Source organism: Gossypium arboreum, chromosome 8, assembly GCF_025698485.1.
Source record: "Gossypium arboreum isolate Shixiya-1 chromosome 8, ASM2569848v2, whole genome shotgun sequence".
Classification (NCBI taxonomy): domain Eukaryota; kingdom Viridiplantae; phylum Streptophyta; class Magnoliopsida; order Malvales; family Malvaceae; genus Gossypium; species Gossypium arboreum.
In genome coordinates this window covers 14,105,323-14,177,411 of record NC_069077.1, presented here as the reverse complement: position 1 = coordinate 14,177,411, position 72,089 = coordinate 14,105,323, and the positions used below count along the sequence as shown (strand labels likewise).

The 72,089-nt window shown below is 32.0% G+C and overlaps 5 protein-coding genes and 1 non-coding gene across 6 annotated transcripts; 3 read left to right on the top strand and 3 right to left on the bottom strand.

The window, feature by feature from the left end:
* Positions 1–5,300: 5,300 nt before the first annotated feature.
* LOC108469282 (increased DNA methylation 1-like) lies at positions 5,301–9,176 on the bottom strand. Its single transcript, XM_017770177.2, has 9 exons — positions 8,913–9,176; positions 8,686–8,753; positions 6,844–7,597; positions 6,639–6,750; positions 6,497–6,573; positions 6,172–6,413; positions 5,995–6,081; positions 5,826–5,925; positions 5,301–5,743 (listed from the first exon to the last, which is right to left on the bottom strand). Exons 3-9 carry the CDS (start codon positions 7,564–7,566, stop codon positions 5,513–5,515), a joined length of 1,572 nt encoding a protein of 523 aa, XP_017625666.1. The 5' UTR covers positions 7,567–7,597; positions 8,686–8,753; positions 8,913–9,176; the 3' UTR covers positions 5,301–5,512.
* Positions 9,177–23,910: 14,734 nt separating this feature from the next.
* Positions 23,911–26,247, top strand: LOC108469073 (uncharacterized). The gene is made up of 7 exons (XM_017769967.2): positions 23,911–24,064; positions 24,234–24,264; positions 24,369–24,586; positions 24,734–24,764; positions 24,906–25,166; positions 25,300–25,583; positions 25,731–26,247. The coding sequence occupies exons 1-7, from the start codon at positions 24,044–24,046 to the stop codon at positions 26,070–26,072; spliced, it is 1,188 nt and encodes a 395-aa protein (XP_017625456.1). The 5' UTR covers positions 23,911–24,043; the 3' UTR covers positions 26,073–26,247.
* A 3,163-nt stretch (positions 26,248–29,410) lies between these two features.
* Positions 29,411–33,023, top strand: LOC108467882 (ubiquitin carboxyl-terminal hydrolase 3-like). The gene is made up of 9 exons (XM_017768696.2): positions 29,411–29,642; positions 29,932–30,063; positions 30,195–30,233; positions 31,170–31,275; positions 31,618–31,676; positions 31,781–31,855; positions 31,977–32,025; positions 32,179–32,255; positions 32,677–33,023. Exons 1-9 carry the CDS (start codon positions 29,568–29,570, stop codon positions 32,773–32,775), a joined length of 711 nt encoding a protein of 236 aa, XP_017624185.1. The 5' UTR covers positions 29,411–29,567; the 3' UTR covers positions 32,776–33,023.
* A 2,275-nt stretch (positions 33,024–35,298) lies between these two features.
* On the bottom strand, positions 35,299–36,388 carry LOC108469199 (ethylene-responsive transcription factor 2-like). The gene has a single exon (XM_017770097.2). The coding sequence runs from the start codon at positions 36,257–36,259 to the stop codon at positions 35,459–35,461; it is 801 nt and encodes a 266-aa protein (XP_017625586.1). The 5' UTR covers positions 36,260–36,388; the 3' UTR covers positions 35,299–35,458.
* Positions 36,389–48,987: 12,599 nt separating this feature from the next.
* Positions 48,988–49,094, top strand: LOC128279802 (small nucleolar RNA R71). Its single transcript, XR_008269997.1, has one exon. It is a non-coding gene; the product is annotated as a small nucleolar RNA R71 (small nucleolar RNA).
* Positions 49,095–62,245: 13,151 nt separating this feature from the next.
* Positions 62,246–63,410, bottom strand: LOC108469140 (ethylene-responsive transcription factor 2-like). The gene has a single exon (XM_017770030.2). The coding sequence runs from the start codon at positions 63,302–63,304 to the stop codon at positions 62,504–62,506; it is 801 nt and encodes a 266-aa protein (XP_017625519.1). The 5' UTR covers positions 63,305–63,410; the 3' UTR covers positions 62,246–62,503.
* Positions 63,411–72,089: the final 8,679 nt, after the last annotated feature.

The window sequence follows — 72,089 nt, the reverse complement described above, 5'->3', positions numbered from 1 at the left end:
AAATATTTGTAAACTACTTGAAAACAAGCTCAATAAGTACTCAAAAAAGCCTAATTTGACACATCAAATTACGAAAGATCACCCTAAGGCTATTGTAATGCATTTAGGCAAGACAATCGCACCGATTTTTATTCTCAACCCTAATATTCTTAGAATGCTAACTTTTAACCTCATCATTTGAATTCCTTTAGATTTTATCTTAACAATTAGCTTTTTAGTTGTACATTAACACAATAATCAAAATCATAGGGCAAAAAATTATCCTAGACCTTGTAAAAGTGCTTTTAGAAAGAGCTTATGAACAACAACATAAGGTACATGATAGTTGGATCTTTAACAATGCTATGTCTTTAAAAAAATGTTTTAGCAAAGATTTCTATTCAACAACATGTAAATGGAGTGAGGAAAATGTTGAAATAATTTTGAATCATTTAAAGAGTGTTTGGAGATATTTAAGGTATATAATTAACTTCAAAAGCCTAAAACAATCATAAGATATAAAATAAAAATTTGAAAAATTTTACATAAAAATCCCACAAAACAAATGTCAGCCACATAAAGGCTTTAAGAACATTTTTATAATCTGTCTTGGCTTAAGTTGTGCCCATGAAAGAGGCTATGAATTTTTGAATCAATTTTGGAGCTTTAAAACATACTTTTGTGGGTGCAGGGCATCATGTATTTGTATATAGTCCTTATGTATTTGTACCTAGCTCTAGTAATATAACATCACATAGTCCTCATGTATCTATACTTGGCCATAGTACTATAGCATTTTAGCTATTGACTTGCCAAGTAAAGATACCTAGGTGTAGGGGACTTCAAATTTTGTCCGAAAATATTTCAAAGCATTCCTAAACATCAACATATGTTACCCATAAGTTTCAAATCATTTTTAAAACATTTTCAAAGTTCATTCTAGCATAAACTCATTTCTTATTTTGGTCAAATTTGCACTTTAGTCCTCAAACTTTTCAAAAATTACAATTTAGTCCTCTTCGCAATATTCTCGTATCCACAATACTTTTCACTGATTTACATTTTTAGTGTCAAGCTTCTTTTCATAAAACTTCTTTATCTGACTCAATGTCTATTTTTTTATCGAAATTCTGTTGTTTCCAATCTTCTAACAGTGTTAAATATTATACCAAAATTTTTGGGGTGTTACACATCAACTCCGTCCTTACGGTCCTACCAATTTATTATATGTCGCACTTTGGCAAGCCTAAAATTATGATTAATAAGATTTATATGATGAATAAAAGCTTCATCTGGGAACGTAAATTGGCAAAAGGCACATGGTTAAAAAATTTGAAGGACTTGACATTGCTAACTTAAGCATTAAAAATTCTTTACTCTTTAGGTATATGGTGGTGGAATTTTTCCAATGAGAAAAGCCCCCCTTTGGAGAAAGATTATCGTTGCAAAGTATGAAGCGAACCCTTAAGAATACCACTCGAATTCATCTAACAAAAGAAATTTCTTTTGTTTGGAAAGGAATTCTAAAATTCTTTGATAACATTATCATGGGATATTTTTTAATGTCAACTTATGTTTAATTGGTAGGCAATGGCCTTGAAATTTGGCACAATGACTATTTCTGAGGAGTGCATTTTGCAATCGATTATAGGATGCTTGGTTGCTGCAATTTTGGATTTTTTTCATTTCTTGAATTGCAGAATGTTTATTCTCTTAGTTGTTGTTTTTTTTTCCTTAAGATGATATATTGTATTTGTGATTTGTAAATGTTATACCCTACCTCAATTTGGACCTAATTGGACCCTTTATTAGGCCACTTAAGGCCCACTGAGTGGCATAATTGGGTAGGAACCATGACTTTCCTACAAATACCCAAAGCTTCGACATTGTAGAAGGACTTCTCTCCTCTTTCCAAACCCTAATATTATTAAGCATTCATCCTGAGTCCTTCTACTTCTTTAACTCTCAGCCCTAGAATAGGTGAACCTTCTTCGACATCACCCCCACTCCTCTTTCTCCATCTTCGTTGATACCATGTATCAATAATGGTGTGGTGACCATGGATTGAACACACAACTAGGCTATACACCTATTTGACAAAATGACTTGAGGACATTTGTTCAAAAATCATCATCTCTTAAAAGTTCCATTCATTTAGTTGATTGATTTTTGGATTTGCCTAGTGGGGACAAGCAAAGATAGCTAGTAATTCCTCATTCCTTCGCCCCTCTCAAACCCAAAATTTTGGCTTCCTCAAGTCCTCCATCGCCAAGCCCTTGAACTTTTGAGTAAAAAAAATCAATTTTCATGGCTTTAACCAATTTTATTTGACTCGGCCTATATATTATTTTACCCATTGGCCAATGACCATCACCTAAAAATTAACTAAACATTCATAACTAATCTCTCTCTTTGTTGTTTTTGTTTCAAAAGAAACTAGGAATTGTTTGTTATCGTGATTGTTATTTTATTCCTAACATTCCTAATCTTCTAGAAACCCTAATTTATTTTTTTGTGTTTTGCGGTATCTCCTTTCGTTGTTGACCCTACATTTTTCTTAGCCCATATACAGTTTCCATCCCTTCCATCCATTTAATTTATGTGGATGAACCCATTTGAGTATTTCTTTGATGTTCGTGAAGATTTTGAGGATGAAGACTTCTTTTTTTGCTTTTGTTTTTTATGAATATCTATTAGACCAGTGCAAGAAGAGTTTGTTATCATATCTATCCTATTGATGGATTTGGTATATTTATGTCGAATTCATGGATATTTTTATATATATTTGATTCTCCCTGGATTGATGTGACAGTTACACCTTACGGGCGGTTATCACCCGAGGTTTCTATTATCACATCCCTAAATAGTTACACCACACAAATGGTAAACACTCAATATGTTTATCTATACGTTCTTGTACATGCATGTTTATATATTTATATATTTGAGAAAAGGAACCTAAGAGGGATTCCCACGGGTGGTTATACCCCTTGTATATATGTATATTCATATAGTGCATATTGTTAGACAAAGGGAACTTGTGAGAGACTCCTACAGATAGTTACGTCCACCATATGCACTTATGTCATATCTATAATTTTACATGTTATATCTGTAATTCTACTTTCATCACATAAATCTGGACAAAGTAGACTTGGTCGATGGTAGTGATTCAACATGATTTTCATCACGTAAGTCTAAACCTAGTAGACTCAGTCAATGATTGTTGACAGGTGTCGAATCCACCAAAAGTAAATTTTTACTCCTAAATAGTAAATAAATAGTAATGTAGGGAGTAAGTTCGATCCCATAGATTGGGATATCTAAATTTGTCGTTTTGATTTAACCAGGTTGTCAGATAGGCAGCTATCGTGCCCACGATGTAAAAATAGATAGAAACAAAATTCGATTGAATAAACTGATGAAATAATATTCTAGCTTCAAGCTCGATTTTTTTTTCTGGTTTCAAACCGATCCTTGATAACAAGTCTTCTCCTTTAATCGAGGACGCCTTCTCCTTGATAACTAATCAATTATAGTGGTCAAGGACGCCTCAGACCACCAACCCTTCTGTATAAATTAATTGAGGGAATGCCCAACAACCAACCTTTACCTAACAAAGAACAAAGAACCACAAAACACACGTCTGTGATTTAACTCTCGAATAACCTTGCGAACTCAAAAGGTCCAACTCGAACCAACAGCCTCAACCATGCTAGCCGTTTAAATCCAATTGTTATTTCCCTGTACAAATCCAACTTACCACTTAATTGGACACGCCAATGTGTTCTTTGGTAGATCGAATACGACAAACGATCATATGGGTTCTTCCAACTATAAGCATCAATAAGTTATTTTTGACTTGGTGTCAATACAACTTTATGAGATGACAATTTCAAACCTTTGGGTATGGTTTCGAGTCTCATGGTCCTAAAAATCAGATAAAAAATAACCTAAAGCTAGACCAAATTAATCCATAAAATTAAACAACAGTAAAATAAAAATAATCCAAAGAAAATTTATTAAAGAAAAATAAAAATAAAATTCTGAGTTTGGTGGCTGTAGAATGCGCATATGCGCCCTTGTTTCTTTTGAAACCTAAAACTATATATATATATATATAATAAAACCTAAAGGGAGGGGTGGCTGTTATGTGCCCCCTTTTCTAAAACCTATTATATATATTTATACAATAATAACCTAAATTAATAAAACCTTAAAATAAAAAGAGGCAAGCTTAAAAATAGAAGTCTTAATATAAATAATAAAATAATTTTAAAATATTTGTCTTGTGCGTCAACTCGAGTTTTTATGTCAAATTTTTCGTGCAATAATTGCACCCACATGAAATTTGATCGATCAAGTGAAAAATTAAATAAAATCCATGCCCAAAATTAATTAAAATAAATAATAAAGACATGTCGATTAAGTGCATTATCAGTTGTGATTTGACATGGGAGGATTTTACTCTCCACGTAATTTTGGGTTGTGAGAGCCACGATAATACGGTTAACCAGTGATTATTTTTCATAAGTCTCACCCATGTGTCTGGGAGTAAAGCCACTAATTACCCATGTGTCTGGGAGTAAAGCCACTTATTACCTTTTGTAAGCCTCCCCATGTGTCTAGGAGCAATGTCACTTTATTAACTTCCGTAAGCCTCCTCTCATGCGTTTGGAAGTAAGTTCACTTTATTATTTTTTGTAAGTTTCCCTCAATGCATCTAGGAGCATAGTCACTTTACTACCTTCAGTAAGCTTCTCTGCTGTGTTTGAGAGTAGGGTCATTTTATTACTTTTCGTTAGCCTCTCTCATGCGTCTTGGAGTAGGGCCACTTTATTATCTTTCATAAGCCTCTTCCATTCGTTTGGGAGCAAGACTCTTTTATTTACCGTAAAGCTCCCCCATACGTTTGGGAACAAGACAATTGGAATCCTTTGTGAACCCTTTAGGCTTTCGATGAAGGTAAAGCATATCTTCAAACTGTGAATCCTTTGAACTCTCAATTATTTTGATGTGGTGTTAATTAGATAACATCACTTTCCATTTAGGATAAACTTATGTAATAAATTAGTACATGGATTTATTGGGTAAAAAATTAGATAAGATTTTGAAAGTGAGAGGTAGGCTCGTGAAATATGACTTGTTTTTTGAATTTTTGTAGGAAAATCCAATATCGACGTTATGGGTTTTTAAAAAGGTTACAAGCTAATTAAAGAAGTTTGACATAAAAATAATGAATGAATTAAGAAAATAGATAGATGTTTTAGTCAAATTCAACGGAAGTAATTATAATAAAAATTGGTGTGCAGATCATGTGGTTTGAGCAGAAAGTAATTATAATAAAACAATAAATTCTTGTTTTTCAAAAAAGATGAAGGCAAGAAATCTGAGAAGAATAAGACCATAAATAATGTGAAATCAGCAACCCTTATACAAAATACTGGAATTCAAAAATAAGGGATAATATATAATGTCTGTATAAAAAAAAAAGCACATATAGTTGAGACTGAAGCAGCCCACATCAAGTCACTTAGAAATGGCCCTCCTTTTCTTCAGGAGATAAGTTCAAATCAGGGAGCATTGCCAAGTTCTTGTAGAGCCTTACTACAGAGCTAGGGAACATGACCGTGTTGTAGAGGGAGAGCTCCTTCACCAACCGCTCCTCTTGCACCCTGGAGAAAAAATACTTGTCCATCCACATGCCCGTCAGTTGACTCACCGATGGAATCACCAGCTTCTCCACTTTTAATGAGCAAAGTGTCTGAAAACATCCATTGTTACCAAGCCTTTCCATTCATTTTATAATTACGTACAAAAATAAAAAACAGTTTGATTTTAATTACCGATTCAATACAGTTTTCCAGTACGTAAGCCATCCCTAGCCGCCTATATTCCCCACGGGTTCCAATGAAAGGCATCTCCGCCAACCTTTTTCCATGCACCCTGGAAACCAGTTGAAGTTAATATGGGATCAAGTAATACTTTGAGAAAAATAAAATAAAATAAAAAGACCTTATTGATGCCACACTGATGATTTCATCATTCTTTTCTAGGATAGCAGTATAAAATCCACTGTAGTTAATACGGGTCACGTTGGACCTGGAAACGAGAAAGATTAAAACTATTAATCCTAATTTATTTATGTTGGTAAGTTGAGAACTAGTTTAAAGAGTTGCAATAAATGATTACCCTCGATTGTACACAATGCTTTGGACGATATTGGTTCTTGTATGGCGATCAATGGTAGACAGGAAACACTCGTTCATTACCAGCCACGCCACAGCAATCTTGGAGTTGCACTGTATTCTCTTGTACTCCTCTTCTCCATAGGAACCAGTGAATGGCTCATCTATGCGTTGGAGCAAAGTCCAAGTAAGGCCATCGTGGAGCGCATTTTGTGATCCCAGCAAATTATGTAACCCTTCATATATCTATTGTACAACTTCATAGTCAATCATTTTTTTCTTTCAATTAATGTTAATCACTTGAGAAAATGATGGGGGAAGGTGGGTACCTTTCTGCAACTACTTCCACAGAAGACAACTGGAGGATTCATCAGATCCAACGGTTCTCCTCCACACCTTAAATGATCTGTAAACAAAGAGCAGTGATCGAAATCCTTCCATACAGTTTGGATTAAATTAAGTACTACTTACATTTTTTTTCACATTGGCTACACTGCATCAAAAGGCCATTGCCATTGCCATTGCCATTGCCACAGTATTTGCAGATACAGTATGGACATAGCCAATCACCTTGGGGAATAATCTGCATTTTCCATTTCCAAAAAAAAACATAAAACCAAACACCAATACGTATGTATCTAGAGAGAGACCATTAAAAGAGTGTGTTTTGAATTACCTCCATGAAAATACACCTGGGATGAAATGTTGAGGGACATCTTTCGCAGCAAATCAAATCCCCACCATCAGCACAGATCATACAGGCATCATCATATCTGTCAACAGCTTTGGATGCAGGCTGGATGTTATTGAATTTACGCGTTTCTTCCTCTTCCTTATCTTCCCATGCTTCTATTTGGCAATCCAACAAGGAAACCTGAGACCCTGCCAAGTATATATGCTGATAAGGCTTCCTGGTTTTACGCCCTGAATGAACCTCAAATTCCTCCACTGTTAGCTGACCAGAACAACAGCTACATAAAATGCCTTCCCTATTCACTTTGCCTTCTCCAAGTATATTCCCTGACTGTGCAGCAACATACCAAACTACTTCATTTTCTTCAATTACACCCAACCCTATCAACCAAGACAGCACTGTTCTCCTGCTTATTTGTGCTTGAGGCACCTGGGAAAATTTCCTCTTCCTCCTCCTCCTATGTCTCTCTCTCCGTCCTCGCCTACGTTCTTCCCCATTGCCCCTTGATCGCTTCCCACTTAAATTCCTGATAGAACTTGCACCACCAGCTCTAGCAGTATTGTTCTGGGTTGACCTCCTAGGAGTCCTAGAGGGTGTCAAAAAATCGGGGTCCGAATCATCTTGGCTTTCACTATCCGAACCACTTGATCCCAAATAAGCACCCCTGGTATTTAATAAGTTCCTGTTCCTAAAATTATATGCCATGATCTTTGAAGTGATTATTTGTTTTCTGAATCTGAAAAAAAATGAAGAAAACTTTACTCAAATTTAGCAACAATAAGATTTTCCATGCAAAAAAAGAATCAAATTATTTCAACTGTGTCCCATGTTAGAATTATTGCTTGATTTGTTTCCATTTCAATTTTTGTTTTCACAATGATGAGATAAATTTATAGGGTCCATCAACAAATCTCATTTCTCTTTGGCTAGTAAGGATGAACAAAAGGATAAGTGTATAAAACCGCTACCATTTTCACTCAATTTGCAATATTACAGCAAGTGAAAACCATTTTTTTCTACTTCTTTAATTTTTTTTTATTACATATAATATTTCTATTCTGATTTTTATATTTTAGGGTTTAAGATTTATGGTAGCAACCACATATTTTACCTATATAATAGTTCAAAATTTTAGAAAAGTACAAATATATTCACAAATTCAAAAGTAGCATTATTAAAATATTAATTGTATAAAAATTACGAAAGAATATAAAATCACTTAAATTTTACATCAGTGTAAATGGATATCTCCTATATCTAATGTTTGAATTTATTTTTTACCAATACATTTTATGGTAATTAGGAAGAAAACCAACTAATCACATTTTAAAATTATTTGACGCATTTTATTTCCAAAATTATATCAAATCAATCTAATTAACTTAAGCTAAAAAAATTTGTTTCATTACATTTTTTTTTTTGGAAATAAACACATCATGATATAATTGTAGACCCAGATTTATGTTTGACATGAAATTACTGTGTTATTATTATTTTTAATTTTTATTTTGTTTTGTTTTGTTTTAAGATTTGTTAGATAGAGGGAAAAAATTAAGATTGCCCAACATAAGAAAAATTCAAGATTTAAAATTATTACAAAAAAAATCAAATTATTTGAAAAAAACCAAGATTTTAAAAAAAAGTATAAGTGTTCTGTTGTTAGATTTTAGGATTGGAACACCAACCGTTCTAAATCCTTCCTTTTCACTACAATCTTTTGGGACAAAAAATTTAGTCATAAATATCATTTTCCTTTTTAACTTGTTGAGTTAAACAAAGTCATAATAAATCTTAATTTAATTGCAAAAGCAAGAAAGATTATACCTTCTATTTTTTGAAATGGATCCTTTTCTTGCTAGAAAACTTGACTCGGATGTGATTTCTTCAGATATCTATAACAGTTAAATGAACGATTTGAATTTTTTTCCAAACATCTTAATTGACAAGTAAAATTTATAAAAAATAAATAAATAAAAAATCAAAATAAATGTTAATTAAAATCAAACAGAAAAGCAGTAAAATTTTATAGATTCAAATTTCAAGTGATATACCTCTTGGAAAGCAAAATTGATTTAGGGTTTGGAAAGATTATCACTTATAAGCCGAAACTTGTGTAGCTACTTGTTCAGTGAAGAACAACATGAGGCAAGAGTGTTACACTGCATGCAACTCTGTATTGCAAAGTGTTTCACTTTTGTCAAGTGATAAGAGAAATTCCAAAAGAAAAATCTAATGTCTTTAAAAGTAGATTCGTCAATTTTTATAGGAAATATCGCCGTCTTTAAGAAAAAGAGAGAGGATTTATCCCACTTAATCTCATTAGATTTTTGAAATTTACAATTAGGGTTGGTTGATTTTATAGAAAGTATCGTCCATCCCACGGTAAATAAATATAAAATTTTCTTTTAAAAATAAATTATCTTACTTTACTATTAACTTTTTAATCTCATAAGAAGAGTTGATATTTTTTAAAATAAATTAAATAAGATGATCAAAGAAAAAGAAAATTAAATAAATTTTAAAATATTAAATTAATTATTAATAAAAGTAAAAGCACGTAACAAATATTTAACCTTGTTAAAATTTTCACTTTCACTGTAAGAAAATAAAATCTAAGATAGGCCATTTAAGACATTTTCTCTTAAATTAGTGTACAGCTGACAAAAACTTTTACTTTTATGGAAGGAAATCAAAATTTTGGTGGCTTTTGTTCTAAATTAGATAAAACATCTCAAATATATATATTTTAATATATTTATCTTTGAAATATGGTATTATCCAGCTGGCATCATTTTTATTTCCATATACAGAATTTTTCAATAAATTGGTTGCCATAGTAGATTTTCCATGATTAGAAAACTTTCCATTTACCATAGAATTTTCATTTCTTTGGTGAAAACCATGTATAATTTTTATTTTTGAAGTTTAAATTTTTAGATTTTGTTGATAAAGATTGAGTTTTTAGGATAAATCTTAAAATTATATATTAATTTTGATTTAATGTGTAATTGGATATATGAACTTTAATTTGGTGCAATTATACACGTAAAACTCTAATTGTGGTTCAAATCTATATTTGAAACTTTAATTTTGATTTAATAATTCACATTTAAAGAAATAAATATATCAATTTATTTTTATCTTGGATAAATATAATTATTTATGTATGCAATATATAAATATAAAATGATATTATATCAATAATTGTGTTAATAATTTACAAGAATTAGATCAAATCAAAATTATATATAAAAATTACACAAAATCAAAATTTATTTATACAATTACATATTAAATCATAAATCATATATAATTATGATATTTTTCCTTAAATTTTAAGTCCAATTATATTTAAATCATGTATGGGTTTTACTTGGATTTCTTCGATTAATTAGTTTGAATTGAATTTGTCGTAATAATTAAATTATGATTGCAATTGTTGATATAAGTTGCAATTTTAAAAAATCCTTTGAAATTTTTTAATAAACAGCGGCTTTGAATTTGATTTCTTTAACTATTGTTTCTTGTAAATACATTTTTATTTTATATTGTTAGTATATAAAATTGTTGGAGATCTTGAAAATGTTATGTTTGTTTTGGCTTAATTTATAAATTGATATTTATATTATATCATTTTTTAATTTTGGTATCTAAATTTTATTTTGGTCATAAGTGATTTCTAAATTATTTTTCTTTTCTAAATCACCTAATCAAGCCATTAGTCAAATCAATAAGTCTATTTTTTTTTAAAAAAAAATTAACACACAAATTGGTATCTAAGCTATACCATTTTTCTCAAATTGGTACTTTTTTTTTGTCACAAGTGGGTACCTAAACAATTAAGCATATTGACTTATTTGGCCCTCTAACTTTACAAATAAGTCATTTTAGCTCACCATTTAATTTTTTACCACTTTTAGCCCTTGAACTTGCAGTGCTTGTCAAATCACCCTAAATGCCCACACATCATGTGATCTGTGAGTTATAAAAAAGTGGAGAAGATCCAATCAGTTAAAAGCAAATATTAAAGTTACATGAGAATATAAAACCAATCTCGTAAGATTCTATAAGATTAACTTTGATTGGACTTTTTGAGATGCTTCGACTAGCTTTTTGGGTGATTCTTATGCCTAAACCATTAAGCTTTGAGTTCTTTTCAAAACAATTTTTGAATCACCTGATTTCTATGTCTGTAGCTCGAGATATGGTCACATTTGTAAAGCGTTGCAGTTCCCTATGAGAAGTTCAAGATTAATTATTGGGTTTCATAAGTGTAAATTGACTTTCGATGACCTTCTGACCACCTTTTTGAGTGATTTGTGTGCCCATGTCATAGATCTTTGAGTCCTCTTTAAGACACTTTTTCAACCATTTGATTTCAAGGTATGTAGCCCAAGTTATGCCCATTTTCGTAAAGAAGAGAAGTTCCCTATGAACAGTTCGAGTTCGATCGCAAGTCAACATATTTAACTTTCCAAAGCAAATCGAGACACAACCAGTGTCATGGGTTGCGCATGAGAGCCCGCAACCATAATGAACTTTTATGATTCATCGTATTCAAAGGAGGTCATTTGGCCCAATCAGATTAGTCTGTTGCTTGGAGAGATTGAAAGCCCATCTCCGAAGCTTGAAAAGTATGGAAGGTGATCTTCAAAGATATGTGATCCTAGATATTAAATGTAATTTTTAAAAGATACCATTCTGTAATCTTAGAGATTTGATATCTAGATAGCTTTTAATCTTAGCCATTGATGTACTTTGATCTGTACTGTTGATTTTGGAGAGACTCAGCTATAAATAGAAGCATCTCCCCTCATTGTAATTAATTCAGTTATTAATAGAATTTTGAGAGCATTCACTCAACCTTTTCTCTCAAGTTTTCTTGCTTTTCTCTGGCTTTTGTTCATCTTTCAAGATCATTCTTACTTTGTTCTTCTGTTGCTCTTTGTAGGTACCTTACAGGAATTCTGTTGAATCTTCAATAGTTGCGACTTAGGCTGACTTAAGCATTTTTTAGCGAAGAAACTGCCTAAGGCCGCACGAATTGCGTGGCAAAAATCTAAGTCTGTGACAGTTGGTATCCGAGCAACGTTGAAAGACGTCGAAAGAAGTTGCTGAGAATGTTGAGGGAATGGAGACCCGTGGAAGGGCTAAGAAAGCTAGTTGTTCGAGGGACATACTGTCAGCTTTGGAAGATTAAGTCGTCACTCTCGAGGAATCAGTAGGGGATATCAAGGAGAGGATGGATGATGTCGATGATAGAGTCAATGATGGGTTGCTCTCCATGAAGAAGCAACTTAGAGTTGACCAAGTCTTGGGGATTTTTAAAAGGCATAATTATCGAAAATACCCTCAACATTTATGGGTTTTTGGGTTTGATCCCTTAACCCCTTTTTTTTTGGATTAACACCCTCAATGTTACTTCTTTTTTTTTAAAAAATTAACCTAATTTTAACTGTAAACGTGAGTTGACCGTTAATCAAACCGCAGGTCAACAAAGTTACCTATGTGGCATGCCACATAAGCACGAGGTCATAGATGAGCCATCTACAATAAAAAATTGTTTAACAAAATTCTTTTTTTTTCATTTTTTCAATATTATTTGTTCTTCTCTTCTTTCTCTCTTCCCCTGTCACATCCCAAAAAATTGAGTCAGTGGAAATGGAGTTAATGAACTGAGAGTGGTCATGCCTAGAATTTTTTTTAGATGACCTTGGCACATTTGTTAATAGATAAGTATCAAGTATAGTGATTAAGTAGTGGTGGAGCTGTCCTTGATGATTTGAGCTTGAATCATTTCCCTCTCATTAATTTCTATTTGATGCAAATTTGCTTCAAACCTTAGTAAATATCACACCATGTTTTTTAAATAATTGTTAAGTGTAAACAAGGAACTAAATGGCCTAGTGGTTAGTACTTAAATAATTTCTTATAGGTCTTAGGTTTAAGTCTCCATATTATTATTTTTTTGCATAGGAAAGACCTTTATTGTCGTCCACCTTTGTTACCATGCAAGGGGAGATTTCTTTCGTTGTGTGTGAGTCAACCTTCCTTATTAAGCCTTTTTTTCACTCTCATGATCCCCTTTTTGCTCATTTGTCCCCTCAACATCCCTTTTTTTCCTCCCTTACCTTGTTTGTCAATTCAATGTACCTAGACAAGGTGTAATACACCTTTTGAATTTCATCTTTTTCTTTCCTCTTCATATTGTTGTTCCTCTCCTTTGCTCCTCTATTTTCTCTCTATTTTTCTTTTGTTTTAGCCATCTACCATCACTTTTGCCCTATTTTCCTCCTCTCCTCCACCATTTATTTGCCAACTGAACCATCGCCAAACTTCCCATTTGCGATCGCTCCTCCTATTTGTTTGTACCAATGCCGCCTTTGCACCACCATTCACTACCATGGCCCCCTCCTTGCACAACCATAAATTAAACATTCTTTTTCTCTCTACTCATCATTATTCCTTATTTATTCTCTCCTCCCTTTCTCAAGTGTCGTAACACTCTTCTCCCTCCTCCTTCTTTGTCAGGTTCTCACTGAACTGTTGTCCCGTCACCCCTCCATTGGCTATTAGTGATCATTCCTCTTTTCTTCACCATTTTTCAATCTTTACCACTCTTCATATTAAACAAAACCTTAATTATTTTATTTTATTTTCAATTGTTCTTAAATTATTTTGATATCATATACTTTTGACTCACTTTTTCAAGTGATCAATTTCTCTAGATTCAATTTCCTTTCTGACTCAAGACTCCGGTGATCCACCAGTCCTTCTGATTCAATCGAGTTAGAGTAAGTATGTTAATAGAATGAAAACCACTATTTATTCCCTACTTTCTCCTTTATGTCGAATATGTATAAGAGATTTTAGTGTATTTTCCTTCAAGTATTAACACATCGTATTCTACTTTTGATGAAGGGCTGATCAATACCATCTCGAAAAGATCCTAATTTCAGAAACAAAATCATCATTACGAATGAGTATTTACAAGAGTAAGTTCAAAATGGACAATTTAGTTTAAGTGAGCAATATCATAAAATGTTTAAAAAGACGATTCTTAATGTAAGGTTACTTTGATAACGAATCGGTACCATTGGTTAAGATCCGAGTGTAGGTGTTCTTTAGAGTGGTGTTTCACATCAAATCTACTATGAGGTGTAGATCTAATCTAATTAAAAATAAATATACATTAATTTTAATGTTCAGATAAACAATATTTTTGGACCGTGTTTTATGCGAATATTTAAAGTATTCCAAAAGGAAGATTTAAACCCATCGATTTCTATTATATCAAGTGATCCAAACCAACTAGATTATCAAAGATATGTTGTATGGTTATGATTATCACTGTTTGAAAAATATGTTATTCTCATTCTTATGTTACGCGATATTATGGCATAATTAATTTTTCATGAAAATAAATTGTGATATTTTGATATCTTGAAACAATACATGAAACACATGTTAAAAATGCCCTACATGATATTATATATTAAGAAATTTGATTTGCATGTTTCAACATGCCCAATGTGACAAGTGATATCTTGAAATGAAAAATATGTATATTTATATGTTCGTTGTGACTATATCACATGCATAGAGTGGGACTTTGTAAGGAGAAAGAATTGATGGCTTCGTTCACAACCTACATGGTTGCTTGTCTGCAAAATTGATGGTTTATCCACAACCTACATAGCAGTTTGTTTGAGAATTTGGTGGTTTATCCACAACTTACATGGCAACTTGTCTGCAAATATTGGTGGCTTCGACCACATATATTAGAGTGATTGGATGGACAAGTTATGGGGAACTCTTTTAGGAGTGTAGCAGTGATGGGTAGGATTTTTTATAAAAAATTGCATAATTGTTTTACAAAAATTGCACTGCCATGATCATGTGCATAAAATTGATTATGTTGTATGATAATTATGTGCTTATTTTTCTTTAACTTATTGTTATTTAACTTGGTATAAGGCTCACATTGGAATTTAAAAGCTCACCCTTTTAGTTTCATAACCTTTTAGGTAATTCATAGACTTAGGGCTTGGATTCGACTTTCAGAGGAGCTTCTCGGATGGAACTTTAATACATGGATTATAAATTATTTAGAATGTTATTTTAGACTTTGGTTATTGAACTTTTTATTGGGTTGTTCCTTTACTTTATAACTTTAAATTGCCATGCATTCATGCTTGATAGATTTACAAGTATTTTGAATTATTAAGTTTATTTAAATTAATTATGATTTTTACTTGATTTTAAACAAACTTTGTGATTTCTCTAAGTATTTGTGAAAGATTTTTACCAAAATCCTTTTTAAGAAATGATTAAAAATATTGCAAATTCTTAGTTTTATGATTTAAGACGAGATTCGATACAATAATGATACTTTTTAAGTACTTGAGTTTTAATAAGTGATTTTCAAATAATAAATTACTTGGTATTTAAAATTTAGAGTTTTCATAAAAACAATTGAAACCTAATTATTTTCAACAAGTAAATGTTTTCAACAGTTTTAATGTGACTTCCGGAATTCGGCCACAACGTCTAGGCCAGGTTTGGGGTGTTATATCCCCTCTAGTACTATCATTATTGTGCCTAACCACTACCATTGCCATCCCTCTCACTCCTCACCATCCCAACCCCTACTACCACTCCTTTCCCTCCTATTCATCATCGTCGATCTCACCACAAACGTCCCAAAAAGAGGAATAAAAGTTATTGGGTAAGATAGGTCGGTTCCTAGTTTCTAGGGTTTGACATCTTCGTTTTGGTGTCCCTACTTATTGTCTTTTTGATAATCCAACATAAATTGAGGAATACGATGGCGAGAAAAGAGGAAGTTACGAGATTACTCAATATGGTCTTTCATAAAACCGCTTATGTGGAAGCTCAAGCCACCGTGGAGTACGATTACTATTCCAAGTTCTAGTTTGCTATTTGCTTTGCCCCTACCACCACCCGCTGTTCTCAGTGCAGATCTATTCGTCACTGGTTCGTTTCTATTTTCCCCTTTTATAAATAGATTTAACTTTTGACCTAATTTGTGCAAATAAAAATGCAAATTTGGGGAGGTTTCTTTATGGTAATTGTTAAAGAGTAGGAGCAACTGAATTAGTTTTGAGAATTTATAGTTAAGAGTAATTGCAGTTGCTGAAGATGAATTGAATGGTGAAGATAAAAAGTTACTTTGGGTTTGAAGGGGGAATGGTGGGATAAATATATCAAGAAAGATGTTTAAAGCTTCAATTTTGATGGAAAATTATTGGGTTTTCACACTGTAGTTGTCTTCTTCTAAGCATTATTATTAGGAGTGGTACTATGGTGAGATCAATTGTGAGGAGTAGAAAGGAAGGGAACGGTAGTAGGGGTTAAGACGGTGAGGAGTGAGAGGGAAGGCGACTATGGTGGGGGTTGGACACAATGGTGACAATAATTATAAGGGAAGAGAGAAAAATGAGAAGAGCAAATAAAATGAAAAAAAAATTTGTTAAACAATTTTTTTTTATAGATGATATCTCTATGACCTCGTGTTTTTGTGGCATGCGACATAGGCTACTTAATTAACCTACGATTTGATTTACGATCAACTCACGTTTACCATTAATATTAGGCTGATTTCTAAAAAAAATGTAAAGTTAAAAATGCCAATCCAAAAAAAAAAGGTTAAGGGTTTAAACCCAAAAGCCCATAAACATTGAGGGTATTTTTAACAATTATACCTTTTTAAAATAAAAGAAAAAAAGGGAGAGACTCCCATATTTTCCCCTGTGTATGGCTAACATAAGAAGAGAAGAGAAGTTCTTCTTTTAGGTTCTCCCTTTCATTTCCTCCACAATCCATGCCTAAGTTTCACCCAAATCTTTGATTTTTCACAAAAAAATAATAAGTAGGAAACTTCATCCAAGCTTGATTCCTCCATTAACCATCTATTTTAACCTAGGGTTTTCATGAGCTAGTGGGAGAAAACTTGATCTAGTGAGAGAAAGTCAAGAACAATGGTAAGAAGTGCATTTTGTCATCTCAATCATGATTATGCAAGGTTGTTTGGCTTGATTTCTACATGAGCGTGATTTTCATATTATTTATGTTATGTGTTTACGAAAAAACATATAGATAAGTGAGAAATAGTACTTTGAGCAATAATAGGAAATCTTAGATTAGTAAAAATAGAGAAGTTTGATAATTTTGCTGATTCAAAGTAATACATGTACTCAAGGAACCATCCTTACATTGTTTGACTAAATATTGATAATCTTAGTTATTTAATTAGTTAAATGCTATACTAAGGTATAATACTAATAATTAGTGAACTTAGTGAAGTCATTAAGATAAAATTAGTGAATACTTACAAAGATTAGATGTGATAAATTAGAATTGACTCATAATGTAAGCTCCACCTTTGTAAACTTAGTGAAGTCATTAAGATAAAATTAGAATTCTATAGGGATTGGTTAGTGCGCGTGTGTTAGAAGACAATGGTCAGAAGATGCCTTCAAGCATAGCACTTATGTGCATTATGGATCTAATTTTAGGGTGTTCTAATGGATGCACTTCTAGAATAATGTTTCAAGGTGATTGATCGGCATCCTGTGTATACAAATTTTGTCTTACTAATTGTGAAAACTTAAGTGTTAAAAATATTGAACTAAACATAAGTCAAGTAGTGAATCCAAGAGGTTAGAATGAACTACTTTGTATTCTCCCTTGAATATAAACTAATGTTGAATCATGAAGCCATATGTAATTGTGAAAAATAAAGAATGAGACATAAATACTAACTTTGTTTAAACGAAATTTGATTCTTAAATTGCATATAATGAATGTTGGAACTATATCCTTAAAAACTAACCGTTTATGCTTAGTGCATCGTTTTTCTTGCACATAGCTTGATTGTAAATCATTGTGAAGTTGTGATTTCTCCGGGAGATCAAATTCACTTGACTAAAGCTTGAAGAGTATGTATTTGTGTATTGACATTATCCTGTATAGCATGTCATGAACATAAATTGAATTTTATTTGATTTTGACACTTTAGAGTCTTCATTTAAGTTTTGGAACATTATAATGATTGAACATGTTTATTTAGTTATAAATTGAGTTAGGGAAGTTTTAATAATGGTTCAAATTGTCTTGGAACTCATGGGTATAATTTAATGATGTTTAAGAGTGGTTTTGAGGTGTAAATTTAGTTTTAGAGATCTACGTTCCGGAATTCATACTTTATGTATCAAAACTTTTGAAGTTAGTAGCTAAAAAGCTTGAGTTCTAAAGCAAAGTATCAAAACATAAAACCTATGCATCGATACCTTACCTAAGGTATCAGAACATAGGGTTTAGGTACCTTGCCATAATTAGTGCCCACAACATTTTTTTGGAAAGTTTATGACACTTTAGACTCTTCAATTAAGTTTTTGGAACATTTTAATAATTGAACATATTTACTTAGTTATAAATTGAGATAGGGAAGTCTTGGATTTCATGGGTATGATTTGATAATGTTTAGGAGTGGTTTTGAGGTGAGTTGAGGTGTAAATTTAATTCTAAAGGTCCAGGTTCCAGAATTCATGCTTTATGTATCAAAACTTTTGAAGTTAGTAGTTAACAAGCCACAATTCCAAGGTAAAGTATCAAAACATAAGTCCTATGCAATGATACCTTACCCAAGGTATCGGAACATGAGGTTTAGGTAACTTGCCCCTAATTAGTTCCCATTGCATTGTTTTGGCTATTTTGAGTTCCCCGTAGCTCATTATTGACTCTAGTCACTTCTGATCAACCATGAAACGATTCTAAATTATTCAAAGATAGACTATTTTAAAACCTTCAAATTGACTTTATCTAATTTTAAGATTTTATTAAATTGTACTTTAAAATTTTGATTTCCTAAATATTCTTGATATTTTCATTACATATGTTTTCCAGTAACTTATCCTATTTGTACCAAATGTCGAGAAGAGTTAAGGATGCGCAACCCGCCAATTTTTTTTCAACAGATCTTAATAAAGAAGTGTACATGGTTTGAGAAATTATAAGATTATTTGGTCTCTATTGGTTTCAACTTAACAAAGTCAAATGCTTCTCTATGTATTTGAATTACAAAGGTATCAAACATTTCTCTTCTTGTTTGCATAGATGATATTATCATTATTGATGATAATGATGTTGGAATTGACTACATCCTAGCTTCTCTATGAAACATTTAGGCAAATTACATTTTTTTCTTGGGCATTGAAATTCAATATAGCAATGATGGTGTTGTTTTTTAACCAAAAGAAGTATCTACTTGAGCTCTCAAAGTTACTATTGCTAATGAAAGTCTTGTTTGTAATGTAACATAATATCGGAGTATAGTAGGGGCACTTCAATACATTGTGATTATAAGGCCCAAGATAGAATTTGTTGTAAATAGAATTTGCTAGTCTATGTAAAGTCCTTATCAAATTCATTTCAAAATATTGAAATGTATTTTGGGGTACCTCAAGGTACCATTTATTGTGGCATAGTATTCCAACCAGTATAGTAACTTTCCATTATAGTATTTGCATATGCTAAATAAGGATCAAATATTGATAACAAACAATCAAAAACTGATTATTGCATTTTCTTTGGGGGAATTCCAATTCACTGGTGTTCAAAGAAGCAACATGTTGCTCGGTCCATGATTGAGGTAGGATATCAAAGCATTACCTATGTTGTTGCCGATATTATGTTTGTTTAGATGAAAAATCAATACTACGGTGTGAAAACTCAAGTCTTGTCTCAATATTTTCTAATCCTATCACGCATTCAAAGTTTAAACATGTTGAAGACTTATTCTTTATCTGAGAGAAAGTTGCATCGAGCAACCTTGTTGTTTCTAAAGTGCCAACATGTGAGCAAATTGCTAATATTTTGACCAAGTCAAACCTTTATCCACATTGCCATTTTGTAGACTCGGAGATAAGTTAGGGTTCAACAGTATAGTGGGTCATCCATTTCTTATTCTTAATAGTTCATGCAGTATATGCATTGCTTGTTTTCTTGCAGGTATATGTCGTATGTAGGTTTATAGAGCACACAAGCGACTACTTGAGAAGATTAAAACCAAGTTCTAAAAATTTGAATATCTTGGTAAGTCCGATGAACATTAAAGTTGATATATAGTGTGAAATACTAAATTGTAAGTCATATTAGATAAGAGTTATCAACACATGTCAAATGTGTTAGTTGTAGTTGTCAAAATATGTTGTAATTCTTATTCACTATTGGAATAGACCAAGAGTATCAATAAGGATTATTGTTAGTATTTGATAAATCTTGGACCTTATAACTAAACACTTAATAAATACTAGCTCACCTCATATTGGGAGATATTAGAGTTTATCAATAAAATAAGTAGCCTATTTCTCTTTTTTATTGTTGCTTCTTTTTATTTCATCTTCTTCAAACCTTGAGTTTGCTTGCATTTCTTGACCAATCATGAAAATCAAACATTTATTAATGTACATAATAAACTCAAATTGACATTATTAATGATGTAACTTCTCTAACTTATAAAAAATATTTTGTTTTATGATTTTGTTTCATTCGACGATATAAAACAATACATGGACAATAAAATATGTATAATGTCATTATTAAGTGTAATTCTTTTAGGAATCAAATAGATATAATTTTTAATATTTTACAGTCAATTGAGCCTTAGTTTAGTTGGTTCCATTGTTATTCCAATAGTAAGGCAAACGTGGCTTCAAGTGTACTTAAGTGGATTTTCTCTCCGATTTAAATGTTAGGGAGGTATTATGAGTAGAAGGTATTATAAAAAAATATCATTCTACAAATATTAACTATAATTTGAAATTATTTTAACCATATTTAATATATTTTAATAAAATTACTTATATTAAATAAATAAAATATTTATTAAATCATAAAAATAGATTAATGAACATATTGGTTAAAGTCTATCAAGAGCTCTTTTACTATAATGTAAAGTTCATTTTAGTTCTACTACTAAAAATTGCTCCAAATTAGTCTTGTACATTAAAAGTTTCTAGTTAAATTATTGATAATTTGGACAAATATTCAAACTTAACTAGTCTACCCATAACCCAAATTGACCCATAAAAAAATCCAATCATCCACCCAAAAAATCCATGATTTTTGAACTATCATGTGGCAAAAAAAAATTACAAACTTAACAAAAGTTTTCAGTCTCACCATATTTCAAAAATACATAGAATTTTTTTAGGGTTGTTGGACTTTTTTTAAGTTGGGTCAAGTCACGAGTAAATCAATTGTGTATGATTTATTTTATCTAAATTATCAACAACTTAATGATAAATTTTAACAATGTCATGATTTGAATAAAATCTTATTGTACAAGAAATAATTTGAAAAAAAAATTAGTAGAGTAACTAAAAAATATTTTACATAATAGTATAGAGGCTCCTAATAGACTTTGAGAGCATATTCACTTACAACACCCATAACATTGAACATTAGTTAAATAAAAAGAGATGTTTGATTATTTCTCGAAAAATCTAAAAATACATATCAAATAACTTTAACAATGATCCATGTTAGCACGTTAATATATCTTTTTAGTCACTGAAATTGTCATTTTGTATCTAGTTGATTATTATTATTATTATTATTATTATTTTGGATTTAGTTAGTCTTTGAACTTGTGTTTTGATACGATCCACCTCGGGGTGAGTTGAGTTGTATGTGATTTTGCCCGATCGTCTACGAAGAAGTATCGTTCGATTTGTTCAAAATGATATTTTTAAGTAAATAATGGCGGAAGCTATGCAAAAAGGGTTCAAAGATGGGTTTATGGATATGAAGTTTATGTAGATGGGTTTATGGATATGAAGTTTTTGTAGGTTCGGTTATAGAAAAAAAAAAGGATGGAGATAAATATAGCAATTAGATAACAAACAATGAATGTGAAGTGAATTGATGGTTCGATTATGATGAAACGAAAGGATGGAACGAAATGGAATGAAAATGATCTCAAAAACAAACACGAACCAATATTAGAAAATATTAACCCAAATGTTTATAAGTTTTCAAGGTGGTCGGATGGAGAATATGAGAACCTCGACCCGCTACTTAGCAAAGTAGGAATCTTAGTATGTTTAAACGCCACACAACGAGTAGTGATAAGTTCGGTTTTCGAAAAAGAAAGCGGATGACACAACTAGAACACTAGGTAGCCAACATATCCTTGAACGAAAATAGAGAAAAGTTTGCCTCACAAATTTGGCAGCATAACATTAACAAAATGTCCAAAAAGTTTTTTCTTCAAAAGGCTGATTACACACATATTTATAAGGCTAGGAAAAGGCTAGCTGAATGGTCACATCTTAAAAGCTGAAATAAAGCTCAAGTCTCTTGGAATTCTTGAACTAAATAACTCCACCATTTAATTCACTTCATTCAGCTACATAATTGACCTTGAATGCTTGAAAAGTGACTCTTAAAGTGTCCTTTGGTTAGCTGAATAGTCACCAGCTTCTTTGATGGAGAATTGAATGCATGTAGTGATTACTCATGAAGCAAACGGTTATGGAAGATGAAACAAAGATACTGCCCAATTTAAAGAAGAATAATGCTCTCCTTTAATTGATAAAACAACTTCTTAATGATGTATAAAGCCTCTTTGTAACAGCCCCCTCTTTTGTAACCGAAATCTCTTGAAAAGTCACCTTATTGAATGCATAACAGCTTTTAAATGTAATGGATGTGAATTGGAAAGTCACCTGCAATTAACACATGCAACCTATACATTTATTCAATTATTAAGCTTAAAACAAATTAACAACTACCTTAAATAAATGAACTAACACTTATGCATCATTTATCTCAATAACTAGTTTAATTAAGAGGAGCATTATTAAATGAACTTTAACTCATGCATCAATAAATATTCCTAGGAACTAGATTAATTAAGAGCAACACTTATTAAATAAAGTTAAACAAAAACACTTATTAATTAAACTAAGATGAGTTGAATAAATGTCCAGCAACTCATTTATTAAACTAAGATGCTTAAATGCATGGTTTAAAATGCAAACTAAATGAACAAATAAGTTACTTAATGCAAGACTTAATTTAATGAAGTTGACTTAAACTAACATGGGAGTCACATAATGCATGACTTTATTAAATGCAGAACACATAATGCATGTCATAATTAAAATATGTATTTAATAAACAAGACATAATTAAAGGCTAAAGTAACTAAAATAAATCAAGTCCATATTCCAACAGCATAAATGAATTTAAAGGTCTCATTTTGCATTTGGACCCCTCAAGTTTAGGCTAATCTCGATGTCGTCGAGATGTACCGAAACATGATGCGACCGAGATCGCATCATGTTTCATCTATCAAGTCAGCACATTCGTAGTTATACCATTATTTATGTTGATGTGAGACCACTAGTCAATCCAATGGTGCCATGTAGTAATATCTCAATATATCACGTGATAAACATAAATTGAAAATTGAAAATATATAAATTAATTAAAAAAGTATTTGGATAACAATTTGTTCAGATTCATTCTAGATGTGTTTTTGATAATTTTATTTTTTTAATATAATATCAAATTTAAGGGTTTTTAAATATATATATATAATATAAAATTATAAAAATATTTAAATATATAAAAGCATTTTATTCCTTCACTAATTTTTATAAAAGCAATATATATTTTAAAAATATAAATTTATATTTTTATAATTTTATAATATATATAAAATTTTATAATATACATTTTATAAATTGATTTGCTTTTATATATTTGTATATATTATAAGCTTTTATATATTTTGATAATTTAAAATTGATAATTTAATTAAAATTAAAAATATAAAATTATCAAAAACGCATTTGGAATGAATTTAGAAAACCATTTGTGATGTGAAAAAATATACTTATTTAAATTAATTTATATTTTATTTTTAAAATTTATGTTTATCATATAGATATTAAAAATACTGACACGTCAACACAAATTAAATATTTAAAGGCGCACAAACTGAAAAGCAAAGGCGCCAAGCAAAATCCCGGGAAATTTAAATACTAAAAAGAAAGAAAAGCAAACCCTTCAATAATCCCCAGAAAAAAGTGATGACCCTTTACTTAGGCGTTGCGTCTTCTCCAGAAACCCAGAAGGAGAGCGAGTTTCAATGGAGGATCTCAATTCTGAGGTATGGATGAATGTTATCTTCAACCATTCAAAATTGTCCAGTTTTCTGTTTGATTCATAAGAAAATATAGCAAAATAAATGGAATACTGTTCCTGTAGCAACAAATTTCTCTCTTTCTTGCTGTGAAATTCAATTTTCTGATTCTTTAATTATTTATATGTTGCCTTAGATTTCAGGTTTCTCATGCTCCATTCCTTCTGGTTAGTATTTCTTATCCTCAAGTTTCAATTTTGAAAATTTTAAGCTTTAGTTTCACTCAAAGAACGAGAAATAGAAAATAACTCTTTTTTCCCTTTTGGATCAGAACCTCCTGACATAAGGAACTGGTTTTCTTCTTACAAGTATGAATCTTTTGTCTTGGATACATGCGAGAATTTCGGAGGATTTTTTTCAGAAGAAAGGGAAAGCGACAAATATGATTTGGGTGTAGGAAAAATTAATAGAGAAAAAGAAGAAAACTTTGATGGGTCTGCTGCAGAAATTAGAGAAGCTGATGAACATGACAACTTTAACTCTAAGGAGGTAACTTTTTTTTTCATTTAATTTTACATCTGCATTTGGGCAACTGGGATTTTCTTGAATAGTATGTTTATTTTACATTTGAGTTTATAAGTTCACAGTTCCTCATATTTAACAGTCCCCCCCACCCCCCCTTTTTTTTGGGTTCAGGATTCATTACATTCCCTTTCAGTCCTTTCTGGTATGTTTCAGTGTCACTTTTCTTTTTGATATTTTACAGTGCAAAATATGTTTTGTGGATGAAAATATTTTAGGGAACAGAATTAATACAATGCTTAATTTAAACATATAAAGGAAGTGAAAATTGTTCATGTTCTTTTAGAGCCTCCTGATATCAGAAAATGGTGTTCAAGCTATGTGTACGAGTCTCCTTTGTTGGACACCAATGATGGTTTCAAAAGAGATATTTCTAGTAAAAATGAATGTGTGGAAGATGAACTTGTCAATGAAGAATGCATCAATGATTTTGCGGATTCAGATAAATTTCAACAAAATACCTCTGACAAGATTTGCTCAATTAAAGTGATCAAATGCAGTAGTTCATTGGTAGAAAGGGAGAATGAATCACACCCTCTCTTTTCTGGTCAGTATAAACTTCTAGTATCCTTCAATTTTCAGAAAGTTATTGTTGTTTGGCTTGCTGGAAAAATCTTAGGAAAAGAAAGAACATATGAAATAAGTTATGTGATAATATTTATTTGTGTTTCTTATGTCAGAACCTCTAGATATTGGAAATTGGTTCCCGGACTATGTGTATGAGTCACCTGTATTGGATACAGATGATGAATTTGAAGACAGTGTTTCTGAAAACACAGAACCAAGTCGGGATAAATTTGTTGTTAAAGACAGCAAGAGACAGAAACGAGATAATTTCAAGACAACAACAAAAACAGGTTGTAGAGATGAGGTGGTTGCTGGTAAGAAGATGTTCTCAAATGGATTTGAGGAATGTAATAGCCCCATCAGACATGATGAGCAAGAAAAGAAGTCCACTAGTAAGGTACTTTCACTTTTAGTTCTTTCTCCTTTGGCGAGTCTGATCCCTTGAATTTTGTTAAATAAACATATCAAATGGTTCTAAGACCCTATGAGTGAGATTGTAGAATATAGTTATGGCGCTATTTATCATGTCAAGTTAGTATTACAGGATTTTGGTGAGGTCAAACCAACACATGGAAGCAATGACAAAGAAAATGGTTTCATCACAACAAAGAAGAACAAGTTTATAAGAGCAAATGATGAAAATTATCGGAGAGAAGCAGGAGAGATTGTGTTACAGGGTTCAGGAAAAACAACAGGTGGTGAAAAGGATTATGGGGTGACGAAAAGAAAGGTGTTGGCTGAAACAACCAATGTAAAAGTTGAGCAACAGTGTGAGGCAAAGGCAATGGAGATAATGGGAAAATGGCGTTGTCCTCGGAAAAGCAAGCCACCCCGCGGCCCCCCACTGAAGCAGCTTCGACTTGAACGATGGATTAACAGGGTGTGACCTTATGAAAAAGGCACATTTGCAGAAATCTTGTTCGTTGTCAAGGAAAAAAACGATGCTGTATAATCATTTCTTTAGCATTAACAGAATTTTAAGTTGAGTTTTTTCATTATTATTGTTAGGATTTTAACCCGATTAAGTAATGAACAAGAAAATAGCAGAATAAATTGAGAAATTGAACACATAAATTTAACGTGGAAAAACCCCTCCAAAGAGAATAAAAAACCACGGACAAAGATAATTTTATTATAATTGCAAAAGAACGAAGAGTACAAAAGATGGAGATAAAAATTAAACCCTGAAAACCCGAAAACAAATAATCCACAAAACATAAACACAAAATTCTCTAAATGTGTTATGAGTTTTAATCTCTAATGGGTGTATTTTAGGTGGTAAAAGAGTCTATTTATAGGCTAAATTTATAGATCAAATAATAAAATAATCTAAATTAATCAGTGTTTGATTGAAATAAGTAAACAGAGTTTAACTGAAAGACTATTTTTCAAATTTGACTGAAAATAGGAGTTATATTTAACAAATCTCCACATTGACTTATATTTTCACAACGCCATCTTTGCCAAAGCCCGCCACGAGCCTATCTTGAACTATGCAGGGAATTAATTAAGTCGAATTTGTACTTAAAAACTGGAAGACTTCTAGCCTTCGACTTGTACACCGCCAAATCAAAACTAACCCGGTCGATTTTCACGAACACAAGGTTCTAACTTTTCAAAACTCGCATCTAAAAGAGAACCTCTTTTCAACGAAACAGTCATACATTTTTCCCTCCTATGACCAAGTTGCCTCCGCTCCAAACAAGTTGACTTCAACTCCGTAACGGACAAGGGACATCCGATTTCACCAGTCACTATATAACCTTCCAGAATATAAAGACTGCCGATTCTTTTACCTTTTAACAAAATGAGAGCTCCACGAAATACTTTAATACCGCTCGACTCGATGTTGATTTTACATCCTTTCAAGTCAAATACTTAAGGAGATGAGATTCTTTCGTAAATCAGGTACATATCTGACATCTGAGAGTGTCCTAATCGTCCCATCGTGCATCTTAATTTTAATAGTACCAATACCAATTACCTTACTAGATGAATCGTTTCTCATGCGCACAACTCCACCTTCAATCGAACTGTATGTTGATAACCATTCTCTATTGGGACACATGTGGAAAGAACATCCTGAATCTAGGATTCACTCGGACGTGAGCTTAGTGTTATCACTTGTTGACACTAACAAGAAATCATCCCCATTTTCATCGGCTAAAATTAGCACCAGCTACATCTTCCTCGTTACTCTCAGCAGCTTTTTTATTTCGCAGTTTATAACAATCTACTTTGACGTGACCTAACTTTTTACAATAGCGACACATTTTATCTCGTTTCTTTGATGCTACCAACACGGAAGCTTGCCTATCTGTCTTGCTATCCAAATGAAGCTCATTGTCGAGTTTGTCTCTACTCAACAAATGACCCTTCACATCTTCGAACGAGAGTTTGTCTCTGCCATAAATCAGGGTCTCCTTGAAAGACTTGTATGAAGGGGGTAAAGAGCACAATAATAGCATAGCCTGATCTTCATCGTCAATATGAACCTCAACATTCTTTAAATCATTTAAAAGAGTAATGAATTGACTGATGTGATCTCTAAGAAGCTCACCTTCATTCATGCGAAACGTAAATAGATGTTATTTCAACACTAAACGGTTAGCTAGAGACTTAGTCGCATAAAGAGTTTCTAACCTTTTCCACAAGGCAGATGAGGTCTTCTCCATCAATACCTCTTGCAATACCGTATTCGTGTGGCACAACTAGATTGCAAATAAAGCCTTTTCATCAAGCTCTTCCCATTCTGTTTTATTTAGATTCTCAGGCTTTTTCCCGATAACAAACTTTTTCAAGCCTGATTGAACTAGAATTGCCATAATCCGAACTTGCCACAGATTGAAATTTTTCTCACCATCGAACTTCTCAATTTCAAACCTTGTTGTTGCCATCTCTGAACGGGCTGATCTATGAAAATTGAACTAGCTCTGATACCACTTGTTAGGATTTTAACCCGATTAAGTAACGAACAAGAAAATAGCAGAATAAATTGAGAAATTGAACACATAAATTTAACGTGGAAAAACCCCTCCAAAGAGGATAAAAAACCACGGGTAAAGATAATTTTACTATAATGGCAAAAGAACGAAGAGTACAAAAGATGGAGATAAAAACTAAACCCCGAAAACCTGAAAACAAAGAACCCACAAAACGTAAACACAAAATTCTCTAAATGTGTTATGAGTTCTAATCTCTAATGGGTGTATTTTCTAAGGTTGTAAAAGAGCCTATGTATAGGCTAAATTCATAGATCAAATAATAATAAAATAATCTAAACTAATCAGTGTTTGATGGAAACAAGTAAACAGAGTTTAACTGAAAAACTATTTTTCAAATTTGACTGAAAATAGGAGTCATATTTAACAATTATTATTATTATTTTGCTTATTTTTTCAGTGGGATAAGGAAAAGAAAAGTGAGCAACTACTGTTTGGAGTTGCTAGAAGACGGGGCGATGAAGAGACCAAGTCCTTTATGTTTTCATCCAGTCAAGTACAAGAGGACTGTTTTCTATGTATTTGTATTTGCCACTTCCTATTACTGTATATAGCGGTGCTTCAGTTTTACAGCGTGAGGTGAAAGCAAATTTTATGTTTTCTATTGGGTTTAATTCAGAGTTACATCCCTTTACTTTAATTTGTTATAAAGTTAATCACAATGCTTTACAAGAAGTTAATACGATCAGATAGCATGCTTAAAGCTTTTTGATTTGAGTTATTTCGAGTCAATGAGATTTTAGCATAGCAAACGCGGAGGTTTTGAATCTTGAGTATTCAAATTTGATGTGCAATCACATTTATGGGTCTTTAAATCCCACCATATGTTGTTAATATCTGTTGGTTTTAATTTAGTTAATCAATTCTAGTCTAGATTATTTCAATTCTTAGTGTGTTTGTACTGAAATAGATTGATTTTGCACTTTATAATTGTTTGAACATATACTTGTATTTATTCTTCAAATTAATTTTGTAAACTAAAAAAAATCAATAATTCAACTATTTACATCCAAGGTTTCAGCAAAAATTAACGATATAAGTTTATGTATTTAGCAAAAACTAGATTGGCTTTTCATTTTTCATAAGGTAGAATGAACAAATTCTGATAAATTAAAGTAGGGGGACTGTTTCTCATTTTTTGAAAAGTCAAGGCTGAAATTCATAATTAGACAATTTTCATTGTGACTAAAATGAATGAGGTAGCCGGAAAGCCCAAAACCTATATATAAAAAGCAAAGAGAAAAGTAGAGCAGAGAAGAATAGAAACCGACTCAACTTACACTGACTCTTCGATCTCACCTCCAGTCTCAAACCCTTTCTTAAATTAAAAGAAAAGAATCACATTAAAAAAAAAAAGCCTGCTAAAAACCACTAAAAGAATGGCAACTCCAGACGAAAGTCCTGCAGCTAAGAGATGGCTTCCTCTCGAAGCTAACCCCGATGTCATGAACCAGGTTCTTTTTCATTTTTCATTTTTTTCTATAATGTTTGGTTCCGAGAAATGATCGGGAAATAAGATAAACAAAACATTAAAAAACGGTTTTCATGGATTTTTTCATTTCTAGATTTGCGGCAATCAAATAGTGAGTTAGGGTTTCGGTTTTTTTTTTTTTAAATTTTGTTTCTTGTAGTCTCTCTAAATTATAGAGAAAATTTTTAAAGGATCGGATTGTTATGAGTCTGTGCGGATAGTTTTATTTTTGTTTAAATTCGTTTGAAAATTATAATATTGAATTTCTGCAGTTTCTTTGGGGTCTGGGTCTTCGAGAGAGTGAGGCAGAGTGCTGCGATGTTTATGGCTTGGATGATGAACTCCTAGCAATGGTTCCACAGCCTGTTCTTGCTGTGCTTTTTCTTTATCCAATAACTTCTCAGGTGATTTCATCTGAAATTAATTGTTTCTTTCCAGCTTTAGTTGGCGGCCCATTTCTTCTTAGTTTAGTTTTACTTTTACACTTAATTACAATACGTTGTTTTTGTCTGTTTCTACGGTTCAATGTTTTCAGACTGAAGAAGAGAGATTGCAGCAAGATAATGAGAAAAGAGTAAGTACAATGCTGTTTTTTTTATAATCTAATATCCTGTTGTAGCTCTTTGGGTGTTCTTAGTTTAGTGCATAAGTGGAAGATGAAATGAAGAGAGTGGAAAAGTAGAAGGAAAATAAATTGAGTGTGTTTGGTAGAAAAGAAAAATGCGAGGGAAGAAAATAGGAAAGATACCTTTTTTCATCATAATGTATAAAAAATAAGTTATACCAAATTGGAACAATAAGAGGAGAGAAGATGAGAGAGATGTAAATTAAGCATTCGCATTTGTAACATTATACCTTTTTTTTATTTTTCATTTTACTTTGCATTTTCAACTTTACCAAATAATGAAGGAAAAAAATTCTATCTTTCCTACCAAGTACACTAATGGAAAGAAAAAATATATTTTCCTCTCTTTCTACTTCTCTCCCCCTTTAATTTTTCACCTTTCTAGTTTTCTTTCCATCTTTCTACGTAAAGCCTTTGTGTTTTATATCAAATTGTTGTCAAGATGGGTTGGAATCAGAAATATTTGGAGCATAAAATAATTGTAATTAAATTGTGTGAACCTGTAGTTCTTCCTTACAATTGCTAGATATTATGACCCCTTGGTATAAAAGATCACTTAAGTACAATAGATACTCCTTGCTGATCACACGGTTCTGTATTTTGTGTGGATAGCATTTGCAATTGTAAATTACTTGATGGGTGAGACTAACTACACCCTTGGATGATGGACCTCATTGAAAAGTATAATGGTCAAGGAGCCAAAGTCAAAAAGAGAAATAGAAAAGCTTTTTTAAAAAAATGCAAAATTTTAAGCTCAAAATTCCATTCCCTCTTTTGACTTCTCTAAATATAAAAGAATAGGTGTTGTACATAAAATTTCTGTCATGTTTCAGAACTATGCATGATCCAATTAGATTTTTTTTCTGCCTTTTGTTTTGGCTGTAGGATGTTAGCAGTAAGGTTTATTTCATGAAACAAACTGTGGGAAATGCTTGTGGAACGATTGGGCTTCTTCACAGTGTTGGAAATATTACTTCAGAAATCAAGCTACGTAAGTTGGGTCTAATGTTCACCATCTACAATGCTCATTTTAAGATGTTCACAAGCATGCTTAGTGATGTTTGATAATTTTTACACTTGCACGCGGTCATCTTACTGAAATCACTGTTGGATGATAATCAAGACATCATCTGTCCATCATCTATGAGCAGGCTTTTTGATTTATCACTTTTTTCTTCTTAAAATGAGGAATTGTATTTCATTGTGATCTTGTACAAAGTTTGCAGTTTTAGCATCAATGCTTCCTTTGATCGCTGAACTTAAGGGTATCAGGTAGTTATTAGTCTATTTGTAGAATACATGGAATAACTATTTTTTGCATTGTCTTTTTCAGAAGAGGGATCCTTTTTAGATAGGTTTTTTAAATCTACTGCAATCATGGATCCATTGGAGGTTCTACTTCTCTCTTCCTCTCTGCATGCACAGTGTATCTGCTTTTGCCTGCATGTTTTTGTGATTTCCGATTGCTGAATTCAAATTGTTCTATGCATCTACAGCGTGCTGCATTTCTTGAGAAAGATGGAGAGATGGAAGTTGCTCACACTGTGGCAGCTACAGCTGGTGATACGGAGGTAAATTTATAACAAGTCATATCTTTTTATACTCGACTTATTCAGTGTAAAATTACAAGTTGTGAAGTTTGGCTAGATACAAATCTGTACAAAATGGCAATCTTACTATCTTTTTTGACAGGCTTCTGAGAATGTGGATACTCACTTTATCTGCTTTACATGTGTTGATGGTACATACCCCCCTCTCATTTCTAATATATAGAACCAAATATAAAGAGAAACGACAATTCCTATTGCTTGATCAGAGTTTCTTTTGGAATATCTTAAATGTGGTTGTATTTGGTGCCTTGATCTTATCATTATTTTTTGTCTCATCAATGTAGGGCAGCTTTATGAACTTGATGGAAGGAAGTCAGGACCAATATCCCATGGTGCATCCTCACGAAGTACCTTGTTGCAGGTTCGTGTTGGTATTAAAAATTAAATCTACCCTTAAAATTTTCACAAAAGAATTTTACGGGACATTGAATTTTTAAGAAAAGAAAGTAGTTTGCTGTTTGCATTGAGGTTTGTTTTCCCCTTATATTTTTGTATTTGACTGTCGTGCATCGAATAAACTTAAATGTGCAAGAAGCTAGCTCATCTTTATCTCGTTCCACTTTTGGACTAAAGGGAGTTCCAATTGGTAGATAAGGTTTTAGTTTGAAGCTTCAACTTCAGCTTATACATTTCACCTCAAAACTCCCTCCACTGTGAATTTGCCAGTGTCTATCTTTTGTGTTTGTTTGTGCATAATCTGAGTTGCTCAAAGTGTTTTGGTATTACAAGAGTGTTTAAGTGTTATGAATAGACCCAACTGGTATGCTTTTATTTTTCAACAGGATGCAGCCGAAGTGATCAAGGGAATGATCCAGAAAAATCCAGAGTCATTCAATTTCAATGTCATTGCACTTACTAAGAAGGTGGCAGGTGCAGTTTAATTGGCAAGTGTTGTCCTCAATTTCTTTCAAATTCTGTCACCTTGACATAGCAAACAATCGTATTGTGGATGTGCTTTACTTTAGGACAATTGTGCTTGTATGAGACTCATGTGGTTGTATAAGTCGGTTTCACTACCGTTGGCATGATTTGGTCATTCAAAATTTTTATCTCCAGTGTTTGCATCCTTATATACACCAAAAGTAATAATTTGAGAATATAATCGAATTTGGTTCCTTCATCAACTAAACTTCAATAGTGTGTGAAATTTTTTAGGTAATCATTGAATTTGGTATGTGTTTTTGAATTAAGTCTAATTGGAGCACTCTATTATTATTATTATTTTTTATGATGGTGAGAATTGAAGTAATTATTATTTGTAATTTGTAACGCTTAGCATGTTATTCATTTATTTAAGTTTAAAATGTTATTTCTATACATTTTAATTTTATAATTTATAATTTATTTTTAAAATATAATTATATCTTATTATACTAAACTAGTTAATTCATTTTATTAATCTCTTTTTAGAATTGATTTTTAGTTTTTTGCAATTTGAGGGAGAAATATAAGTTTTATAGTAAAAGCATGAGTTATGGAGAAAAAAATCAAGAAAGAACTTAATAGAGGCGGGGGATTAAAAGGAGTACAAAAGAACATTGAAATAACGGTGATGGTGAAAATGAAAATAAAATAATATTTTGAAGTAAAAGTTGTGATTAAAGTATATATTTTGCTGAATTTAAAAATTCTTTATTTTTGGTGTTGAAAATGCAATTTTAGAAAAGTTGGATGAATGTGCTATTTCTTGTAGATGGCAATATTTTCAAAACCTGCGGATGGTCGAATGGTTGTGGTTGGAATTCAATAATAAAATATCAATTACTTATAAATTCCGCAAGTCCATTATGAAAGTATTTTTCGGCCAGACCGTTGTTTGTAAGCCCACTTTAAGAGCTATTGATTAAATATTTCTAGGCCCACCTTAAAATTAAATATTAGAGTTGGAAGTAGAATGCTAGCCTTGCCCTTTCTCTCCTTTGATTTTGTTTCTTTATTCATTATTTCTTCAATCTTCTTCTACTTTTATTCTTAAATTAATCCTCATCTTCTACATTTCTTTCACAACTCCCTTCCCAACTTACTTATCTCTTCCTCTTTCCATCCCTTTTTCCATTTATCTTTTCATTACAAATTATTTTTTTATTAATTTCTTTTTCTCAAATATTTAATTTTGTTTCCAAATCTTTTTAAACCTCAAATTATTCTTTTCTTTACTATACATTAGAACTAAATCTGGTTTCGATATGAATTAATTTCAAACAGTTATATTAAACTAAAGAAATAATGTCATCCTTATCAGAAATCTCTACGAATTCAAATAAAATCAAATTAAGCTATGAATCTCTACTATAAAAGGAAGAGTAAGAAGCTAAAAAAGGCATTTAAGTTATGTTCAATTTCTCTTAAACAAATCTAATTTTATGCTCTGATACCAATAATAGGATGAAAGGATGAAGGAAAAATTTCGGAATGAAATTATTAATAAAAGGATTAAAGATTACAAAAGACAGAACTTTTTTTTTTTTTTGGTTTAAAAGTAACTGAATATAGCTCAAATGCCTTTTTCATGTGTTAATGCTTATAATATAACTTTTATAGTTTGTATAAAAATAATTTTTAAAATTAGATTTAAGTGTAATTATCTGCATAATTAATAATTACTCAAACAATAATTACCTAACATGCTACCTTTATGACTCAAATCTAATTGTAGGAGACATTCCAAACACAATACAATCTATCAAATTATGATATTTGTAATTACTACTTAATATAGTTGCAGTGGAGTTATGCAAGGAAGAAAGCTTTTTAGGATTAAACAAATGCTTCAACATTTAAATGTTTATTTTAGCTTTGATCAAATTTCATCTAAATTAAATCCCATGTAGGAGTATTCCTTTCCCATAAGCAAGCTGTTGACGTCAAAAAGTTATTTTATGAAATCCAAATGAATTATGTAGTTGTAGAAAATCAATAGAAAACAACAACCAATCAAATTCCCACCCACCTATACTCTCAAACATATCTCCTTTCCAAACTCAATGTGAAAACATTTTTCTCATTGTGAACAAAGAATCCTGGTGGTTAGAAGTCGGAAGAAAAGTTTGAAAAGTCAAACAGTTTGAATGTATAAGGTCAAAAAAGCAATTAGTGTTTGGATAGAGGATAAAGCTATTCCATCTTTGCCCAAAAGTCAACTGTCCTTTTCAAACCGCGCAACGTTCGTGTACGTGCGTCCTTGTTCCTTCAGCTTGACGCCATATGTTCTAGAATATTGGTAAAATAAACACATGTTAGAAAGAAGAGCAGCTACCTTTTATTATAGGCCTAACGCCAAGCTGGTCTGGATTTGTCATCTTCAAATGGCTGAGATACCAACGCCTACATCTACATTTTGATTGTATGCTTCTTCCTACATCAAAACTAGGTTTTTACAGTATCTTGCTGCATTGGAATGTCCATTTTCAACCATATTGCTTACATAATTTTTTATTAAAGAATAAAATTTTCTCATTTAGCGAAACAACCATGAAATAATATCAATTTCCTTGTATGCACAAAGCCAACACAAGTTTACAAATATTTCAGACCCTCATTTTCCCTGCTTCTTTCATTAATCCATTAGCTGATTAATAGTTGATTGCTATTAGTACGTGATCCAATTTCATACTCAACTGCAGCTGCTGAACTCATATCTAACCAGGCTTCACCCACAACCGGAGCTGAGGGAGCCACCTTTCTCCTCCTTTTCGGTGACCCCTGCTCTGAGCCGGATGATGAAAAATTGGACGGCTCGGGTGATGCTCTCTTTGACGTTACCCTCACTGGGTCAGGCTCCCCGGAATTCACCCTCAATGGGAAATTCAACAAAGCCTTGGACCCGCGCATCCTATAAGCTGCTTTATCATAAGCCAAAGCCGCATCCTCAGCTGTTTCAAAAGTACCTAACCAAACCCGAGCCCCATTTTTAGCCGGGTCCCTTATCTCAGCTGCGAATTTCCCCCACGGCCTTTGCCTAACTCCTCTGTAATGCCTCGCTTTGGTCGGAACCACCGCGGGAACAACCGTATTCGCAGCTGGAGCCTCAACTAAAATCTCCTGCGGCTCCGGTTTAATCGGCGTATATTTGATAGAAGAGTTATCGGAGGGCGCCCAGCCTACGGTTAAAGCATCTCGGAGGAACTCAAAAACGAGCATATCTTCAGAATCGTTTTCTTTAAGAGGAAGGTCACCCCAGGTTTCAGCCAAACATGGGTACAAGCGGTTGAAGCTTGAGCTTCTGCAAAACACGGGGGGAGCCGTGGTAGTGGTACAATCAACGGAAGCATCGAGTCGGAAGTCTGATGACTCGCCGAGTAAGTGTCGCCGAATTGAGTCCAACATTGCTAAATCGGTCTCGTTGCTACTCGGATGCATCTCCATAACGAAACCTGTTAAATCTTGAGTAATTGATTGAGGAATTTGGGGTTGGTTTTGTTTTGTTTTTTTTTAGGAAAAAAATGAATGAATTAAAGAATAAAAGAGAAGAAATGTGAGAAGTTAGGAGTCTGAATCTTTGTTTGGCAAATGGGAAGTGGGTTTATATAGGGAAATCAGATGCATGAATTTGGGTTGGCGGATTTTTCCATTCAAGATTTTTGTTATTTTTATTTTTATTATAATAATAGTGGGGTTTTATTTATTATTTTTCAACTTTTTATTAATACCTTTACGAAACCAGTTTTTAGACATGTGATAAATAAATTTGAATTGGGTTAATGCCAAGTTTCATCCTTGAATTTTAATGTAATATTTATACAAAAAAACATATAATTTGCTCAACTTTTTTGTGCAGATATGGGTGTCCTCCTTCATTTTATAGTCTCAGACTAACCCTATTTAAACTGAGATAATATTTAAGCAAAGCTTTCTCAACAGTCTATTACCATTTCTTAACGCGTTGGTGTAATTTGATAATTGTACTGTGTCTTCATTTTACAATTCACCACCATAATAACATTTAGCTGATTTGGCCAAAACAAGAAAAAACCTTTGCTATATTTTTTTTTGTTGCTTGCAAAGTATACATTCCTGGATCCAAATCTGTTAATTTTCTTGACATTTCATGAGTGGCGAATCTTGGGATTAAGTTTTGGGAGCTTAGTAAAATTTTAAAAATTTGTAGGAGTTTAATGAGATTTTTTTTTTAAAAAAATTGGGGTCTAATTAAAATTTTTGTGAGATTAATAAAATTTTCAAAAATTTTAAGAGAGCTTAATTAAATTCTTTAAAAATTAAAAGGTATAATAAGCATTTTCAAAAATTTTGAGGAGCCTAATTAAAATTTTCTAAAAGAGTTAAAGGAAAAATGAAAATTTCTAAAAAATTGGGGACTTAATTAAATTTATTAAAAATTTAAGGAAAAATAAAAAATTTAAAATTTTGGGGACCAAGATCCGCTAGACCCCAAAAGATCCGCTTCTTCATGTCACGCTAAATACTTGATCAATGTATACGCCATGCAATTCAGAAGTTAAAAGTACCAAGTTTGGTTTTAGAAATTGGATAGATAGATTAGAATTGAAAAGAAATTAGTCGAACCAGTTTCTTTTTATTTTTTAATGAAATTTTAATTCAACTGAATGTATAGACGGATTTGATTACGAAAACAGTTATATATTTGTTGTTTTTTTCTTTTGATTTTTTCTCTATACTATACATATATTTTCTTTATTAGAAGCACCACATTACGTGTTACGTTATCCCTGAGAATTTATTGGCATTACTTTCAGAAATTGCAGACGTCAAACAGTTGACAAAAGTAAAATTTTGGTTTCTCTTTTTGCAGGCCTTATTGCCCACTTGTTCTTCTAGTTGTTCGGCTAATATTCGCCACGTTTATATACAAATTCTTTAATTACTAAACAAGATTGACGATTGGATAATATTAAGTCTTGCAGCAAGTCAATATTTCAATTTGAACTACTCTTTTTTTTCCTACGAGGTTGGGGTTTATATTTTGAAATGCTGTTTAATGTTGAAGTCAAAAGAGAGGCAACCATCAGATGTATGGATATGTCTTAGAGTTAGCCATATATGAACACTTATATCTTAGCTTTTTGTTATCTCATGATTGGTTGAATTGGATATGTTTTGTTAATCTTGTCACTTCACCTATGACAAATATTATCACTTTCATATTTTTGGGCTTAAAGTTTGTTTCTTACACTCTCTCTCTTAACTCCCTTTTCTCCATTAATTAATTTAAGTTAACATATCATTTATGCCACGTTTGATAAAGTGTATTTTTTCATTATATTTTAATATATGAATTAACAATAGACTAATTTTAATTGGTAATTTTAGTCACTTATATGATGTCATATTCTAAAAATTGAGTTAGAAGAAATTAGATTAATGACATCTAAAACATTCACGTTTTGATTTTTGAGTTAAGATTATGAAATTATGTTAAGTATATTAATTTGGTTCAGTGGATAGATGTTGTACTTGTGTGTGTGAGGTTTTGGGTTTGAATCTTTCCTTTAAATTTTTGTTATTTTTGTCTTAACCTCTACCATTGATCTTCTGACATAAATATTATTTTCGTTCAATTAATGATAAGAATGAGTATGTTGACTTAGTGGTAAGACTTTAACTTAACTTTTAATCTTGTATTTAAATCCATGTAGAGTAGAAATATTTTTATTCACATGCGCTGTAGATGAGTTTGAGTTAATGTCAAACTCTAAATAATCTAATTAGTTATAAAAAAAATTTGAGTAATGGGATATTGTTATTTCTTTAAAAAAAATTAAGTAGTTTTCCCCAAAATTCTCAAACTCCCTCTCACGTTACTACCCGTTTCTACCATTATTATTATTATTATTATTATTATTTTAATTTATTTGAAAAAAAAAAAATAGGAAGTTATCCCCAAATTATTATTTTTGCTTGTCGTCCCACTCCCCCACTCTTTCTATTGTTGTGATTGCTACCCGTGATGCTTTTGCTTTAGTAAGCAACAGTCAGATGTTCAGCAGCTACGTGCCCACAAAGGACGCTCGACTGTAATGTGTTCAAAAGGAGATGCTGCATCAGTGTGTCCCGGAGGCGGTTGTTGAGTAATTGGAGTTCCTCAAGTTGAGAACTGTCTTCAACCTGTGGTTAATATAAATCCTTTTCAATCACTTGCGTATCATCTTACTGTGTTAGGGGATTCAATGTTGACCAGCCTTGAAATCTTGCAAAAAGCGTAACCACGCAGTGAAGAATGCCTACTGATGAACTTCAATCACGCACCTCTATAAATTATTGGTGTATGACACAGAACACATTCTTTGCCTCTTATTTTTTTTTTCAAATTATTTGCAAGATGAATTTAATTAGATATTTCTCAATTTAAAGTAATGATGGTTTTATCATTTATAGTTTCAATGCCTGGAAAGACACTAGTATTAAAATTTGGGACTATATGACATAAAGTTTGATGAAATGGTTCAACCAGAAATACAACCATAAATACAACCACTTTATTAATTCTTAGTCCTTTTCTTGAGATCAATCTTGTTAAATAAAGTCAATGATAAAAGTGGATTACTTGAGATCAGTAATTATCTCAAACTCAGCTTGCTAGTGTTCCGAGGAGAGAATCGGAATAATAATATTTGAATCTATCGCATCTAGATGTTTGAGGGGAGTTTTGGTTACCATTCAAGTGTCGGCAGTTGGACAAGAGTTTCGGTGAAGTTTTGGTGACGACTAATTTTCTAGTGAATTAAGAACTATAGGGTCTATTCCTTCGTTGGAGGTTTGGAATTGCTACTATAATCTTTGGCGTCGAAAAACGATCAGGTGTATGACCTAATCTCGTAAAAAACAACGAATGACGTGATGTCAAAAATCTATTATCGACGTCACACGACTATGTGCCAAGTTATATGATAGATCGTGTGGGGGCTATTTGGGTCATCTGGGCCCCATAGACGCGTGTTAGGTTATGTGGACCACATGGACTGGGTCAATTGGGCCATGTGGGCCACATGAGCGTGTGGATCCATTTTCTAAAAATTTACTATAAGCTTGTTTATGATGTGCGTTTCATAACTAGATTTTTCATAGGGTCCATACTACTTAATTAAGACTTAAAAACAAGGTATTTGTTAACATGCTTCTATAAGTGATATGTTAAGGTATGTGAATTATATAAGTAAGGTATGTGTTCTGTCAATTCGGAGGACATGTTTCAGTTTTGCTAAGTTGTGCATGAGCATATGATGTCTGAATATATTACTGATGATCGTTTTATGATTTACTAAACTAGACTACGATCACGACAAAGGCAAGCGCACCTATCGAAGGGTAGTATAGCTATGGTGAGTCTAGAATATCGTATCCACAAGGACTAAAAGTACTAGTATTAACTATCTTTCTATTATTTAGCCTAAAATAAAAAGGATTTGTTTTAATCTAAAATTAACTAAACTAATTAACTAATGAACGGGACAGAGAGTGAAGGAAATAAACGAATAAACCAATAATGAGGACAATACCCAAGGAAGAATCCACCTAGACTTCACTTATTATTCTAACTCTGAATTAAACGATTTATTCACTTGTCTTGATCCGTAGGAATCCCTAAATTATGTTAATATCTCTTTCGAGACAAAGAACAACTGACTCTAGGTTGATTAATTGAAATCTCTTTCTAATTAAAACCCCTATTGTCGAATTACTCGATTTATGGATTCCCCTATTAGATTTGACTCTAATCCGGCAGATTTATGTCATCCTATTTCTAGGATTGCATGCAACTTTGCTTAATTATGCTGGATCTTCTCTTAAACAGAGATATTTGCTCCACTAAATAAGCACATCAAACTTGGATTAATATCCTGAAAATATTAAAGCAATGATTAAGAACACATAATTAAGAATAAGAACAAGTATTTATCGCGTAATTCAGATAATTAAAATAATAAGATCTATTGTAGGTTTCATCCTCCCTAGGTATTTTGGGAGTTTAGTTCATACTAATGGGGGAAAACATCTCAAAAATAGAAAAACCACAAAACATAAAGAAAACCCAAAAACTTTGGAAGAAATTGAAGGGAGATCTTCAGTCTTGAAGGAGATCATGCTTCTGAGATGACTCTGACGACGTCTCTTCGAGTATTTTCTGTTATCTGCTCTGTGTGTCCCCTTAGGTCTTTTTCTAGTATGTATTTATAGACTTTTGAATGTTCAGAAACCCTAAAAATTGGCTTTTTTGCGTGTTTGGGAAATAGGGAGTGATATGAACACAAACTGGCACATGGGCGTGTGGCCTACCCGTGTGGATCCTGAAAACTCCGATTTTAGCCTATTTTTCGCTCCTTTTGCTCCCAAATGCTCTCCTAAGTATAGAAACATGAATTTAAGGGATTAAGAGCATCAAATTCACTGATTTACATCATTAATCATTCATAAACGCATTAAGAATGAGATTAAAATATGTTACATTTATGGTTTATCAAATATCCCCACACTTAAGCATTTGCTTGTCCTCAAGCAAAATCCTCAACTCAAAATTAAAATTAATTCTTCTCAACTTATAATTCTCATCAATAATGTTTCGAAATAATTCACAAATAATCATGCATTGAAAATTCAACTAAAAGAGCCCTAAAGATTCAAACAATCCAAGTCACACATTTTCTAAAGACATGAAAACATAGGTATCTGCCCTTATTTAAGTACTTACCTTTAATTCAAAATCAACAAGATTTTACATCTTCACTAAAGATTCACTCAAATCACTCAAAGTGTTTAAGGTTAAAAAATTAAGCACTCAAAAGTCAATTATGAAAAGTCATTACCATAGGATTGCATGAAAATCAAATCTCCACCACTATAAAATGATATGTGTAACACCCCAAACCCGGCCCAGAAGTTATGGCCAGATCCGGCATGCCACATCAAAAACGTAAAAAAAAATTCCATTCTAAGTCCAGAAAATCGTACTTAATGTTCAAAAGATTAATTCATTAAAGGTTAAAGTGAATGGAAGTCGTGCACCGTGTAGGAAACCGGAAAGAGGTGGTGAGTCCATCGGATCGCTTAAGTACCAAGCTCCCTTCGGATCCAATCCTAGACATGCATACCGCCATTGCCACACCTTAACGTCATGGATATTTCTAGGAAACCGATTCGATTAAGTCATTTTTAGGAAAAGTGATTAATTTTGGAAAATATTTTCATTGCGGAAGCTTTGCTTGTTGTCGTGTTATTTTAAAATCAACTGTTGTTTTTGAAAACGCGCCCTAAAGCTATCCAATTTCAACAGTTAAAATAAGTATTACCTATCTTAGTAATACATATTAAAAACCATCAAAAATAAATAAGCGGCCTTATTACATTTAAAAGCCCAAAACCTCAAACGTAATTAAAAGGATGTCCAGTTCACGGAAGAAAATCAAACTTTCGAAGCGGTGGTCACTCGAATTCCCTCACGACTCCAAGCCCACTATGGTTGGGGATTTCTGCGTGGATGAAAATAAAAGGGATGAGTTTGGGGAAACTCAGTGTGTAAGGAAAACCCATTCAAAGCCCAAGTCAGCTCAAGCCTATTGGGCCTAAGCCCATTCAGTAATAAAGTGATATTGGGCGAGCCCTTTTCAGATTACAATAAACGGGTCTTAGCCCTTATTCAGATAACAAGATGGCCCATAGGCCCATTTCAAAATACATGCAACATCAGTAAACATATGCAAGCCCATTTGGGTATCAGTGGTCTTGGGCGAGCCCTTTTAGATTACAATAAACTGGGTCTTAGCCCTTATTCAGATAAATGTATGGCCCATAGGCCCATTTCAAAATACATGCAACATCGGTAAACATATGCAAGCCCATTTGGGAGACTACTCAACCCACCAACCACTACACTCCACCCGTACCAGCCATACACTCCATGTGGGAATAACTCAACCCACCCATTAACACTCCACGATTCTGACCTTGTCGCTCATTATCAAAGAATTGAGGCAAAGCCTCCAAGACGTGGACAAGCCACGTTCGATGCTTCCTCCGTCAATATCCCATCCCATGCATCGATAATAATAACATGGCATGCATAAATAACAACGATCAAACATGCATTTAGGTAAATTTAACCTAGGGGTATTTGGTAATTTATCTCCTAGGGTAAAACTGTAAAATTTCCACTTTTAAAGGTATTTCAGTAATTTATCCATTTTAGGGTTTTCATGCATATTCCTACCTTTCACGTACTAATGTAATCACTACCGAGGGTTTTACCGAATTGGGCAGATTGGCCCATCATTCCAATTTTGGCCTATTAAGCCCAAAAAATATCGAGGGCACAAAAATCATGCACTTTGCAGTCCAAACATTGCAGCTTACCAAAAACATTAATCGATTTACCTCACGAGCATTCGCACACTCGCAAATCTACAAAATACCGATTTTTGGCATTTCGGCTTTTCGGCTTTTACCGATCTAGACTAAGAAAGAGGGTGTTAGTTACACACCTGTTTGCGACGATATGCTGATGAGATCCACACACGAACCGCCTACAATTGGATTACTAACACGTTAATCTAACTATTCAAATACGAACTACGTATTAACCCCTTACAATATTCGACCAACCACACCTACAGATCATAGTAAGCTTATAAGAAATCAATAAGCAACTCATTAACAAATTTTTGTCAATGTTTACCACATAATCATAATTTCACTGCAAGCTGTCTTCCTGAGCAACAGTCACTAAATCATTTATAACTGGAGCTACGAAACTCCAAATCAAGTGCCGTTAATTTTCCCTTAAAATAGACTCATATATCTTCTATCCATAAAATTTTCAGAATTTTTGGTTTAGCCAATCAATACCAGATTTTTCTCAAAGTTTCCCATGTTTCACTGTTTGACTAATCTGACCACTCTTCATTACGAATCAAATTTCTCATTGTACAGAATTCAAAATATGTTCTTGTTTATTTCATTAGAAACTAGACTCAATAAGCTTTAATTATATAATTTATTCAGCTTCTAAATCATCTCCCACAATTTATGGTGATTTTCCAAAGTCACGTTACTGCTGCTGTCCCAAGCAGATTTATCACCAAATCACTCTTTCACACCTAACTTGCATGCTTGTTATTTAAACATGTATATCACCAATCAATCATCACATATCTATGATTTTACTTAAGTATAATCTCCATTTCATCATTTTAAAGCACAACATGTTAGCCAATTTTTCCCTTTAGCATCTAAGGCACATGCATGTTCATTTGTTTGGCCCAACTTCACCTATCTTCCATTTTTCATCAAAAGAACATGAAACAACAACCATTTCCTTCATTTTAATTCATGACTAAATGCTCACAACACAACTAAAAATCAAAATATACTTCAAGAGTTAAGGTAGAATCAAGAAGAACTCATGAACCTCAAAATAGAAGCAAGGTACCAAGAACTTACCTTCAATTTTCCTCCTCCTAATGACCGAATACTCAAGAGCTTTCTCCTCTCCTTTCTCTTCTCTAACTTTCAGCTATGATGAACAAAGATGGACAAAACTTTGTTCTTTTCACCCCTTTTTCTTTTAATAAAGCTTCATATTTCATCCATTTAATTCTTTAATACAAAAGACATGAAATTCTTATCATGAAACATTTACCTAACCCATTATCATGAAACATTTACCTAACCCATCATGGAACATTTACCTAACCTATTATCATGGAACATTTACCTAACCTATTATCAATTTGTATCAATTTGTACCATAAATTATGGATATTAAGTGTACATTTTGTCTACAACAACATGATGGCTGGCCACTTCATGTAAAATGGGAGGTTTGTCATGCAAATCCTCCTATTTTGCACTCCTATTTATTTGGCCACTTCAATTTAGCCTATAGCATTTTCAAACATTTTCACATAGGTTCTATTTCATAATTTCACCCCCTTTTTCTTATGGAACAAAAATTAACTAAAATTGTCGGGTTCTATCTTAAGTTTGGGCTTTCTAGAGGCCCACTAACATAATTAAACCTATGCCAACATTCACAGGATTCCCGAAAATTGGGGCGTTACAATATGATACTCAAATCAAAAGGTCTTTAAAGGGTTGTAACGGGGCTTGGGTTAAAGGTGTGGATAAAGGCTGAAAAAAAAGGTTAGAATCGAGATCGAATTGATAAATTACCTAACTAGAAAAATAAAATAGTACTGAATAATTACATCAATCAAAATTATTAAAGAATAACACGAGCTTCTTTTCAGAATATGAAATTAACTACTTAAGCTCAAAAACATAGAACTAGTAATAATTCAACATAAATGTATATATATATTTTCACTTTTTTTCCACCTTTTTTTTTTGAGCACAATAGATAATAAGAGAAATTTTAATAACTAAAACAAAAGAACATAGTTAAGCAACTAACCAAATCAAATCTCGACAAAAAGGGAGTCAATAAAACGGGAAACAATTCGCAATGAATCAAAAAAAAGTTATGGGTTAATATTAAAGGGTAAATCAAGAAACGGTTGGTTAGGCTTAAAGGGGGTTTACTAAGGGTTAATTATGAAGGTAGGCTTATGGGATAAGTGGGTTAAAACCTAGGTGCCTTTATTATCTCAGTATATCAAACCAAAGGTGTGGTCTTGATATGTATAATCGAAGTAAGTTCTAGAATAACAAATCAACATTGACACACTCGTAACCAATAATAAAGTGAGCAAGAAAAAAAATGTATGCTCTAAAGGCTTAAAATCTCACAAAAATTATGGCTTTTGATGTCAATCTTGCAAATTTCAAACTTCAAGGTAATATTTCAATTTAGGGAAACAACCTAATTTTTTTTTATTCTGAAAATAGACTTATCATGCTTGATTCTCTAGTGTTTTAAAGTTTAAACAATCAATATGCAATTACCTATGAATTTAATCTAAAACTCATCAACGATAATCATAAATTAATAAGAATTCATTCTAATAGTAATGTGAGAAAATTACTTAAACACAAGATATAATTCAGAGATTTTCTAATAATTCTATAGATAACCTCCCCGCACTTAAGATGTACATTGTCCTCAATGTACAAACATAAATAATCACAGTATAAACAGAATATCATAAGAGAGGGAGAAAACTGAAACTGCCCTGAATATTGGATGAAATCTTCAGAATAGTGAAAAGTGAAATTGCAGTCAAATTTAAATGTAACTCATGATTCCGAGCAAACTAACAAGAAAATAAACACAAATAATAAAGAAAATTAAGGGTTATAACTCGATTAGAAACAACCATAAATCTTTCAAAAATAATAATGAAAATAATTGAAGAGAAAAAATAAAACAACTAAAACAAAATTAAAAAGAAAGATAAAAAATAAAATAATAAAAAAATAAAATAATAATTAAATCAATAATATCAATAAACTTAAAAGGTAATTGTAATGATAATAGTAAAATAAAAAAATAGGAAAGAAAAATAGAAAAAATTAAAATAAAAATAAAAATAAAAGAATATAAAAATTAAAATATAAAAAATTAAAATATAAGTATAAGAATACTAAATTAATTAATTAATTAATTAGTAAAATAAAAATAAATAATATTACAATTACAAATAAATAAAATAAAATAAAATTGGGGTAATTAACCCAGTTTTCACATGGCCATGGACATGCCCGTGTGGGTCACATGGCCATGTCGCCGGGCCGTGTGTGTTTCCTTCGCTTCTGCCACGCCCATGTGAGATCCCACACGCCCATGTGGCCAGGTCGTGTAACTCTTTGACTTTGAAAAAAATAGTTCCAGGTTTCACACGGCCTAGGACACGCCTGTGTGTCTAGGCCGTGTGGGTCACATGGCCATGTTACTAGGCTGTGTGTGTTTTCCTTCACTTCTCCCATGTCCATGTGAGATCCCACACGCCCGTGTGGCTAGGCCGTGTGCTCCACACACCCGTGTGGCCAGGCCATGTGGGTCAAAAACACACTTTTTTTTTTTAGATTTTGAAACTTAATTAATTTTTTTTAAAAAAAATCATGAAATAATGTTAAGAAAATTAGCAGTATTAACACTCGGGTTGCCTCTTGAGAAATGCTTATTTTAAGTCTAAGCTTGACTTACCTCGTATTCGCACGATTACGATGGTTTACGGAGTCGAAACTCCTCTTTCTCACTGTAAATTCTATTATCAGCATAAGGTTTTAGCCGAATAATATTTACCTTAAAAGTGCCAAATTTAGAATGATTTACCTCGACTGTACCGTATGGGAAAATATTCAGTACCGTAAAAGGAGTTGCTCCGTTTGCATTAAGCTCTGAAGTGGTGATTCGAGGGTCTGTTTTGTCTAACAATACCTAATCGCCAATCTTAAATTGGTTTGTCTCATCCTTAAACTCGTGATGGAGTCACTTTGGTTCATCGTGTATTCTAGGTTTCTCCTTGACGTGTGTCTGCCATTCATCTAGTTCATCGATTTCTAATCTTCTTTCTTCATGATTTGTTCCATTTTTGTTATGTAAACTGGACTGCAGCTCTGTCACGTTTTTTCGAAGTGTTTCCTGCAAAGAATGTTGAGCCACAAGGTTATTAACATTAACAGAGCTCTTAATATCATCTCAATCACTAGATATCCTAATAGAATCACGAGCTTAGAGTTTAATCCTATCATCACCTACACGAAGTATTAACTCACCTGTACCAACATCTATGATAGTTCTATCAGTTGCTAAAAAAGGGCCGTACTAAAATCAATGGTAAGTCACTATCCTCATTTATGTCTAGAACAACAAAATCAACTGGGAAAATGAATTTATCAATTTTGATGAGTACGTCTTCAACAATACCCCTAGGAAATCTAATTGTTCTATCTGCCAATTGAATACTCATCCTAGTTTGTTTGGGTTTCCCAAGACCTAGTTGCTTAAACATTTTGTAGGGCATGACATTAATACTAGCCCTAAATCAGCCAAAGCATTATTAACACTTAAACTACCAATTAAATAAGGAATAGTAAAACTCCCTGGATCTTTTAATTTGTTGGGTAGTTTATTCTGCAAAATGGCTGAGTACACTGCATTTAGCTCCACGTGCGACGAATCATCTAACTTCTGCTTATTTGCTAAAAGCTCATTTAAAAATTTAACGAAATTGGGCATATACGAAAGAGCTTCAATAAATGGTAAGTTAATATGTAACTTTTTCAACAGTTTAAGGAATTTACCGAATTGTTCGTTTGCGTGGTCTTTCCTTGTCGCATTTGGATATGGCACATGAGGTTTATATTCCTTAATGATCGGTTTTTGCTCGTTGTGGCTCACCTCAACCTTACCTTTACCTACTACATATTCTTGTCTCGGTTTTGGTTCATCTTCAACTAACCTTTCTTTATCTCGAACAGTAATTGCATGAAGTTGCTCCCTTGGGTTAGTTTCAGTATTACTCGGTAAGCTACCTTGTGGTCATTCTGAAATCATCTTGGCAAATTGACCAATTTGAATTTTGAGCCCTTGAATCGACGCTTGCTGATTTTTTAGTGCGGTTTCAGTGTTTTAGAAGGGAGTTTCTGACACCGAGATGAATTTTGTTAGCATCTTCTTAAGGTTCGATTTCTTTTTCTGCTGTTAAGGTGGTTGTTGGAAACCCAGAGAGGGTGGTGGTGGTCTTTGATTTCCTTGGCTTCCCCATGAAAAATTTGGGTGGTTTCGCCAACCTACATTGTAAGTATTATTGTAAAGATTATTTTGAGGTTTAGGATTATTACCCACATAATTTATTTGCTCATTTTCCATGATAGGACCATAGGGTAGATTTTCTAAATTGCTCATTCCACCTCCACTCGTGTCACACTGCATCACTGGATGTACCTGCAAAGAACCACATAAACCATCAATCTTTCTATTTAAAAGTTCTACCTAATTTGACAACATGGTAACCGCATCAACGTTAAAAACACCGGCTACTTTTGTCCGCTTTGTCCTTATAACTTGTCACTGATAATTATTCAGTGACATCTCCTCTATGAACTTATAAGCCTCCTCAGGTGTTTTATTATTTATAGCACCACCGGCAGCTGCATCGATCATTTGCCTAATTGAGGGGTTCAAACCATTGTGGAAAGTCTGAACCTGTAGCTATAGAGGTAACCCATGGTAAGAGCACCTTTTCAATAGATCCGTATACCTCTCCCATGCATCGTATAGGGTCTCTAAGTCCATTTGCACAAAGGAAGAGATATCATTCCTCAACTTTGCTATCTTGGCCGGCAGAAAGTATTTCAATAAAAGCTTCTCGGTCATTTGATCCCAAGTAGTGATGGAACCTCATGGTAAGGAGTTCAAACACTGTTTAGCTTTATTTCTCAATGAGAAGGGGAATAATCGTAAACGAATGGCATCATCAGAAACACCATTTATCTTGAAAGTATCACAGAACTCTAAGAAATTGGCCAAATGAGTATTTGGGTCTTCGTCCTGCAAACCATCAAACTGAACAAACTGTTGAATCATTTGAATAGTGTTAGGTATCAGTTTAAAATTATTTGCAGCAATAGCAGGTCAAATCATACTTGATTCGGCCCCAGTGAGAGTGGGCTTGGCATAATCGTACATAGTACGAGGAGCAGGATTTCGATTTATAGGATTTACGGCAACCATAGGAGGTAGTGGATTATTCCGATTGTCAGCCATCTCCGGTAATATTGGTATCGTCCTCGTGCTCTTCCTCTATGTACTGTAGACTCCACCTTATTTCTCTACGATTTCTGCGAGTTGTGCTTTCAATTTCACTATCAAAAAGTAGAGGTCCTGATGGGTTTTTTCTAGTCATAAACTACAAGAACCTGCCATAAGCAAAGGGAAGAAAAGTTAGTAAATTAAAATAAAAACAAAAAAAATAAATTGCAATAAAAAAATGGGTAAAGTAATAAAAATCAAGCATTTTTAATATCTTAGTCCCTGGCAACAGCGCCAAAAACTTGATGATCATTTTATGATTCACTAAACTAGACTACGATTATGACAAAGGCAAGTGCACCTATCGAAGGGTAGTATAGCTATGGCGAGTCCAGAATATCATATTCACAAGGACTAAAAGTACTAGTATTAACTATCTTTCTATTATTTAGCCTAAAATAAAAGGGATTTGTTTTAATCTAAAATTAACTAAACTAATTAACTAATGAACGCAACATAGAGTGAAGGAAATAAACAAATAAACCAATAATGAGGACAATACCTAAGGAAGAATCCACCTAGACTTCACTTATTATTCTAACTCTGAATTAAACGATTTATCCTCTTGCCTTGATCCGTAGTAATCCCTAAACTATGTTAATATCTCTTTTGAGACTAAGAACAACTGACTCTAGGTTGATTAATTGAAATCTCTTTCTAATTAAAACCCCTATTGTCGCATTACTCGATTTATGGATTCCCTAATTAGATTTGACTCTAATCCAGCAGATTTATGTCGTACTATTTCTAGGATTGCATGCAACTCCGCTTAATTATGCTAGATCTTCTATTAAAGAGGGACTTTTGCTCCACTGAATAAGCACATCAAACTTGGATTAATATCTTGAAAATATTAAAGCAATGATTAAGAACACATAATTAAGAACAAGAATAAGTATTTATTGTGTAATTCAGATAATTAAATAATTAGATCCATCGTAGGTTTCATCTTCCCTAGGTATTTAGGGAGTTTAGTTCATACTAACGGGGGGAAAACATCTCAAAAATAGAAAAACCACAAAACATAAAGAAAACCCAAAAACTTTGGAAGAAATTGAAGGGAGATCTTCAGTCTTGGAGGAGATCCTGCTTCCGATATGACTCCGACGGCGTCTCTTCGAGTATTTTCTGCTATCTGCTCTGTGTGTCCCCTTAGGTCTTTTTCTAGTATGTATTTATAGACTTTTGAATGCTTAGAAGCCCTAAAAATTGGCTTTTTTCTTGTGTTTGGGAAACAGGGAGCGATATCGACAAGGGCTAACGCATGGGCGTGTAGCCTGCCCGTGTGGATCACATGGACGTGTGGCCTGCCCGTATGGGTCTTGAAAACTCTGATTTTGGCCTCTTTTTCGCTCCTTTTGCTCCCAAATGCTCTCCTAAGTATAAAAACATGAATTTAAGGGATTAGGAGAATCAAATTCACTGATTTACATCATTAATCATCCATAAATGCATTAAGAATGAGATTAAAATATGTTACATTTATGATTTATCAATTTCCCTCAATAACTTAATTAACCATCAAGAATTTAATGTCCATAGTTGTCCATTACTTTTCTATATGATATAATTACCAAATAAGGCGATTAATTTAAGATTCCATAGCCATTTGACCTTTTTAACTTATAGAATTTAACTTTTGTAGCTTTTACAATTAGTCATTTTCAATTAATTAACTCTCTAAATATTAAAATTTTCGAATCAAACTTCAATTTACCACAATAATAGCTTTCTAAATATTTAATAATAATAATAACATTTACGAGCTTGGTTTATAGAAACGAGATCCTAAAACCTCATTTTTCAAAACCACTTGACTTTAGAGACAAACCACTTGAACTTAACTATTCATTCAACTAACATAAATTATCAAATCAAAATTTATTATAATATTATATTTGACTCGTAAATATTAAATAATAATATTTATAGACTCACTTATCGAATTTGTGGCCCTGAAACCACTATTTTCAACACTACTAAAAAACGGGCTATTACAAGTAATCAACAAATTTAGGATTGGATGGCGTGCGAGAGCTTGGATTGTTTAGCGGTTAAATATATAAGTTGTTTTATGTTTTCAATTATTTTGGAATGTAAATTTGTTTTGGGTTTTGTTTGTTGGCTTTTAGTATTTTAACATTAAATTGTAAAATCGTATAATTTATCAAACTAAAAATTTGATTTTCAAAATAAAAACTCTGTAAATAATTAAATGATTTTTAACGAATGTTTGTCTTAGTACTGGAAATGATCTGCCAACACTAGTATTTTTAAAACACACGATTTCGAATTCAAATTCTTGGTTTTAAATAAGTTTTTCTGGACTTTGGTTTTTCTAAACATTTGTAAGAGTTTTGTCAAATTTTATGCTTTTGAAACGTGTACTGAGTTTGATTAAAACAAAAGCTTTTAAACAAGTTGATGTAATTCCTTAATATACAGTCATAACTTTTAGGCCGAGTTTGGGGTGTTACACATAGTTTATTTTTTAAAAGGATAAGGAATTTTTTTTGCTTATTTTGAAGTCTTATTTTTTTTACAAGAGTTGTTACTCATTCTTTTAATTTCAAGTTTAAATTTGTACTAACTGTTCGTTATTACATGTCTAACTTTTGTAGTACATGTGTATAAAATAAGCTTTTTCCTTGTGATATTACACTAGTAACTAAAGGCGACACTAGGGGGTTGGCAAAGACTTTGGCCCTCCTAAATGTGAACTTATTAGTTAAGTCCTTTTAGAAGTAATAAAATTATGAAATAATCCATGGTAAAATTACACTTTGCCCCCAAAATATGAAAAAAAAATTCTATTTAGTCACTTCAAAAAATAATGGAATTATGGATTAATATATGTTAAAATTACATTTTGATCTCTCAAAAAATTTATAATTCAATTCCACCTAATTTTTTTTTTGGTTTCTTCCCTGCTAGTAACCAAATGAGGTATTAAGATTTACTTGGTCTTTTTGGGTTACAGATTCTTTTTCGTATCTATACTTACATTAAGCCTTTAGCTAAGTTAGTGTCATAAGTCAATCGAGTACCAACTCTATTGAGATATTAGTAAAATACATTTTTATATACAAAATAACAAATATTAATACAATAATGTTTTTATCTTTTCATATTTTTAATAGTCATAATGCTAAATTTTAGCCCTCAACCCTTACATCTTTTGCCAATTTAGTCATTTTTCTTGTTTTTTTAGCTAAGTTTAGCCATTAATCCTTTTAAAAAATAGTCAAATCGTTTTTTAGCGAAAATATGGACTAAAACATTAAATTTTAACGATAGTGGTGTGACAGACCACATGTACTTCATGTTGTCATGACACTATTTGTAACACCCCTTACCCGTATCCAAGGCTGGAACAGAGTACGAGGAATTACCAGTGTAGCGACGTAAAAATTTTGGCTTAGCTTGGTCGCTAATTGTGACGATTTTTTTAAAATTTAAAATTTGACGTTTGATTTTTTGAAATAAACAGGGAGTCGCCACCGATCCTTTTTCCTAGGTGTGATCGGACACCGATTAGATCTCTTATTAAAACAAATAAAAGGCTGAGTTTAGGTCTACGTTAAAATCCAGAGAAAAATTAGAGTTCGGGAGTTGGTTACGCACGAGGAAGGTATTAGCACCCTCGCGACGCCCAAAATTGGTATCTTGTAAACACGTGTTGTCTTGATTTTCAAAAATACGAGTTCAATATGAGATTTAATTGTGATCCGTTTGAAAAGACAAGAATTTTCAATCTTTTTTGATTTTTTTTGAGAAGGACGTACCGTTTTAACACAAGTCGATTGATGTTCACCCAACATAGCGATGAAATCAGTGACTTTGTGTTAAATCGGTTCGTTACCTTGATTATTAATTAGGAAACAAGAATATGATCTTCGAAGTAATGCAAAGCAAAATTGAGATGAAATAAAAACAAATGGAAGAACTAGAAATATATTGGAGCAAATAACAAATAAGACAATAATATTAAAAACTCTAACAATGCATGCAAGATTAAATATAATTATAGTATCAAATACGAGAATACGATGAATATACATATGTAAAATGACATTAAGAGTATGTACATAATATATACTTATACATATATAAATATAATTAGTAATAATGTTAGAAATATACTATATATATACTATTTAAAATATACATGAAGTGATAAAACATATATAAGTAACTAGTAATGTTAAAGTATATACATAATATATACATATATATGTATAAAATGAATATTGAAAACGTATGTACATAACATATATGAAAAATATATAAACATGATATAATATGTAAAAATGTAATATAGTATTCGTATGAAATGTAGAAATACAATATTAAAAGTAATGCTTTACGTAATACATAAAAATACATATAAATACGACACTAAAATATTTACATAACATATATATATTGGAAATAATGACGTTGAAGAAAACTATTACAATATTACATGAATATATACTTATATATATATTAAAGATATATAATAAGACATATACTAAGGTTAATGACAATAACAAGGATGACATAAACATATATACACATATGACAAAAAACATTCACTATATTAACAATAATAATTATAATAGTAATAGTATTAAAATACAAAAAGGACAATATAATATAGTAAGAATAATACATATATAAATCTATATACATAAACAAAAATACACATTATATAATAATAATAATAATAATAATAATAATAATAATAATAATAATAATAATAATAATAATAAGGGTAATATTGAAATACGACAACAAATACAAAAAAAAGATATTGAAATAAAATAATAAAATTAACCTATACGTAAAATATATATATATATATATATATATATACCTATATACTAAAACCATATACAAATATTGATAATAATAATGATAATAATAATAATAATATTGAAATATAAAAGCACTAATAAAATATTACAATAAAGTGGATAAAAAAACTAAATACAAATACAAGTATATATACGCATATAATAAGAGTATGCACTAACATATAATAATAATAATAATAATAATAATAATAATAATAATAATAATAATAATAATAATAATAATAATAATAGTATATAAAAAACAAGAATATTTAACGAAGAAATGAAAATAAACAAAAAAAGGACTAAAATTAAATTAAAAACAAAGTTGTAGGGCAGATTTAAAAAGAAAATAATGAGAAAGGGCCTATTTGATCACGGGCAACACCAAAGGGGATAAAAAACGCAATATTACGAATTTTTCAAAACGCTGCGCAGTAGGAGGGATTAATTTACAAACCAGATTAAATTTTAGGGCCAATTTATAAATACATATAAACCTGATTTAAAATACCAAAAATGCGGAAGGATCGATTGCGCAAATAGCCCCCTGAGTTAAAAACACGCGGATCCTGAAGCAGGTTCGGGTCGAATCGGGTCGGGCTAAGTGAAGCGACGTCGTTTCAATGCTCAAGTGTAGGGCCTAAAACGACGCCGTTCCGAACCCCTATAAAAGTTAAATTTTTTTGAAAAATCAGTCATTTGTGCGTGTTGAAGAAAAAATAAGAAAATGGAGCTCATTTTTTTCTCTGCTGGGGCTCCAGCGCTAGTCCTAGTCCGGTCATCGCCCCGCCGTGGATCTGCCACGCCGGCCACCGTACATGGTGGCCGAAAATCGCCTCAGGTAAAATTTTCTTCCCTTTTTTTTATTTTTTTTTACGTTCTTTATTTTTACATATGTATTCGAGTATAAAAATGAAATCTTCACGTATTTATGAATGTATAGATGCGTGTATGAAATAGTAAAACGTTGGCTACCTTGAACTGAATCTGTTTATTGCTTACTATCTTTCTTCCTTCGTGTTGGACTGATTTCTTTGTTTAAAAATCTGTTGTTCGTATTGATGAAGAATGGCCAGTTTTCTTTTTTTGATTTCTTTGTATTTTTTTTTACAAAAACCCCTCATTTCCAATCGTTTTCTATTTGGCTTTTTATAGCCTATTTGTTACTCTGCTTATTTCATATTCTTTGCTGATGTTGCGTGCTCTGTTTGCTCTGCAGGTATGGCCGGTGAAGCAGGTGGAGTAGGTGGGCATGGCAGACGTCGGTGGTAGCAGTGCTAGTGGCGATGGGACGTTGCGGCGCTGAGTGGGTTAGGGTTTCAGAAGCTGAAACTCTAAGTCAGAATTTGAGGTTTTGGGCTTCTGGGTTTTGGGTTGTAAAATGGGTTAAGGGATCTGTTTAAGGTGTAATGGGTTGGTATTTTGTGGGTTAGTGGGTTTAGTGGGTTAGGGATATTAGGCTCCGAGTATTGTAAAGGGCCATTCGGGTTTAGGGGGTATTGGGTTTAATTTTAGGTAATTAGGTTTTGTAAAATGGCCTAAAATTGGCCTATAACAACCAGACTTAACAATACACATAGACGAAAACCGGGCCATAAAATTTCATTTAATTCAAAACTTTTCGAATACATGCATAACAAACAAAGCTAACTATATCATCACATCAAAACATAGGACATGACACAATTAATTAAACTTATAAACCATAATGGATAAGGACTACATCTCATGATCATATACGATAACTCAATGCAGACTAATACGTATGGTCAAAATCATAATAAAAATACATATCACAAACCAACTTCCTATACATGCCACTCACTTGATATTTCTAATATTTGAATTAATTCTCCCAAAAATGATAGTTTGATAGTGTGATTTTGCCTCCGACGATCTCCAACCCCGAGCTGACCTGCCAATACTAAAGAAATGGAGAGGATGGGTAAGCTTTACGCTTAGTAAGTTCATATGAAAATAATAAGCAATTACTACCACGCTTTTCAAGATAAAACACTATAATTGTACAATTACACATGTTTAGGTTAAGCTGTGTTATCGAGTTGCAATTACTAAATCATTCATATCTGAAGCTAAAAAACTCAAAATTTAGTTTTGTTAATTTTACTTGAAACTAGATTCATATATCTTTCTCCCATAAAATTTCCAGAATTTTTGGTTTAGCCAATTCATACAGTTTATTCATTAAAGTTTCCCCTGTTTCAGGGTACGACTACTCTGACCCCTGTGCACTACGAACCAAATTTCTCCCTGTACAGAATTTCAACGACCATTATATTTATTTTCATTAAAAATAGACTCAATAAGGAATCTATACATGTAAGGTATGACTCTTAATAATTTGTTTACAATTTATGGTGAATTTCTAAAGTCAGAACAGGGGATCTCAAATTTATTCTGACACTATCTTAGAAAAATTATAATATCACATAATATATAACTCTTTTGCTCCCCCTGTTTCTTTTATATGAAAATAGACTCATTAATCTTTAATTCCATATTTTTTTTAAAATTTAATTCAACTTACACAATTTTTGGTAAATTTTCAAAGTCATGCACTACTGCTGTTCAACACTGTTTTACTACTAAAGTTCACTTTTACACAATTCACTTAATCCATTCCATTTTACCGAGGTTCGCTCAAATATCGAGCATATTGCTCATAAATTCAAATAAACATATACTTGCACTTGTTCATCACATAATCACTTTCACATGTATTTTCATTTAATCGATTTCCCGTTGAACTCATCGGAATAATAACAGATACACAATTGCTTGCACATTTTCCCATTTCCACACTTGTAGCCGAAGCTATCTGGTACGCATAGTAGCCTGCACTTAGTACTACACATGCGACCAATTATCCGGTACACGTAGTAGCCTGCACTTAGTACTACACACATGACCTCACAATAGTTCATTTGTATCGTTTCTATTCCGAAGGTTCAACCGAGAAATTCCTCACTTTTCAACATTTTACTAAATTGTCCGTAGTCAATTTAAATTCATAACTTACATCAAATAACCATTTTATAGGCAGCCACATTTCATATGATATCAAAATATAATAACATAAAAAGAATCGATAGATTATTTATGTACGAACTTACTCGAAGTGTCGATCTCACTATCCATAGTACCAATTGTCCATTCATAGTATAATAAGACACAACTCAAATATCAAATCAGCTTTTAAGAATTTACATAACATATATCACATATTTCATATATCACTTGTCATGTATCATCATTTTCTTGCATTTCATGTAACATTCTTTTATGTTATATTTCCACATCATAAACACCATTCCATCAACTTTTCCAATATATTAAATCATACAATATATGCAATAATAGTAAGAAATATAATTCAAACATAACATTGCATTATTATTACAATTATCAAACGAACTTACCTCGATCCAGAAACGACAATTTACCATTTTAGTCCACAACCTTATATTTTCCCGATTTAAGCCAGAATCTCGATTTCCTTCATATATAATATCACATTTAGCCTAATAATTAGTCACACTATTCATACGGGTCCAAAAATCATATTTTTACAAATTTTCATTTTTCCCCTAAACTTTTGCATATTTGCACTTTTGCCCCAAGGTTCAGAAATTAAACTTCATCCTATTTTCTTATGTTTTATGACATGCTGATCATTTTTCCCTTCTATGGCAACATCAAATTCTCACTCTAACATGTACTTATGAATATTAGGTATTTTTACTAATTAAGCCCTTTTTCTCGTTTTCACTTAAAACCGAGTAGCACAAGTTGTCTAACATAATTTAAAACCTCATATTCTATCATAAAACACCAAAATACACAAATTTCACCTATGGGTATTTTTCCAATTATGAACCCTAGGTTGAATTATTGCTAGCATAAGCTAAATCGAGCTACCGTGATTTCAAAAACATAAAAATCATTAAAAACGGGGCTTGAAATCACTTACTATGAAGCTTAAAAGTTGAAGAAACCCTACCTATGGAGAGAGAAAAATTCAGCAGCAACATATGGAGAAGATGACCATTTTTGTGTTATTTTTCCCATTTTATTTCATTTAATATCAAAATGACCAAAATACCCTTCCTTACTAAACTTTCAAAAATTCCATCCATGTCCAAATTTTTGTCCATAAACTTAGAAATTGGTCAAATTTCTATTTAAGACCTCCTAATTAGTATTTCAAAGCAATTTCATACTAGAAACTTCTAGAATGCAAGTTTTACAACTTATTCAATTTAGTCCCTAACTTCAAATTAAGCACTTTATGCATAGAATTTCTTCACGAAATTTTCACACAATCATGCAATCATATCATAGACCTCAAAATAATTATAAAATAATTATCTCTATCTCGGATTTGTGGTCACAAAACCACTATTCTGATTAGGCCCTAATTCGGGATATTACACTATTTATCTTATATGTCATGCCAACAAATAATTTAAAAATTATAAAAATATTCTAATAGTTTTAAAAATTATATAAAAAATTCATAAAATTTCAAAAAAAAAAACCATGAAGTACATATGGCTTGCTATACAGGCTATCATGTTTAAAAGTTTAACATTTTAGTCAATATTTGTAACAACCTAATTTTCAGTGGTGTCGGAAACAGTGATTCGAGGTTACTAAATCTGAAAAATGAGTTTTAAAATTAATTAAATAAATACATATGAGTCAAGTGTGATGGAAGAAGAATTTTCAGATTAGTAAATTTTGTAATTTTAAAAGAAATTAAATGTAAATTTAGTTTAAAACGAGGTATCGAGACCTCAAACTCATAAACTGAGCCATAAATATTTTTAGAAATATTTATGGAGTATCAGTGAAATAGTATTAAAGTTTCGTTAGAAAATTTTAATGTTTGGATAGACAATTGGTTAAAAGGACTAAATTGAAAAGAGTGAAAAATTAGTTAATTAGTGATTAAAAAGCTTAAGTGACTAATGATGAGGGTTTTAAAAGGGAATTAGACCCAAATTAAATGGGCTGGATGGTTTGGGCATAAGAATTAGCAAGAAAATAAGGAGAAACAAGGGCAAAATTGGAAATTTTGCAAATTAAACATATAAAACAAAGACTAAATTAAAAAATCTAGAGATTTCTTCATAATTCATCAGAAAAAACGCCATAGGAGGTCTGGAACAAGCTGTTTTTTTTTCATATTCTCATACCATGTGAGTTCAATTCTTGATATTTCTTTAAAATTCTTCATGATTTGTGACTTTTACAACTAGGTCCTACCATTAAATTCATTAGTTTTGATTTTATGGATGAGATTGAAAGTTACAATGGTTGAGTACTGGAAGTTTATGATGAATAAACATGGGTTTGAAGTTTTAATTTTATTAAAAGATGGGTTTATTAAATGTTTTTGCGTAGAAATCGATTTTTAGGACTTAATTGTGAAAAGTTGGGAATTAAGGTTTGATGCTGAAGTTCTAATTTTCAAAGGTTGTGATGTAGTTTAAGATGATATAATAAAGTATTAATTAAGGAAAAATTAGCTTAATTGGGGGGTGAGTTGAGCAGGGACTAAATTATAAAAAAACTGTAAAATTTAGGGTAAATGTGTAATTTTGAAAATTGAAGGGCATAAAGCATGAATTGAATTGGAATTGAAGTATATGTTGATGAGTAAATAATTTTATATTCTAGATCAAGAATCAGAAGATAAACGAGAAAAAGGAAAAGTTGTCGAATAGTCCCTGAAATATTACAACTTTTACAAATTGGTCCAGGTAAGTTCGTATAGTTGAATTGTGTGATTATTTGTTAAATTTGAAATGATTTGATGTCATCTACATGTTGCTATTGTAATGTTAATAATGTGAAACATTTTAAAGATCGGATTGGAAGTTCAAGTTGAGGAAAAAACATGATTGAGTATGTTTGTGTTGTGATAGGTGACGAATTGACGGATAAGACCATGGTTAATCCATGGAAAAGTTATGACACGTAGGTATGGTATTATCCATACTGAGCTATGACACGTAGGTATGGTATTATCTATACTGAGCTATGATACGTAGGTATGGTATTTTCCATACTGAGTTGAAAAATGTAGGTATGGTATTAACCATATTGAGTTGTGAATCATGGCATTGAGCAAACGACATACTCAAATCCTTAAGCCATCCCTTAATTTGATATGTGTGGGTATGTGATACTTGAGGCTAAGTGTTGAACTATGAATTGATATTTGGGTATTGAGCTCAATTAAGTGAACTCATTGTTTGAAATTGTATTTGGCAGGAATTGAATGTTTAATATTATTTATTGAGTTGGTTGTGAATGCTTGGTAAGATTGTTATTATAAACCTTAAACTTACTAAGCTCCCAAAGCTTACTTTGTGTGTTAATGGTTCTTGTAGATTTGTGTGATATTAGTGGATCGGATTAACACATCAGATAGCACTATCCAGAGTTACACCGGTAGCTTTTGAATACAACTTTTGATTTATATGGCATGTATAGGACAACGTTGAAAGATGTAGTTATGAAGTATTGATATTTGTATGTTTGAATATCTATGTTTTGAAGTTATTTTGGTAAGGTAATGAATGAAATCATTTTGAAAAATTAGGATAAAGTAGTAGTATTATGGTATGTTGGTAGATGAAATCATTTTGAAAAATTAGGATAAAGTAGTAGTATTATGGTATGTTGGTAGATGAAATCATTTTGATTATAGGTTGGGTCGAGTTGAGTTCGAGTCTGGTCGAATCAAAATTTAAGGTCTGTTTGCTAGGCTTAATTTAGCCCAATCCAAAAAATGAATTTAAAATTTGCTCGTGCTTAGCCCTAATAAAAAAAAATACTAAATTTGAGTTCGGCCCGACTTGATCGTATAAATTTTTTTTATATAAAAACAAATTTAAAAAATACAATACACAAATATACTAAAAATATTAAAATAAATGTTTCTCAACAAATTAAAAATACATTAAAAAGTCTTTATACCTAAATAACACTAAGTTGCAAATTAGCAAGCAAATTCCTATAAAATAGTAGTAAAATTAATAATAAAACAAGATCTATACAATATCCGAACAATAACAATAAAATAGTAGTAATATAATAGTAAATGACACAAAACAACAACAAATGGCAATAAGGAAAAAATTTAGACAAATTTAAGCTAGGCTCGGGAAAAAAAAAGTTACCCGAGGCTCAGCCCATTTAAAAAATAGGTCTTATTTTTTTTCTCAAACTCGTTTTTTAAGTCTATATTTTTATTCAAATCCTTCTATTTTTTAAAGCGTGCGTCTGTTTGTATTTAAGTAAAATGGAGATAGAATTTTGATTGAAAACGGGAAAAGAAGAAATGAAACATGAGATGAAGAGTTTAATAGAAAGTAGTATGATGAGTTTTGAAAGAAAAGGCCGGATGAGTTGATAGAAGAGATGAATCCCAACTTTGATTCAATTTCAGAATATTGAAAAATAATTATTAAAAAATAAAAAGGAAAAAAGTAATAGTTTTAATACACATGACATAACTCAATTGATTGTTTATAATTTGATAAAAGTAATATTTTTATAACGAAGTTAACCAAGTATCTAATGAAGATACCATTTTAATTTATTATTTTCAATTTTAGATACGAATTAAATAAATATATTATCAAATTCCGACACTTGTCTATATATTGGTATGCAAGTCAGCAATTTTCACCCTATTAAATCCCCTAATCTGTTATCTTCAATGGAATTCAATTCAACATTCTTGGCCGTAGATTTTTTTATTTATTTAATCATCACGTTGTGTAGATGCTCTACTTTTAAAAAAAAAAACTGAAGGTAATCTTGACATTTTCCATTGAAATGTGCTTCGTCTAACAGCAATGTTGACACAATTTTATAGAAGAAACCAAAAACAAATAAACAACCCTCAATTCTGAAGAATAATTAAAACCCTCATTTTTTTTATTCTTCCGAATTTGGGAAATGTCCGGAACCTACTGCCGTTTTTACACTTTACGTTAATCAACTACCATGTCTGCATTAACTGACTAATCGTTGATTGTCATGTCTACACTATCCAACTTCATGCTTAATATCCGCTCTTGAACCTATATCTAACCCCGCTTGGGCTACAACCGGAGCCGAGGGAGCCACCTTTCTCCTCCTTTTCGGCGACCCGTTCTCTGCACCGGAGGATGAAGAATTAAACGGCTCAGGTGATGCCCTCTTTGATGTTACCCTCACTGGATCAGGCTCCCCGGAGTTCACCCTTAATGGAAAATTCAACAAAGCCCTTGACCCACGCATCCTATAAGCTGCTTTATCATAAGCCAAAGCCGCATCCTCAGCTGTTTCAAAAGTACCTAACCAAACCCGAGCCCCATTTTTAGCCGGGTCCCTTATCTCAGCTGCGAACTTCCCCCACGGCCTTTGCCTAACTCCTCTGTAATGCCTCGCTTTAGCGGGAACCGCCGCGGGAACAACCGTGTTCACAGCCCTATCTACTTTCCTCACCGATGCCTCAAATAAATTCTCTTGCAGCTCCGGTTTTATTGGAGGTAAATTCATAGAAGAGTTATCGGAGGGTGCCCATCCCATGGTTAAAGCATCTCGGAGGAACCCGAAAACGAGCATGTCTTCAGAATCGTTTTCTTTAAGAGGGAGGTCACCCCAGGTTTCAGTCAAACATGGGTACAAGCGGTTGAAGCTTGAGGTCCTACAAACCATGGGGAGAGCGGTGGTAGTGGCAGTGGTAGTAGTGGTACAATCAATGGAAGCATCGAGTCGGAAGTCTGATGAGTCGCCGAGTAAGTGTCGGCGAATTGAGTCCAACACTGCTAAATCGGAATCGTTGCTACTCGGATACATCTCCATAACGAAACCTGTTAAATGTTGAGTAAGTTGGTGATTCGGGGTTCGTGTTGTACTAGAAAAAGACAAAAAAAGAGGAATGGTGAGAAATTAGGAGTCTGAAACCCTGTTTGGCAAAAACGGAGGAGGAGGAGGTGGGTTTATATAGGGAAATGAAATGAGATGCATGAATTTGGATTGGCGAATTTTACCGTTTTGATTTTATTATTATTTTTCTATCATAATAATAGTGGGGCTTAATTTTATTACATTTCAAGTTTGTATGGATTAATAGGATTTAGGGAACCAGCTTCTTAGACACGTCATACATAATTTTGTATTAACATCATCTTGTATTAAAAATTTATTATTATATTTTTTCAAAAAAATTAGATTATAATTTGGAATATGACATTTACGTTAATGTATAGTAGTTGTAATCACAATTCTCAAATAAATGATTTTAGATCACGAAAAATTATATAAAATGTTGAATCATAACACGCAAAACACACCACAAATCATATGCATTTTTTTTTTGTTTTTGCTAAATTATATGCATTTATCTTTTAAAAATGATAAAAGAATATTTAATTAGTATGTTTATAATATACAATCATATTCCTAATCCTTTTAAATAACAAACTCTTTCCTGAAAGATAATTTCACACTATTTATAAAGTGCGTGCCACCAACTATGATAGGTCAAACCCAAAATTATTAAGGGTCACAATATATCATATTTGTGTCATAGTTCATTTTAAATTAATTAATAGATACTAAAATGGTATATTATCATTAATTAAAAATAAAATAATTAAATAATTAAATAATTATTTTAATCTTTAATCAATTAAATTAATATAAGATTGAATAATAAAGAAAAATTTTAAATTCTTGTAGAACAAATTAAATTCTACAATATCCTCTTTTATTCAAGTGACTGAAGAAAAAGTTCAAAAATCTTTGCAAAAAAAAAAAAATTAAACAACATGAAGAATATTTTACAAATTCTATATTATTTTTGAAGAAAATCACTTTTTGATCTAGTTCAATCGCATAGAGAAAGTCAAAATATGTTTTGAATAAAAAAAATTGTATTCCAATCTAAGTCAACACCACACTTGAAATAACTCATATTCATGTAAGATCAAATCAAACGACCCTTAAATTGGATCTCAACTAAAGAGAAAAACCAATGAAAATTTTCTCAATAATTAAAAATACCCCAAGATTATATCTTCTTTTATAATTATCAATAAAATTTTATTTTCAATTTTCAATTCAACATTCGGGTAGAAGTTTGCATATACACATACTACAAGCATGAATTAAGACTTTAAATCACACCTACTATAATGTGTATGTCACCCTTTGTTGCAAATATATTAATTACCAATATTATTATATATTCTAGCTTTATCGGTTCATCATATCTTAACTTATTCAATGTTAAAATTTTAATATTTATATTTATATCTCGAAAATATTTTTAAATAATATTTTGAGTTTAATTCTTTAAATGAAAAAAATAATACATAAGAGAATTTGCTTTTTAAAAGTGACTCAATTCAACTCTAAATTTAATCATAATTTAATATGACTTTTTAAATACTAAGAAATTAAAAAAAAACTATGTACATAACTATGGTAATCACTTGTATAGAGAATGGCCATCAATGGTTGATTTTTCCCCTAAGCCACCGTTGATTACATACTACAATAAATATTTTCTATGTTAGAACATACACACTTCTAAGGATATAGATAATGTTACAAAAAAAAAATGGTGTAATTTAGAAGGGGAAACATGAATAGTTTTGCTTTCAATCCATATCATCAGGCAAGAAAGCTTTTAAAGAAACTTTGAAATTGACCAAAGGTTTGTCATTATATCAATTTGGACTATCGACAGAAGAAAAGTCTGCTTTCTATTTTTGGCAATAAAAAGCAAATCTTAAGCTTAAAGCAGGGTATTTTGCCACAACGTGCCAACCATCACCACGTGCGGGTTTCGACTTTCGGCCGCAATGTTTGAGTCTCTAAATTTTTCCTTCAACGCGACAAAAACTGCATCCTTCTTTGTCCTATAAAATATAAACCAGAAAATTTCTTCCTTAAAAACTATGCGCATATAATGCAAAATTGGTTACGTTACAATAATAAAACTTTGAATACTAATCAGTAACTGTTCGGAAGAAGTTCAAGTTTGACTAAATTTATAATTTAAAGTCAATATTGTTTAGAAGAATTTACTTAAATATATTTTTGGCCCGAACATGGTTAAGTTTAAATCGTAAAATAAATTAAGACACTTGTAATTGTATAAAAATACTTGAATACTAATATTATTAATATCTACGAGTCTTATTAAGAGAATTAATCCACTAAAATAACCTCAATACAAATGATAATGATTTAAGCCCAAATCTAAAACTCTCAAGTTGTAGTCTCACCTTTACGTGTGTGTGTATATATATATTTTGTTCAATCATATGAAAGTATAGTTCTCACAACTTTTTATTACAATCACCTATTAGGTAAATTAAGTCATTCAAAGTTGATAAATATACTCTTAAAAATAAACTGTTCCTAACTTAAACAAATATGAAAAACTTAAAACTCATCATCAATAAGTCACCAATATGCAACACATTGAATAGTGAACCATAACTTTGATGAGTATTCTTCTAATGTTTATCCTTGATATTGAAAGCCTATTATATTTTTCTTTCGGAATGTACACCTTATCATCTTAATAAGTGTGGCCTTTGTGATGTCGAGGACTCTTCATGTTTTGTCTTCTTACCTCATAAGAGATATTTTCATAAATTGTTTAAAAGACTTGACATCATACTATGTTTTTTCTGCATAATATTGTATAAGATGTTATGATTGATGTTATTAGCACAACTTCTACACAATTCAGTATCCTAACAATCTCAGCCTTTAACATTTTTGACAAAATAAAACTAGCAGTAAAAATCATATCTTACAACTAAAATAAGACGAGAGATTTATTAAAAGAAATTCAGGTCTCCCTTACAAAACAAGCTTGAACAATATCAAATAACAAAAGTCAAAGTTTGACTTGCAGTAATAAACTCCCACCAAATAAAGCAAACTCCTCTCAAAATAAAAACAACCATCATCTTCTTTTTCTACTTTTTTTTTTTGGAAAAAATCCAAAGAAGATCTTTAAGGGGGCTTAGCTTCAAGATCTTGAATGTATTGCAAAAATTTAAGATTATATTGATTGAAGTTCAATAGCCGAGAGTTTAGAAAAGACAATTTATTGCAAAGATGGTTCAACATTTGAGCTCTCTATTTCATAGAATGAGTATTTATGGCGACAGTTGTGGGTACAACAATATCATCAACAACAACTTATTCAATTACTTCTTCAATAATTGGTGCAGTAGGTTGAATTGTGTCATCTACATGGATTCCAACATCAAACTTAGTGTTATACTTTACTCATGTGGTGGAGGCTCCAAGTGATCATCATTAGTAGCAATATTTTTCTACCTTATTAGTATTTAATAAATTAAGGAAAGGAAGGGCAATTATTGTAAAACATCACCTGTCTCATATTCCAAATATGGTTAAAAATTAAAGTACCAAAATAAACTCTTATTTTAGTCAATGTTTTCAAAACCAAACTAGATTAGCTAATTGAATTGTTTGACCGAGAACATGGCCAAACTAGTTTAATAGGTATCATAAAATCGAAGGAAAATTAAATCAATATCAAATCTATAACACCTTCACTCGACCTGATTGCTGGATCTGAGTATGAGATGCCACAAATTGATTGGATTAGACTAATCACAAATTTTAAACTTACAATTTGTAAGACCGACTTTATTAACTACCAATAAATACTTCTTACAACAGAAATCTTAAATTAAATAAAAACTTACTATCTCCAATTTCAAACTCTAAGTAAACTATTTAATTACAATATACTTGACCTTGAGGCATAGCCTATGGAGGTACCCCCTTCGATGTGCATGACACCTTACTTGTAACGACCCAAATTTTAAGGTCATCGAAAAAGTGAATTTTTGGGTCTTCGATTCTAAAAATGAGATTCGTAAATATTTATTAGAAATATTTACAAAGTTAAGTACGAGGTTAATTATATTTTAATTAAACAAATTTAGTTTAATTAAGGTCAATTTAGTGAAAGGACTATTGAATAAAGTGTGAAAGTTTAATTATAAACTATAAGTAAAGCTAAGGGACTAAGTTAGCAAATAAGCCTTAAGAGACAAGTGGGTGGTAAGTAAAAATACATATGTAATATTTTAATTGGTACAAATGTATGTATATATATGAATTTACTTATTATATAAGTAAATAATTATAAAAGTAAATTATATTAAATTATATAATTATAATATATTAATTTAATAAAGAATGAATAAAAGAAATAAAACAAAGAAAAAGAAAAGAAAGGTACGAATGAGCAGGGAAAGAAGGAAAAAAAGAAAGAAAAAGAAAAGGGAAAATTAGGGTTTTAAGATTTCAAGCTTGATTGGTAAAGTCAATTTGATCTATTTTCTTGTAATTTTGATGTTTTTGGAATCTTGGAACAAAACCCTACTTGAATTATGTTGAAATTTAGGAAGATAGTGAATTTTTAGATGTTGATTAAGTTGAATTATTGAGTAAATTATGAGATAAAATGATAGAAAATTCAAGTTAGAAGTGGGAGAATGATTAAATTGTAAAGAGAGATATAAGTTTTGTTATAGTAGGGACTAAATTGTTTAAATTGTAGAATTGATGTTTTATATTGAATAATAAGAGTTGAAACTTGTTTAAAGTAGGTATTAAATGAAAATATGAGATTTATTTAAAGAGAAAGAATGGTTATGGTGGAAGGACTAAATTGGAATTTATGTAAAAGTTACATGGAAAAATAGAAGAGTGTGTTATTAAATGATATGTATTGATGGTATTAAATGTTAATTTTTCCGTAGCTAACGTAGCACCGGAAACTTCATCAAAGAAATGAAAGGAGAAAGCAAACGAGGATATCGAGTAAACCCGAGCAATTACGGTTTTTATTTCTATAAATTAAACTTAATGCATAATTATTATTATCCATAAAATGTATAGTAGATGAACATAAAGGTAAGTACATTTATTAACGAATTATGAAAACCCTATTAACAGAGTCGGGCTAGTCGGATATAGTTGGCATGCCATAGGATTGGAAGTGTTAAGGGATATTCCGACTTTGTGTCGATGAGACACTATAAATGTCACCTTACTGTTACTGTTCCACATTCGTTCTGAAGAGGTACTCCGTACCTTACTATTACTGTTACTGTTACTGTTACCCTTACGATGTATTTTGGCTTCGGTCGATGAAACACTGTATGATATCCCGGTGTGTGGGTTGGATCCGTGTATCCATTCAAGTTCGAGTTATGTTAATAAGGGTAAATGAAGGTACTAAAGACTGACTATTATTGATTAAGTGATTTTACTAAATGTTGACTGTTATCGAATGATATGAAAGGTATACTGAAAGTGATTAACACGATTTAAGTGCTATAAGATGAAGATAAGTAAAAGAACCTTTAAGATGATGGAAATAGAAACTTCAAGTCCAAATATGTATATGACTATTTATTGCTTTAGGTATTAGTTTATAGAAATACCACTGAGTGTATACTCAGCGTACGGTTTGTTTCCATGGGCAGATTAGGTACGGAGTAGATATCGTTTTAGCATCCAAGCCAACTTCTGAACTCAAATACTCGTTGATGTATCTAATCTTGAGAAATGGCATGTACCTAGGTTATTTTTGAAGTTTTTTTGTTTATAAGTGATGTTGGTGAAGAATGTCAATAGATAGCTAATTAATGTAATGTGTGTGTTATAATATAGTCCTTTTTGAATTAAATTGAATGATATTTAAGTGCAAATTTTGAAGTAGTTTGTTTAAGGGTGATTAAATATAAGAGTTATTCTTTAGTATAATGGTTAATGAGCATTAAGTGTGTTTATCATATTTTGGATTGGTTGAAAGTTTGAATATTAGCTTGCTTGTTGTTTAAAGTTTGCAAGGTTGGTAAATTTGAATTTTAAAGTTCATTTAGAGCCCACACGGTTTGACACACGGGCGTATGACTAGACCGTGTGAGACATACGGCTTGCACATAGACGTGTTGTTAGGTCGTGTGTCCCCTGCATCCTTAAATGTGAAGTCAGGATAGTACACGGGCAAAAGACACGGCCGTGTGTCTTGGCCATGTGAAGGACACGGGTTTTAAGCACGGTCGTGTGTCAAAAACATGTGAAAATGGCTTAAAAATGGTGAAAAATCAGTATACCACACAGCCTAGCGACATGGGCGTATGCCCAGGCTGTGTGCCCCTCTGATGCTTAAGAAATTGCAAGTCAGATCTTCCCACGGGCTGGCCACACGACCATGAGAGCCCCACAGGCTGGCCACACGGCCATGTCCCAGGCCACACGGGCGTGTGCCCCTATCTTCAAGGAAAATTTCCAAAGTTGCCCCGTAGGTCCATATTAGAGACTTTATGGTGAAATTTGAAAATAATTGATCTAGAATGCTAATTTATGACTCGATCTTGTATAAAAGTTAGTGTATAAGTTTGGTAATGCCTCGTAACCCTATTTCGGTGACAGATACGAGTTAGGGGTGTTACATTTAGTGGTATCAGAACTAACCAAGTTTAGTCGATTCTAGGATTAGGTCGAGTATTAAAAGGAGCCATGAGGTACATGTCATTTTTATGTTAAATTGAGTCGGGATTGGATGCTGATATATATATATTGATAAATTAATTCTGTTTTATAGTGAGTAAAAGATGTCTGACGAAAGTATCGAGGGTACTGATCAAGAAATGTACAGTAGAGATGAATCACGTGATGTAAATGAATCTGAATCCACAACCTCAAGTGTAAACCCGGTAGGTAATCAACCACCGAATACTGGAAGGGATAATACAGAAATATTTAGAATGATTACTGAAACTCTTCAAAAAGCGGTAGGAAGTATGCTTGTTACTACTTCTACCCCTGCTACCCGACGAGCCCCTATTAAGTGACTACGAAAGTATGGAGCTACAGAATTTCTGGGATCAAAGGGAACTAATTCAACAATAGTTGAAAATTGGTTAGAGACTGCCAAGAAAATTTTTGAAGCAATTAGAAAGCACACCGCAGGAAAGTTTAGTATGCGTTATTTCTCTGTTACAAGAAGAGGCTTACATATGGTGGGAATCAGTGATTCAGAATATACCGAAAGAACAGGTAAACTGGTAATTCATTCAACGGGAATTTCAGAAGAAGTATTTGGGAGAGACACATATGGAAGACCAGAAACAGGAGTTTTTGATGCTGAAACAGAGAGATATGTCTATAGTGGATTATAAACGGGAATTTCTGAGACTGAGTAGATATGCAACCGAATTTGTACCGACTGAAGCTGACAGATGTAAGAGATTTCTAAGAGGACTGCGAGATGAATTCCAACTACAATTGATGCCTCTACAGATTACAGAGTTTACAGACTTAATAAAAAGAGCTAAAATGATTAAGCAAGTGCTGAGAAAGAGTAAAAAGTCTAAAACTACCCGTTTAGTTGGAAAACGTCCTAGAACTGCTAGTTCAAGTCCATAATTGAAATGATCAAAGGAATCTCGTGGTAGTGGAAGATTCAGTTCAAGATCAGAAAGGGGAGACAGAAGTCGAAAGAGACAAACTACTGTTTCTATTGGCAGTATTAGAAGCCCAGCTCAAAACATTGACATTTCAGAATGTGAATTTTATGGAAACAGAGATAGGGAAGAATGTAGAAAGTTAATTGGGTTTTGTTTCCGATGTGGATCCACTGATCATTTTGTAAAGAACTATCTGAAGCTTAATGAAGCAGCACCAACAGTTTCTCAGAGATCAGAATCTGCATCTAGAGGTTGAGGTTCAAGTCGAAATGGTCTAGTTACTAGAGGAGGTACTAGAAGAACTAGTAAAAATGCTACACAACAATCTGAATTAAGAGCTCCAGCCCGAGCATATGTTGTAAAAACTCGAGATGTGAGAGATGTTCATGATGTGGTAATAGGTATATTCTTATTACATTCAGAACCCGTTTATGTTTTAATAGATCCAAGATCGTCACATTCTTATATCAATACAAAACTGGTTGAGACAGGAAACTTAAAACCTGAATTGTCTAAAGTAACGATAGAAGTGTTTAGTCCATTGGGGCAAACTATGTTAGTGAATCAGATATGTCGAAGATGTCCATTAATGATTCAGGAAAAACTTTTTCTGTTGATCTGTTGATTATGCCATTTGGCGACTTTGATATTATACTGGGTATGGATTGGCTTTCAGAACATGGAGTAATTTTAGACTGTTATAAAAAAGAAATTCACTGTTCATAATGAAAATGATGATAAAATCGAAGTAAAGGGTATTCGGACTAGTGGGACTGTTCGTGTTATTTCAGCAATTAAAGCTAGTAAGCTTCTTAATTAGGGATGTGCTACTTTCTTAGCATATGTTATTAATTCTGATTCAGTTGAGAGTCAGTGCAGTAAAGTTTGAACTGTATGTTAATTTCCTGATGTGTTTTCTGAAGAATTTCCTAGATTACCTCCTGATCGGGAAGTTGAATTTGTGATTGAAGTATACCCGGGTACGGATCCGATGTCAATACCTCCATATCGAATGTCTCCTACTAAGTTGAAGGAGTTGAAGGTACAACTACAAGACTTATTGGATCGAGGTTTTATACGACCTAGTACGTCACCGTGGGGAG

What these genes read in the sequence shown, in the direction of transcription:
- LOC108469073 (XM_017769967.2), top strand. Translation starts at nt 24,044, where the DNA reads ATGGAGGATCTCAATTCTGAG. An exon ending in TGGAGGATCTCAATTCTGAG is followed by an intron (nt 24,065 to 24,233) that starts GTATGGATGAAT and finishes ATGTTGCCTTAG; the next exon opens with ATTTCAGGTTTCTCATGCTC. An exon ending in CTCATGCTCCATTCCTTCTG is followed by an intron (nt 24,265 to 24,368) that starts GTTAGTATTTCT and finishes CTTTTGGATCAG; the next exon opens with AACCTCCTGACATAAGGAAC.
- LOC108467882 (XM_017768696.2), top strand. Translation starts at nt 29,568, where the DNA reads ATGGCAACTCCAGACGAAAGTCCTGCAGCTAAGAGATGGCTTCCTCTC. An exon ending in TTTATCCAATAACTTCTCAG is followed by an intron (nt 30,064 to 30,194) that starts GTGATTTCATCT and finishes CAATGTTTTCAG; the next exon opens with ACTGAAGAAGAGAGATTGCA. An exon ending in AGCAAGATAATGAGAAAAGA is followed by an intron (nt 30,234 to 31,169) that starts GTAAGTACAATG and finishes TTTTGGCTGTAG; the next exon opens with GATGTTAGCAGTAAGGTTTA.
- LOC108469199 (XM_017770097.2), bottom strand. Translation starts at nt 36,259, where the DNA reads ATGGAGATGCATCCGAGTAGCAACGAGACCGATTTAGCAATGTTGGAC.
- LOC108469140 (XM_017770030.2), bottom strand. Translation starts at nt 63,304, where the DNA reads ATGGAGATGTATCCGAGTAGCAACGATTCCGATTTAGCAGTGTTGGAC.
- LOC108469282 (XM_017770177.2), bottom strand. Translation starts at nt 7,566, where the DNA reads ATGGCATATAATTTTAGGAACAGGAACTTATTAAATACCAGGGGTGCT. An exon ending in CCAGGTGTATTTTCATGGAG is followed by an intron (nt 6,751 to 6,843) that starts GTAATTCAAAAC and finishes TGGAAAATGCAG; the next exon opens with ATTATTCCCCAAGGTGATTG. An exon ending in ATCAGTGTGGCATCAATAAG is followed by an intron (nt 5,926 to 5,994) that starts GTCTTTTTATTT and finishes ACTGGTTTCCAG; the next exon opens with GGTGCATGGAAAAAGGTTGG.